Source organism: Triticum dicoccoides, chromosome 5A (assembly GCF_002162155.2).
Source record: "Triticum dicoccoides isolate Atlit2015 ecotype Zavitan chromosome 5A, WEW_v2.0, whole genome shotgun sequence".
In the NCBI taxonomy this organism is placed as follows: domain Eukaryota; kingdom Viridiplantae; phylum Streptophyta; class Magnoliopsida; order Poales; family Poaceae; genus Triticum; species Triticum dicoccoides.
Window position 1 is genome coordinate 460,704,820 of NC_041388.1, and position 72,089 is coordinate 460,776,908.

A 72,089-nucleotide genomic window follows, 5' to 3' on the forward strand; every position below is an offset into this window, starting at 1 on the left:
CTGATCTCCGGGTCATTGGGCACATAAACGCAGTCTTCAAACCATAGGGTATCGTGTTCATCCTCACGAAATCCCTTAGCTTTTCCTTTGCTAAGTTTCTCCTTTATAGCGGCAATCTCCTTGTCAGTCCTTTGACCTTCTTTGATTCTATCCATCAAGGTTGACTGAATCTCCAATGCTGCTACATAGCCTCTCGGAACTATTTCCAAACATAGTTCATGAAGATTTACTACTAACTCACTTGGTATTTCTCTCGTCATTAATGTATTGACATGGCTCTTACGGCTTAATGCGTCAGCTACTACATTAGCTTTTCCGGGGTGATAATGCAATCTCATATCATAATCCTTGATGAGCTCCAACCATCTCCTTTGTCTGAGATTCAACTCCTTCTGTGTGAAAATGTACTTCAAACTCTTATGATCCGTGTACACCTCACAATGATTTCCAATGAGGAAATGCCTCCATGTTTTCAAAGCATGCACTAAGGCTGCTAATTCCAAATCATGCGTGGCATAATTCAACTCATGAGGTTTCAGTTGTCTTGAGGCATATGAAACAACTCTCCCTTCCTGCATAAGCACTGCTCCAAGTCCTCGACGTGAAGCGTCGCAATACACCTCATAATCTTTGGTCTGGTCTGGCAAAATTAACACTGGTGAGGTAACCAAACGTTTCTTCAACTCCTGGAAACTTGCCTCACATTCCTCCGTCCATATGAACTTGGTATCTTTCTTCAACAACTCAGTCATAGGCTTCACAATCTTTGAGAAATTCTCAATAAACCTCCGGTAGTATCTTGCGAGTCCAAGAAAACTCTGGATCTCTCCAACTGTTGTTGGGGCTTCCCATTTGGTCACGGTATCAACTTTAGTGGGATCAACTGCCATACCTTCTCCAGATATACCGTGAGGAATCCTACTTCCTTCAACCAAAACTCACATTTGCTGAACTTGGCATATAATTGATGTTCTCTGAGATTTCCAAGTACCAAACGCAAATGCTCCTTATGCTCCTCTTCATTCTTCGAATAAACCAGGATATCATCAATGAACACCACGACGAACTTATCCAAAAATTCCATAAACACTTTGTTCATCATGTTCATAAAATAGGCAGGTGCGTTAGTCAGACCAAATGACATAACGGTATACTCGTACAGCCCATACCTGGTGGTAAAAGTTGTCTTAGGAATATCCTGTTCTCTAATCTTCAACTGGTGGTATCCTAATCGCAGATCGATCTTGGAAAATACCTTAGCTCCTTGCAATCGATCAAACAGATCATTAATCATTGGTAGTGGGTACTTGTTCTTGATTGGTACTTCATTCAATCCTCGATAATCAACAACCATCCTTAATGATCCATCTTTCTTCTCCACTAGAAGTACTGGCGATCCCCAAGGCGATGAACTTGGGCGAATATATCCTTTATCCAGTAACTCCTTAATCTGCTTCTTAATTTCCACCAAATCCTTTGCTAGAATCCTATATGGTCTCTTTGCTATTAGCCCTGTGCCTGGCAATAGCTCAATCAAAAACTCAATATCTCTATCCGGTGGCATGCCTGCCAACTCCTCTGGAAATACTTCAGGGAAATCCCTTACCACTGGTACTTCCTCCTGCACAACTCCTGTTAAGCAATTTACTTGAGTCCTCTTTGGCACATGCCGGGATACATACTTGATCCTTCTCCCTTCTGGGGTGGTAAGCAAAATTGACTTACTAGCACATTCAGTATTCCCTTCATACTTTGATAACCAATCCATGCCTAATATCACATCCAATCCTTGGGATCCCAATACTATTAGGTCTGAGGGAAAAACATAGTTACCAATCCTTAATGGTAACCGATCACACCATAGACTAGCCACATACTCTACTCCAGGCGAGGTTACTAACATGGGTGACCTAAGGGCTTGGGTTGATAGGTTATACTTATCCACAAATCTCCTTGAGATGTATGAATGCGATGCACCAGTATCAAAAAGAACTAATGCAGTAAATGACTTAACCAAAAACTTACCTATTACTGCATCAGGCTGAGCTTCAACCTCCTCAACGCTAACGTGGTTCACCTGTCCCCTGTTGAAAGGGTTCGGCTTCTTCCCAGAACTTCCATTGCCATTTTGGCCTTCAGGACATTCATTGGCATAGTGTCCGGTCTTCTGACACTTAAAGCAAGTGACTTGGCTCAGGTCCTTCTTGGCTGGGGTTGAGGGGTTGGTGCGATTCTGGCCGTTGCTTCCTCCATTGCCATTACCATTCTTGGTGCCATTGTGATTGTGCGAGCTACCTCCTCCATGGGTATGCTGAAAATGTCCTCCCGGTTGATGAGGACATGACTACCTTGGATATGACTAAAAATATTGCATATATGCATATTTGTCAGGTGATTTCTAGTGCAAACTATTCAATAATCTATTTGTGTTATCCAGAACAAAAATACTTCACACACTTTTGTGTTTTGTCTAATTGCAGGTGTATGGGACATTTGTACAATCCACATATGAAGATAAGGAAGAAAGAGATGTTTATTTGCTGTCCAAAAAGTTCTCTCACGTCACTTTTGGCCCAAGAGAAGATAGAGTCCAAGTCTCTCACGTTCTGAATTCAGATTCGGACTGCACAGACATACCTGACTCAAAACGCACACAAGTTTTTCATACGGACTCCGAATTGGGTGATTCTTTTTTTGTTGGAAACTAGATTTCGTGCACTTTCCAACCCAATTGGAATCACCTTCAAATTCGTCCGGAGCGTTGAGTTGTGGACGAAACAATCTGATGCTGCAGCAGAATCCGAGTCAAACTACAAGTCCAAAGGTGTTACATCACCTCCACTTGGGCCCATTGGCCTTGTACGACCTAGATTTAGTTTTAGGCTGCCTTGGACGTCCTACCACCTCCTTGGCCGCCACCCCTTGCTCCTATATAAGTAGATCCATCTAGTAGCTTTTCCTTGGGATTTGTTTAGTTAAAAGTTAGCCATTGCAACTTCGTGTACTTCGTTTGTGTCCAACGACCAGACCAAGACCGCTTACGGATCCCCACCATTATCAATACTTCATATATATTCGCAATATTCAGATTGCTTTATCATATTCTTGCTCGTTCTTCGATTGCTTGCAGGAATAGACCTTCGTGGTCAGGCTGACCGTGCTTCCAGCATCGTCAGTAACCTCTCGGAGTTGGTTTAGCGATTGCTAAGGCGCAACGTCGTGCACGTTTGTAGTCGGATCGTCAAAGTCGTCTCCACCAAATCGATAGTTATCATCTCATCGAAAGATCGGGACACCCTCGCCTCTATCAAGTGGTATCAGTTTTCAGGTTGCTCGGTGAGAATTTCCAGTTTTCCTAGATTAGATTTAGTTTCTTACCTATTGTCCAAGAAAAAGCCACAAAAAAGAGTTAGATCTATTCATCCTTGGTCCAAGCCAGTCTGAGCCTTTGCAATTTTCTTTTCATTGCTTGCATAGTTGAATTATCGGTTGCATCGTCGTGTCGAGTTGCTGGTCTTAGTGTCTAGTTTCTTTAGAGTTTCGAGTTCTGTTCACCTTAGTCACGCCGCCGCTGCATCATTATCCCTTCCGCCGTTCACCATCTCATCTATTAATTTCCACCACGTGCTATGCACTGTTCATTGTCATAATCATAGTTGAGGTCATTCACATCTTCACCTGATCCAATCTGCATCTTATCTAGTTTGTCTTGGAAAGAGGGAGAGAAAAAAGAGAGAGAAAAAAAGAGAGAAAAAAAGAAAGAAAAAAAAAGAAAAAGAGAGAGAAGAAAAAGAAAAAAAAACGTGAGAAAAAAAAAGAGAGAAGAAAAAAAAAATCGGATCTATCTAGAATCAATCTCGTACCTGAATTCGGATTGGAATCTGTTTTGCGCACTGTTCAGTAAAACAGGTGTATCTTCCTCATACGAAGTCCGTTTTGCCTCCGTGAGTACTCAAATTGAAGCTAGCGACGAGCCGCATCTAAATAGTTGCAGAAGCTTGTTCAATATTTGACACCTAAAAATCGGCTTCTAAATAGGTCTTTTTGCCCTCCGAAGTTCGTGAACACAGCTTATTCCAATTTTTCAGGCCAGTTTTAGAATTCTTTGACTCCTCATATTAACTCGGAATTGAGTGATTCTTTTTGCATTGGAAAGCTTGAGTTAGTAGCATTCTTTGAAAGAATTTATCAGAAAATTGTCTCAAACTTTTCAAGAGGAAAGTTGGAGAGAGAGTTGTTGTATATCCTGCTTGGCAGTTGTTTTTCATCATTATCTTCACTGCCATTGTGATCTTCACTTATATCTTGCTGTCAAGAGCTACTTAGTATCCTTCATTGATGCTAGTTGTGCTACGCCATGACCTCATTAGTGTTCTAGGCTCGCGTCTCTAGTCCGGTCTAGCCTAGGACCAGCACAGTACCGTCGTTGAGCGTTTATTCAACATTGCATCTCTGAATTGATTATTGCTAATCTTTTGCTACCATATATAGCCAACCCAGCTCCACATATTTCTACACCGTGTATACGTACGCTCCCCTGGCAATCGCTTTACTCAATATTCGGAGTTACTTGACACCGCTGGTTGCCGATCACCGCCTGCTGCATGGTAAGAACTTGTAAGACATTGATATTTGCTTTACTGTGAGCGTTTTACCACCACATCCTAGTAGTTATAGGAACATTATTTTTGGGTTTTGTTCCTTGTTCTACTAATCATGACAGGATCCAGAGTCAATTCATGGGCTTTGTCGATCGCGGGAGACGTGCCACCACCTTTGCAAATACCACAACCGTCACGAGAGGTGCACAAACATCCAAATGCACATGATCAGGTTAATGTATCTATACCACCATTTAATGGCCGTTTTAAACCTGCTTTATATATTGAATGGGAGTTCGACATAAAAAATATATTTGCTTCCCATAATTTCAATGAACATAAAAAGGTTAAGGTTGCGGTTGGTTCTTTCACTGGTTATGCTTTGGTTTGGTGGAGTGAATATTGTCGGTTACACCCTGATTATATACCTACTACTTGGGATGATTTGAAACTTGCCATGCGACATACTTTCGTCCCTGCTTATTATACTCGTGACATGATTAAGAAGTTGCAACACTTAAAACAAGGTAGTGAAACTGTAACAAAATATTATGATGATTTACAAACTACCTTGTTGCAATACTCTTTAGAAGAAAGTGAAGATGATTTTATGGATAGACTTTGGGGAGGATTAAACCGTGATATTCAAGAGATACTAATTCATGAAGAGTGTTATCCTATGGACCATTTGTTTCATCTTGCTTGCAAAGCTGAACAGGAAATAAAACGACGTGTTGGCCACGAGGAGAACAAGCGCACGGTGCACATTCCAAGAGTTGATATGATTGTTCCTTCAACTACTAGGCATACTATGACAACCACATCCGTTGTTGTCAGGACTACATCACCTCCACCATGTGACACATCGCCCCCGAGAGTGGCTACATCATCTGAGTTGATCATAAGAGGTAATGACAAAGGTACTGATCTTCCATCTCTACATGAGAATGATGAATGCCTTGTCAATTTGAATGCACCATCTGATGAGCTACCCACTACTTTGATCACACCACCTATTTTAGAGGACTACGTTGATAATTTGACTTTGCCATGTGATCAAACAACTGAAATACCAACAATTTTGAGTGCACCCATGGAATTAACTATTGATGCAAAAGAACCAATGTTTAATCATTTTGATATGACCTCTAATCTTGGTGATGATTCTGTGTTGAATGACTTATTGCATGTTTGCTTATTTAAGCATGTTGTAGCATGTAAATTTGATGCAAGTAAGGTTTATTCACCAACGTTGGGATGGTTTAATGATGAACATTGTCAATCTTTTGAAATGAATAAGAGCTTCACTTATATGTGCAAACTGAGTTGCAATATTTTCATGCCTTCTACTTCTTGTGCTAATTTTTTGGCTTTAGATTTTATGAACTATGCAAGTTACTCATCTATTCATGTGTCATATATGCAAAAATCAAGGGAAGTAAAAATGGATGACATATACATATACAACATGTACACCTTGTCTTTTTTGTTAGCCACATTTCAGATTAAGCAACGCCGAGGACGGCTTTATTTTCAAGAAGGGGAGGATGATGAGGACATGACTACCTTGGATATGACCAAAAATATTGCATATATGCATATTTGTCAGGTGATTTCTAGTGCAAACTATTCAATAATCTATTTATGTTATCCAGAACAAAAATACTTCACAGACTTTTGTGTTTTGTCTAATTGCAGGTGTATGGGACATTTGTACAATCCACATATGAAGATAAGGAAGAAAGAGATGTTTATTTGCTGTCCAAAAAGTTCTCTCACGTCACTTTTGGCCCAAGAGAAGATAGAGTCCAAGTCTCTCACGTTCTGGATTCAGATTCGGACTGCACAGACATACCTGACTCAAAACGCACACAAGTTTTTCATACGGACTCCGAATTGGGTCATTCTTTTTTTGTTGGAAACTAGATTTCGTGCACTTTCCAACCCAATTGGAATCACCTTCAAATTCGTCCGGAGCGTTGAGTTGTGGACGAAACAATCTGATGCTGCAGCAGAATCCGAGTCAAACTACAAGTCCAAAGGTGTTACATCACCTCCACTTGGGCCCATTGGCCTTGTACGACCTAGATTTAGTTTTAGGCTGCCTTGGGACGTCCTCCCACCTCCTTGGCCGCCACCCCTTGCTCCTATATAAGTAGATCCATCTAGTAGCTTTTCCTTGGGATTTGTTTAGTTAAAAGTTAGCCATTGCAACTTCGTGTACTTCGTTTGTGTCCAACGACCAGACCAAGACCGCTTCCGGATCCCCACCATTATCAATACTTCATATATATTCGCAATATTCAGATTGCTTTATCATATTCTTGCTCGTTCTTCGATTGCTTGCAGGAATAGACCTTCGTGGTCAGGTTGATTGTGCTCCAGCATGGTCAATAACCTCTCGGAGTTGGTTTAGCGATTGCTAAGGCGCAACGTCGTGCACGTTTGTAGTCGGATCGTCATAGTCGTCTCCACCAAATCGATAGTTATCATCTCATCGAAAGATCGGGACACCCCGCCTCTATCAATGTGCATAATGCTGATTTTAAAGATGTAATGCAGAATTGCAAAGAAGGAAGAATGTGGAACAAGTTTGTCATTAACGATGGATTTGTGTTTCGTGCTAACAAGCTATGCATTCCAGCTAGCTCCGTTCGTCTTTTGTTGTTGCAGGAGGCGCATGGAGGAGGATTAATGGGACACTTTGGCGTGAAGAAGACGGAGGACGTACTTGCTACACATTTCTTTTGGCCAAAGATGAGACGGGATGTTGAGCGTTTTATTGCTCGCTGCACTACATGTCAAAAAGCTAAGTCACGACTCAATCCTCATGGTTTATATATGCCTTTGCCTGTACCTAGTGTTCCTTGGGAGGATATATCTATGGACTTTGTTTTAGGTTTACCTCGAACAAAGAAGGGGAGGGATAGCATATTTGTTGTCGTGGATAGATTCTCGAAAATGGCACACTTTATACTATGTCATAAAAGCGATGATGCTGTTAATGTTGCTGATTTGTTCTTTCGTGAAATTATTCGCTTGCATGGTGTGCCAAATACTATTGTTTCAGATCGTGATACTAAATTTCTTAGCCACTTTTGGAGATGTTTATGGGCTAAGTTGGGGACTAAACTGCTTTTTAGTACTACTTGTCACCCCCAAACTGATGGACAAACTGAAGTAGTCAATAGAACGTTGTCTACTATGCTTAGGGCTGTTTTGAAGAATAATAAGAAAATGTGGGAGGAATGTGAAGATGATTTTATGGATAGATTTTGGGGAGGATTAAACCGTGATATTCAAGAGATACTAATTCATGAAGAGTGTTATCCTATGGACCATTTGTTTTATCTTGCTTGCAAAGCTGAACAGGAAATAAAATGACGTGTTGGCCACGAGGAGAACAAGCGCACGGTGCACATTCCAAGAGTTGATATGATTGTTCCTTCAACTACTAGGCATACTATGAGAACCACATCCGTTGTTGTCAGGAGTACATCACCTCCACCATGTGACACATCGCCCCCGAGAGTGGCTACATCATCTGAGTTGATCATAAGAGGTAATGAAAAAGGTACTGATCTTCCATCTCTACATGAGAATGATGAATGCCTTGTCAATTTGAATGCACCATCTGATGAGCTACCCACTACTTTGATCACACCACCTATTTTAGAGGACTACGTTGATAATTTGACTTTGCCATGTGATCAAACAACTAAAATACCAACAATTTTGAGTGCACCCATTGAATTAACTATTGATGCAAAAGAACCAATGTTTAATCATTTTGATATGACCTCTAATCTTGGTGATGATTCTGTGTTGAATGACTTATTGCATGTTTGCTTATTTAAGCATGTTGTAGCATGTAAATTTGATGCAAGTAAGGTTTATTCACCAACGTTGGGATGGTTTAATGATGAACATTGTCAATCTTTTGAAATGAATAAGAGCTTCACTTATATGTGCAAACTGAGTTGCAATATTTTCATGCCTTCTACTTCTTGTGCTAATTTTTTGGCTTTAGATTTTATGAACTATGCAAGTTACTCATCTATTCATGTGTCATATATGCAAAAATCAAGGGAAGTAAAAATGGATGACATATACATATACAATATGTACACCTTGTCTCTTTTGTTAGCCACATTTCACATTAAGCAACGCCGAGGACGGCTTTATTTTCAAGAAGGGGAGGATGATGAGGACATGACTACCTTGGATATGACCAAAAATATTGCATATATGCATATTTGTCAGGTGATTTCTAGTGCAAACTATTCAATAATCTATTTGTGTTATCCAGAACAAAAATACTTCACACACTTTTGTGTTTTGTCTAATTGCAGGTGTATGGGACATTTGTACAATTCACATATGAAGATAAGGAAGAAAGAGATGTTTATTTGCTGTCCAAAAAGTTCTCTCACGTCACTTTTGGCCCAAGAGAAGATAGAGTCCAAGTCTCTCACGTTCTGAATTCAGATTCGGACTGCACAGACATACCTGACTCAAAACGCACACAAGTTTTTCATACGGACTCCGAATTGGGTGATTCTTTTTTTGTTGGAAACTAGATTTCGTGCACTTTCCAACCCAATTGGAATCACCTTCAAATTCGTCCGGAGCGTTGAGTTGTGGACGAAACAATCTGATGCTGCAGCAGAATCCGAGTCAAACTACAAGTCCAAAGGTGTTACATCACCTCCACTTGGGCCCATTGGCCTTGTACGACCTAGATTTAGTTTTAGGCTTCCTTGAACGTCCTACCACCTCCTTGGCCGCCACACCTTGCTCCTATATAAGTAGATCCATCTAGTAGCTTTTCCTTGGGATTTGTTTAGTTAAAAGTTAGCCATTGCAACTTCGTGTACTTCGTTTGTGTCCAACGACCAGACCAAGACCGCTTACGGATCCCCACCATTATCAATACTTCATATATATTCGCAATATTCAGATTGCTTTATCATATTCTTGCTCGTTCTTCGATTGCTTGCAGGAATAGACCTTCGTGGTCAGGCTGACCGTGCTTCCAGCATCGTCAGTAACCTCTCGGAGTTGGTTTAGCGATTGCTAAGGCGCAACGTCGTGCACGTTTGTAGTCGGATCGTCAAAGTCGTCTCCACCAAATCGATAGTTATCATCTCATCGAAAGATCGGGACACCCTCGCCTCTATCACCGGTCGAGGGATAAAACGTGGCTTCTGCTGAGCTCCTGAATTGTACTTCCCTTGTCCATACTTCCTCTTGCGATTCTCAAATTTGCTGCTGCTTCCCTTCAATCATAAGAGCACGATCTACCAACTCCTGGTAGTTGTTGAAGGTTGCTACCATCAACTGCATGCTCAACTCATCATTCAGTCCTTCCAGAAACTTATCCTGCTTAGCTGCATCCGTAGCGACGTCATCTGGTGCATAACGTGCTAACTTACTAAAGTCCTCCACATACTGGCCAACTGTCCGTCCTCCTTGGCGCAAGTTGCGAAACTCACGCTTCTTCATGGCCATAGCTCCTGCTGAAATATGGGTAGTACAAAAAGCCTGCTGAAACTGGTCCCATGTGACAGTGTCGACTGGGAAAGTGGCTGTGAAATTCTCCCACCATGATGATGCGGGTCCTTCTAGCTGATGTGCGGCAAACTTCACCTTCTCCGCATTTGTGCATCCTGCTGTGGTCAACACCCTAGCTGTCTTGCGGAGCCAATCATCTGCTACTATCGGCTCGGTGCTACTGGAAAACACTGGCGGATTCAGCCTAAGAAAACGGGCTAAGTGGTTAACAGGTGGGGGTGGTGGTGGTGGGTTGTTGTTGTTCCCCTGATTCTGATTCTGGACTAGCAACTGCATCAATGTGTTCTGCTGCTGGACCAACTGGGTGAGCTCCGGTGGAAAGGCAAATCCAGGGTCACGTCTCGGAGGCATCTGAGGGTTTAGAAAAGATGAGATGTAAGAATAGAGGGGGTCTAAAGAGAAAACACTACCCATATGCACATGAGGCAAAAGCAAACAATTCACTTCATTCAATCAAACAAGGGCATACAATCGATCTATCTATCGCACAAGTGCTCGGACTACTATATTTACATGGTGGACTACTACTACTGATGAGGTGGTCTACTAGAAATATTCTTCGGTGGTAGACTCCATGATATCTGCTCCAGCTTCAGCAACATAGTCATCATCGCTACTATCTGGATCCGAGTCGGTGTTGTCGATGATGATGTAGTCTTCCGGGCTAATCTCCTTGGGTTCTTCGTCTTCATCTACTGGTGTAGGGCCTCCCATAAATATTCCAATCTTCTTGACCAGGTCGTCATTCTTCTCCACCAATACTTCAATTTCCTCTTCATAATCTTCACGTGTAGCCTTGAGTTCTTCCTCCAATTCCTTGATTCTTGTCCTTGCTTTCTTCAGATCTATCATGTCAGCGCACATTTGGTTCTCCTGTCGTCGAATGTGCTGGTTTAACTCCTGGATAAAAGCTATGATTGATCTATCGTTCCTGGTGCTGATCATCTCCCGTGCTCATCTGGGCGCCCACAAATCTGGTAGATAGTATCCTTGAGATCCTTGTGGTAGACTTCTCCAATGCGTCCCATGGCGATGTGAGCTGCCATGCTCTTTCCTAGACTCCAAGTTGGTGCATCAAAAGAAAACTCTATGGGCTCAGTGACTGGCATGAACGTCCTTCCTGGAACTTGAACTTGAATCATCCAGCGCTCTTCTTCAGGTAAAGTGGCGTTGTAGGTTCCGGTGAAGCTTGGTACTCCTATATTCAGGTATCTAGTGACTTCCTTCAAGTGACGTCCAAAGGGTGTATCTTCATCCGGTTGCGTGAACTTGTCCCTTGCATCCGCCATCCTAAAGAGTAGAAAAGATGAGAAGTTAGAAGAGAAGAGAGTGAAAAGTGATCTAGGTCTTTTAGCTTAGTGGTCGTGTCCTACAGTCAGCGTGTGCTCTGACACCATCTCTGTAGCGACCAGACCTTAAACAGTCTGATCTCTATGCTCCGGTGTCATCCCTGGATCAGTAATGCTGACACCACACAGTACTCGGAGGATTTATAACAGAGTAGCAATCACACACTTATTACATCGAGTGTCTCATAAGAGAACTTATTACAATAAATATGGCTTAAGGCCATCTAATAACGATAACAGCGGAAGGCTTGGAAGATAAGTGAGTCCATCAACTCTAACGGCATCGCTGAGTATAGAACCACGACCTAAAACTCCTTAATCATCGTCTGAAAAGTCTGCAACATTAACGTTGCAGCCCGAAAACGGGTCAGCACATGGAATATGCTGGCAAGGTAACACATAGAGAGTAATGGAATGAAACAGCTATACTATATGCATATTTGGCTGGTGGAAAGCTCTATGGTTACAGGTTTGCGTAAAGCCAATTTTTCCCTACTTGAAAGGAATAATATTTAATTACTATCATGGTAGTTGTTAAACATTGAGAATGGTTGACAGCATTCTCAATCCCAATTAAACATCATCATTAAACATAACCCAGCAAAATTAATTTAGAGTAACATGTTGAGATTCACATGATAATCCAGGTACTAGATACTCAAGATGTCCATAACCGGAGACACGGCTAATCATGATTAGTTTATTACACTCTGCAGAGGTTTGCGCACTTTTCCCCACAAGACTCGATCGCCTCCGTTTGGTTTCTCGCACTACATGGTGTTTGAGAAGACGGATGACCGAGACATAGTCTTTCAGAAGCGCTGGCACCTTACGATCGGGTAGACCGTACCACCTACATCCCCTACATCTGCTAGTCTACCACTGTAAGAGTTCGCACGACTTAGTCAACTATGCTAGAGCCCATAATAGCTTGTGGATGCACACAGAAGTTTCTAGTATGAATAGTCTCATGATCCCTTTGAGCCTGGGTGGCGGTCCAAAAGAAAACAGGCAAGTCCTGGAATACCCAGGTGCCTCAATCCACCCAGCTGTGTGTTTAAGTTGCCACCTTAGATAAACCATTAATTAACAAAACTCACATATGTCATGGATATCACTCACCCAAACCACGTCTACGAGCATAGCATAGCAAATTAAGCAATGCGTAGAAGTAACTCCCAAAGGTTTGATAATAAACATGTAATAGGTACTACCTCAACTACTTCCCATCCCACAATTTAATTAGATCCTAATCTTGCAATGTGTAAGGATTGATCTAATGCAATAAAACTGGGTAGTAGGAAAAATATGATCAAAGTGTTACTTGCCTTGCTGATGATCCGCGAAACCTAGAGATTCGAAGTAACAGGCGGCGCACTCCGGGTATTCTATCGCAGACAAACAAACAAGCATACAATAAGTACTCATCTAATGCACAGGTAAAACTCAAATAAGAGATCTAACCAGAAGTTCAACTTAAGAACTCCGGTTGGCAAAAAGAATCAAATCGAATGAAGCAACGAAAGTCAAACGGCGAAAGAAAATAACTTCGTTCTACTAATCTGGATCTAGGGCAAATTTTACAGTGGCAAAATCTTGTTTAAGTTGGTTAAACGGATAGAGGGTTTCGAGACGAAACTCCAGGCGCTTGAATCGCCTGATTCCGATAAACGAGCAAAAGTTATACTAAAATGAAAATTGGATCAGGAATCGCGATCAGAAAAATCGTGGATTTAATCCGGGAAAAAGAAAAACGACGAACACTCGCTAAAACGAACGAACGGACGAACGCTCACTATTTTAAATAAACTGGAAAAACCGATCTATTTAAAAGAAAACCGAAACTAAGAAAACGATGGAAAAACCGACGGAAAATCGACGGTTTTCTAAAAAAAAGGGGCACGGATTTCGAGGCGGTGGCGAACCTCGGCGAGCGTGCGGGCGGGGCGGCGCGTGGGCGGCGACGGCGAGCGGCGCGGCGGGGCGGCGGCAGCGCGTAGGCGGCGGTGGGGTCAGCGGCTGCGGCGGCTCGGGGCTAGGGTTTCCCCCGGGGCTGGGCCGGCTTATAAAGCCACCTCGGGCCGGAGTCCTAGCCGGACACAGCCCGTAGGTCGGTTCGTTTTTTTATTACGCGCAGAAGAAAAATAAAAAGAAATACTAAACGAACTCCAAAAATTCCGAAATAAATTTTCACGGGCTTCTAAAATCAAGCCGCACAAGGTGAACATTTATTTGGGACCTAAATGCAATTTTGCAAAACGCACATTTTTCCTAAATTCAAATAAAAACCCCGAAAAACTCCGAAATAAAATCTTATTTGATTTTATTATTTGATCCTCAATATTTCTTTATTTTGGGAAAGTCATTTTATTCCCTCTCTCATGTTTTTGTAATAGAAATAATTGATGATAAAATAAATAAAATCAAATGATCCTATTCTCAAAATTTGAGAAAACTCAAATATGAAAATAACGAAATCCCCAACTCTCTCCGTGGGTCCTTGAGTTGCATAGAATTTCTAGGATCAACGAAAAGCAAAATAAAATATGATATGCAATGATGATCTAATGTATAACATTCCAAATTGGAAATTTGGGATGTTACAGCCAAAGGCCCAGACGGCCGGTTCATGTTATGGTGGGCCGGTTTAAGAGGAAAGGCGTGAGGAATATTTGTCTTACAAGGAATTAAGACTTAGACTTGTATCCGATTTGTATTAGAAGGTAGACTGGTCCTAATCATAATAGGACTCCACATGTAACCCGCCCCTCTAACTTATATAAGGAGGGGCAGGGCTCCCCAAAGGGGGGCAAGAAACAATCGCTAAGGCTAGATACAAAGAGCCGGTAATCCGGCAACTCCCTGATGATCATAATAAGACCTAGCCACAAACAACATGTAGGGTTATTGCCGGATGATGTTTCCCGGGGCCCGAAGCTGTCTAAATCCTTGTCTTATGTTGTGTCTCTCGATTCCGCCAAACCCCTCTCAAGCTACCACATAGGTGCGTTGGCCTCACGATTAAGTCCTCACACTAGGACATCTGCCATGACAATTCCACGACAGTATGAACCATGGAGAAGTTGGAATACAGTAGATATGACACCAATATAAATTTGGAATGAATTCACAACAGTACCTAAGTGGTGATTTGCTTTATCTATAATACCTAAATAGTTCATCCCCACTATGTTATTTCTCTTGACATGCAGCCCATCCACATCACCATACATGGCCCACAAATGCCACCTCACAATTTTTTTCCGGACAAATCACTGGATACATTATTTTTTTAATTTGCTCTTCAACTTCTAACGTTTTGTTACCAGCGCAGGGAACGCACGGAACACCATCTCTTCATTTCCGTAAAGCACGGACCCTCCCTCTTCTGCCTATAGATAATTAAGAAACGAAGCGATCAATCGTTCAAGCCCTCTGTCTCAACGAATCAGAACACCCTCCCCCCACAAATGAATCAATCATTTCCCCTGTCTACAATAGGGTGCAGCGGATGGAAACTAATCTTTGCATCAGGGAGCACCTCCGGCATGATCGACGGTCCGGCTGCATCCGGTTGCCACGACTAGGTCTTCCTGCGACTACAGTGGTGACGCCTGCTGCAGTCTTGCTCTCCCTCCCTCCATCTTGCCGTTGCCCATGACCTCCAATGAAAGACGACAGGTCACCACGCCACCAAGATCCGGATCGCAACCACTATAAGATGGTTCTGTGAGATATATGTACATAATGGGTAATTTCATCACGACATGAAACCTGGTAATTTGGTGGAATATATATGCCCCAATACCTATATATGAATTTTTTAAAGAGAATTCTTTTCTTTCAGAAAATATGTTGGTGACGACTGACGAATGGTATTGTTAAAATTGTCGACTTGGGGACGGCAACAGAAGTATGTTCCGGTCCTCCTTACACAGATTATATTTCCATCAGGTGACTTTCTGTATGAAAAGGCCATTTTACTCTTTTGTGTATATGTACCAAAAATGCTAAAACTGACCTGTTGTTTCAAGGTATCCGGCTCAAGATGTGCTGCTGCAAGCTTCAGCTTACACACTTATATATTCTGCATGACAATCGTATTTGAAGATCCATGTACAAATGCATTTTACTATTCAGTTCTAATATGGTAGTGACAAATTTTTTTGATATATAACCATCGCAACGAGTGACCATCGTGATTATATATTAAAAGGGTTACAATTCTTTATCAGTCATCTCTATATACCAGGTACATCTTTGCCTCCAAAGGGTTACACTTTTTTTGACCTGCACATCTTAAGTTTATGCTGGAAATTTACCTTTATCAATCACCACTATATCAGGTATATCTTTGTCTCCAAAGGGTTACACTTTTTTGACCTGCACATCTTAAGTTTATGCTGGGAATTTACCTTTATCAATCATCACTATATCAGGTATATCTTTGCCTCCAAAGGGTTGCAACTTTTCTAACATACATATCGTAAGTAATACTAGAAGTTTATCTTAGATTTTCCATTAACTACAATATGTTGATTACCCGTTTTTAAATGATTTTTGTTGCAGGACAACTGTGAATATCTCTCCAGTGTCACATATTTATTTATTTATTTATTGTTTTGTCCTAAGACTGAGCTTTGGGAAGAGAGTAAATACAAGTTATTAGATTTATGGTCTATTGTAAAATTGTGACTGGGGACCTTCAATATGGTATCACAATCTTTCATCACTTTTCGGTTAATCTTCCACCTATTTATTTATTTACTGTTTTAGTCCAAAGCTGAGTTTTAGGAAGAGAGTAAATACGGGTTACTAGATTTGTAGCGTATTGTAAATATTTTATCGGGGACCTTCGGTGTGGTATGACAATCTTTCATCACTTCTTGGTTAATCTTTCATAGGTCCTTTCAGCTTGAAAGATTGAAATATATTGCTTCCATTACTTTCCTTTCAATGGTAATCTTCATGAATAATCTCTTCCATGTTGATGTAAAGTCCAAGACCACCGTTAAACCTATTCTCAAAATATGGAGTGTTTAGTCGACTAATTCAATGATATTGGTATTATATTATGATGCAAGTTTTACTCAACTCATGCACTACTGATTATCATGTTAGTCGTGCACTTAATATTGTGGCAAGAAAAGTAAAAATATTTCTAGACGATCTTCCTTCATTACATTTGATCTATTTACCATGCCACATATTTTTTAAAATGTTTTATTATGTTATGATGTGATGTCCTTTTGCTTACCTCTCGGGTCTTTTCATGTCTACCCAAATGCAACTCCAATAAGTCTCCGCAGCAACGCGAGGGGTGTCATCTAGTTATACTAACTGAGTTTACGAGTTTCCTGTTGAGTTTTGTGTTGTGAAGTTTTCAAGTTTTGGGTAAGGTTTTGATGGACTACAGAATAAGGAGTGGTAAGAGACTAATCTTGGGGATGCCCAAGGCATCCCAAGGTACCATTCAAGGACAACCAAGAGCCTGAGCTTGGGGATGCCTTGGATGGCATTCCCTCTTTCGTCTTCGTTGATCGGTAACCTTACTTGGAGCTTGATAATTCCCAAGTGCAGGGAATCATCGTAGCAATTCCTAATGGTGGAAGTGATAAGCATGGAGTGTCGAACCCACAAGGAGCTCAAGGTAAGATCAATATTCTCTCAAGTCCTATCTGCCACTGATATGACTCTACGTACACCGAACATTTGCTTCCAACTAGAAACGAGAAATAAAACTACGTTGTGGGTATGAAGAGGATAACTTTGCATTGTATCGGAGAGATAAAATATAAAAGTAGGTGTTGTTATCATAAAGTTAGAATATATTACTAAATATTATAAATAGGGAGTGTGGAATAATGGTGGATTGGTGTGCAGAATTGTCTTAGGCAATTGTTAACAAGACCGGTAGTCGTCATTGCAATTTCATATGTGGGAGAGGCATAAGCTAACATACTTTCTCTTCTTGGATCATATGCACTTATGATTGGAACTCTAGCAAGCATCCGCAACTACTAAAGATCATTAAGGTAAAACCCAACCATAGCATTAAAGCATCAAGTCCCCTTTATCCCATACGCAACAACCCCCTTACTCGGGTTTATGCTTCTGTCACTCAAGCAACCCACTATAAGCGAATCATGAACGTATCGCAACACCCTACAGTGGGAATCCCTCACGCTTGCGCGACACGGAGGGCACAATAGGACAGCACCAAAATAGAACATACAACTCGTACCAATCTAGATCATCAATCAACCCATAGACAAAGGAAATCTACTCAAAACATCATAGGATGGCAACACATCATTGGATCATAATATGTGACATAAAGCACCATGTTCAAGTAGGGATTACAACGGGGTGCGGGAGAGTGGACCGCGTAAAAGAGATGAGGATGCTGATGTTGATGAAGACGGTCACCGCGGTGATGATTCCCCTCCCGATGGCACTCCGGTGCAACCGAGGGAGAGGAGAAGAGGTTCTCCCCCTTGTGCTTCCTCCTCCATGGCCTCCCCCTGGATGGGGAGAGGTTCTCCCTCTGGTCCTTGGCCTTCATGGCGATGATGGCCCCTCCGGGATCCTCCTCCATAGCCTCCGGTGATGATGGGCCCCTCCGGCAGGATACCAGAGAGGGTCTAGATTGATTTCTCATGGCTACAGAGGCTTGCAGCGGCGGAACTTCCGATCTAGGTTATTTTTTGGGGGTTTCTGTATTATAGGAATTTTTGGCGTCGGTTTCATGTCAGGGGGGTCTTCGAGTCATCTACGAGATAGGGGCCCACGCCCAGGGGGGTGGGGCACGCCCCCACCCTTGTGGACGGCTCGGCACTCTTCTGGCCCAACTCTTTTACTCCGGAGGCTTCTTTTGGTCCATAAAAAATCATCAAAAATTGGCACGTCAATTGGACTCCGTTTGGTATTCCTTTTCGGCAATACTCAATAACAAGGGAAAAACAGAAACTGGCACTGGGCTCTAGGTTAATAGGTTAGTCCCAAAAATCATATAAAATAGCTTATAAAACATCTAAGATGGATAATATAATAGCATGAATACTTCATAAATTATAGATACGTTGGAGACGTATCAGAGCTATATTTTTATTCACCACATGATATGTGTTTTTCTTGGAGCGTCATTTTATTTTATTAGGATTTGCTTGTTGTTTGAATAATATCCCTAGATCTAAAATTCTTAAATGTTAGAGAGTCTTCACATAGTTACATAATTATTCGACTACTCATTGATCTTCACTTATATCTTTTGGAGTAGTTTGTAATTTGCTCTAGTGCTTCACTTATATCTTTTTAGAGCACGGCAACGGTTTTATTTTATTGAAATTGATGAACTCTCATGAATCACTTATATTATTTTGAGAGTCTCTAAACAGCATGGTAATTTTCTTAGGTTATGAATTTAGTCCTAATATGATGGGCATCCAAGAGGGATATAATAAAAACTTTCATATAAAGTGCATTGAATACTATGAGAAGTTTGATTCCTTATGATTGTTTTGAGATATAAAGATGGTGATATTAGAGTCATGCTAGCGAGTAGTTGTGGATTGGTAGAAATACTTGTGTTAAAGTTTGTGATTCCTGTAGCATGCACGTATGGTGAACCATTATGTGATGAAGTCGGAGCATGGTTTATTTATTGATTGTCTTCATTATGAGTTGCGGTCGGGGACGAGCGCTGGTCTTCTCCTACCAATCTATCCCCCTAGGAGCCTGCGTGTAGTACTTTGTTTCGATAGCTAATATATTTTTGCAATAAGTATGTGAGTTCTTCATGACTAATATTCAGCCCATGGATTCTACGCACTCTCACCCTTCCACCATTGCTAGCCTCTCTAGTACCGCGCAACTTTCGCTGGTGCATTACACCCACCATTACCCTTCCTCAAAACAGCCACCATACCTACCTATTATGGCATTTTCATAGCCATTCTGACATATATTGTCATGCAACTTCCACCGTTTCGTTTATTATGACATGCTTCATCATTGTCATATTGCTTTGCATGATCATGTAGTTGGCATAGTATTTGTGGCAAAGCCACCTTTCATAATTTTTATACATGTCACTCTTGATGATTGCACATCCCGGTACACCACCGGAGACATTCATATGGTCATATATTTGTTCTAAGTATCAAGTTGTAATTCTTGAGTTGTAAGTAAATAAAAGTGTGATGATCATCATTATTAGAGCATTGTCCCATGTGAGGAAAGGATGATGGAGACTATGATTCCCCCATAAGACGGGATGAGACTCCAGACGAAAAAAATAAAAAAGAGGAAAGAGGAAAGAAAAATAAATGAATAAAAAGAGGCCAAAGAGCCCAAAATAAAAAAATATGAGAGAATAGAGAGAAGGGACAATGCTACTATCCTTTTTCCACACTTGTGCTTCAAAGTAGAATCAAGATCTTCATGATAGAGAGTCTCCTATCTTATCACTTTCATATACTATTGGGATTTTTCATTATAGAACTTGGCTTGTGTATTCCAATGATGGGCTTCTTCAAATTGCCCTAGGTCTTCGTGAGCAATCGAGTTGGATGCACACCCACTTAGTTTCTTTTTGAGCTTTCATACACTTATAGCTCTATTGCATCTGTTGCATGGCAATCCCTACTCACTCACATTGATATTTATTGATGGGCATCTCCATAGCCCGTTGATACGCCTAGTTGATGTGAGACTATCTTCTTCTTTTTGTATTCTCCACAACCACCATATTCTATCCACCTATAGTGATTTATCCATGGCTCACACTCATGTATTGCGTGAAAGTTGAAAAAGTTTGAGAAAATCAAAAGTATGAAACAATTGCTTGGCTTGTCATTGGTGTTGTACATGATTTAATAATTTGTGTGATAAAGATGGAGCATAGCCACACTATATGATTTTGTAGGGTTAACTTTCTTTGGCCACGTTACTTTGAGAAGACATGATTGCTTTATTAGTATGCTTGAAGTATTATTGTTTTTATGTCAATATTAAACTTTTGTTTTGAATCTTATGGATCTGAATATTCTTGCCACAATAAAGAAGATTACATGGATAAATATGTTAGGTAGCATTCCACATCAAAAATTATGTTTTTATCATTTACCTACTCGAGGATGAGCAGGAATTAAGCTTGGGATGCTTGATACGTCTCCAATGTATCTATAATTTTTTATTCTTCCATGCTACTATATTATCCATCTTAGTTATTTTATATCCATTAATATGCTATTTTATATTATTTTTGGGACTAACCTAATAACCTAGAGCCCAGTGCCAGTTTCTGTTTTTTTCCTTGTTTTCAGTTTTACAGAAAAGGAATATCAAACGGAGTCCAAATGAGCTGAAAATTTATGGTGATTTTTTATGGACCAGAAGAAGCCCACAGAGCATCATGGCTGGGCCAGAAGAGTCCCAAGGTGACGGCAAGGGTGGAGGGCGCCCCCCATAGGGCGCGCCCCGCTATCTTGTCGCTACCTCATGGACCCCCTGACGTGAAACCCACGCCAAAAATTCCTATGAATCTCGAAACCTCCAAAAATAAACCTAGATCGGGAGTTCCGCCGCTGCAAGCCTTTGTAGCAACGAAAAACCAATCGGGAGCCCGTTCCAGCACCCTGTCGGAGGGGGAAACCATCATCAGTGGCCATCTTCATCATCCCAGCGGTCTCCATGACGAGTAGGGAGTAGTTCACATATGAGGCTGAGGGTATGTACCAGTAGCTATGTGTTTGATCTCTCTCTCTCTCGTGTTCTTGATTTGGCACGATCTTGATGTATCGCGAGCTTTGTTACTGTAGTTGGATCATATGGTGTTTCTCCCCCTCTACCTTCTTGTGATGAATTGAGTTTTACCTTTGAGGTTTCACTATTATCGGGTTGAATACTATTATGGATTTGAGAACACTTGATGACAATGGGGTGTTCTATTGATTCACTTGATATATGTTTTGGCACTCAACTCGCGGATTCCTGAGGTGACATTGGGGTAATCTATGCATAGGGGTTGATGCACGTTTTCGTCCTTGTTTCTCCAGTAGAAATCTTGGGGAACTCTTTGAGGTTCTTTATGTTGGATTGAATATTATGAATCTGAAGTTGTTTGATGCATATCGTATAATTGACCCACAGATGGTGACAGTGGAGTATCTAGGTGACATTAGGGTTGATTGATGTGTGTCATATGGTGTTATTTTACTACGAACTCTAGGGGCTGTTTGTGACATGATGTAGGGTAGAACCCTAGATGGCCGATCTTTCATGAAAGGAGCGGATACCGCGAGGAACACGAAGAACATGAGGGGAAACACGAGGGGAAATCACAAGGGGAACACAAGAGAAACACTCAAACCAACAAGTATGATCACACATGTGCTAGATCCATGAACACAAAAGGAGATACAAGATCCACGATCAACAAGGGACGATACACGGTAACCGGTTCCTCTCCAAAGGATGTCTTGATGGGGCCACCCCAAAAGGGAGTCTTGAATCCAAAGGGATCTTCTCCGAAGAGGGGCCGCGGTTTCTCTCATGGAGTAGATCCGTAATGGATGAGCAAAGCTCTATCTCTAATGAGCTACTACTTTGCTAACCCTAACTAGGAGGAGGAGGTCTATATATAGTGTTAGCCCACGATGGGGTAAGTGAGAGGGGGGATACATGGGCCCTTGGCCCGTTCACTGTGCGCAGACAGGCGCTGGATGTCCGGGCTAGGGGCGTATGTCCGGGGCTTCGCGATGGGCCGGATGTCCGGGCTGGGAGGCCAGATGTCCGGGCTGGCCTGGGTCTTCCAGTTGCATTCGGTGATGGAGAGGCCGGATTTCAGGGGCAGGGGCCGGATGTTCGAGACTTCAGGAGGAGCCGGATGTCCGGGGTGATGTCCGGATGTCCGGGCTGCGCTGGTCCTTTCCGGTGTTCTCTGGATAGCCGATGTAGCCGATGACGGATTTCCGGGGCAAGGGCCGGACGTCCGGGCTGGGGCTGGATGTCCGGCCGCTGTAGCAGCTAGCTCTTCTTCATTCTCCTTCCTTCGCTTCCATTCACGCTTGGGCTTGGTCCTTGGGCTCTCCATGGTATCATCGGGTGTACCTGAGTATGCACAAGGTCCGCGCTTGAAGTAGCATCCATGTCTTACATGCGTAAAGGGAAGATTTGTAAAGGAGCGAGTTCACCTTAGGTCCAATGGTGTATGCTCGAGTGTACACGGGGATGATCGTAGGATGCTCCGCATCATGTCCCCTCCCTTGGGGAATATCTGACCTCGGATCGTGATCCTCATCACCATGGAAACGGTTGTTCTGGACGGACTTGTAGTTGGACGGAGTTGAAGACATTGCGCAATCCAAGTACTCCAAGGTGTCGCCGGAGTGGTATGCATGTAAGAAAAGGAAACACAAACAACACTCGAAAATACAATGGTTAGCGCATACAAAGTGTCCATTAAGGAAGTATGAGTCTGTGCGGCAAGAATGTTCATGACAAAACACATGAAGCTTAGCGAGATGATATGGAATGAGATGTAAAGCATTCATGGGAACAAAAGCATTCATTGTGCACACAAATGTATTGTGAATGTAATCAATGCAACCATGGTGTAAAATGATGTCATAGAGAGACAGTTTATCAATAGCATGAATATGGCAATGGATGCTCAATATGAGTATGTGATCATGCAATTGATGATGGGCAATATGATCATGATGTATAAATATGTCGTCAAGAAAGATCACAACAAATTTGCTAAGAAAGTGCACAAGCTCATATATCATGGATGACATGGGAATACAAGATGCAACAAGGCAATCATGATGTGAGTCAATCCATGCATAAGATGCAAATTTTTCATGTGTATGATATGTCCATCGAGCATGACATGTGTAAACATAATCAACAAATATGGAGGTGTTGGTGTACCAATGCTCGATGTCGTGGCATGAGTGGAGGTTCGAAGGTGCATACAATAAGTCCGAGCGCTCCTCAATGTGAAGGTCCATAGAGCCAATCTTCAATGTCGCTCCTCCATTCGCGAGATGTATCATGTAGACAACAAGAAGGACACAACAATGAAAGAGTGACCCATCCAATATGCATATTTGAGGATGGCTCAAAGGGAAGGAGTTCACCTTTATGAGAATGTCGAAAATGTTGGTGTCGCACATCGTGTATCTCTTCGCATGACCAAGTTGTTGCATAACGGCACCGCCTTGTGAATCCTCCAAAATGAAAGAACATGACAAACACTTGGAAAAACAAATGAGGTTAGTGGAAGTGCAAAACCTATCATTCGTGTGGTAAGATATCCAACAAGTGTATGCATCATGCTCATCATAAGAAAGCACAAGGGAGCATTTCATAGTATGGAGGCATATGATGCGAGAACAACCAAATACAATAGGCTCAATCAAATAAGCATGCATCACAAGTAATATGCCCAAATCTCCACGATCAATAAGCATAGCAAGTTGGCACTCAATACAAGGGTATATGAGAGATGGCACTAATGGAGACATGAGACAATGATCAAGATAAATCATGTGAGAGTCAAGAGCATATATGTCATCAACCCAAGAAAGCGAGTAATAGTGGAACATGGGTGATGCGACAAAGCAAGCAATCATAGTGATCAAGTCAAGCAAGCTAGTAGTGCGAAGATGAAACGTACTAGAGGTAATCATGGCAATCATGTCATGTGTGCAAATAGTGGGCATGAATAATTCACATGACATAGCATAAGCATGAAAGCAAGATATGAGGAAAGTATCATCATTGCATCGTCAAGAGGTCATATGGAAATAGCAATGGAACATCACGGCTCTCCCAACACAACAAGCATCAATAGCATGAGGCACATGATAAACATGGCAATAGCAACAAGGATCTCCAACAAGCATGCAAATACACATAGAAGTAGCATAACGGTGAATCATGGGTAGATGCAAGCAAGGGTCACAATTGCATGGAAAAACCATGGAAAGAGGCAAAGCATGCAAAGTGAACACAACAAAATGGGCATAATGTAACAAGTGATATATAGCCCAAAGCCGTATGAGAGCCAAGTAAAAGGAATGTGCGAAGTTGTTGCGCAAAGAGAATGGTGGTAAGGATAGTACACGAGATCCCAAGTCATATTTGCTCTCAAGAGCTCGTTTCGTCAACTCATGGGATTGTGAGGTTGACGAGTGTCCATAAGTACCTACACAAAACAAAGGCAAAGGGAAAATTGTGTGTGCGTGGTATATGTACACATCATCCATTATGATGTGCATGTGCTTGTGTCGGTTAGCACAAAATATCCAATGCTCAAATAAATGAGATGCATGATATAGAAACATGTCATCCATCATGATAGGTTTGTTGTTATGTATAGCGTAATGGAGACTAAAGTTGTGTAATGCATCATGGGAAATATCGAGAGCATTGTTATGCGTGGAATGCATATGGTGCAAGCAATTATGAGAATCATGCAAAGTATGGAATGCATCAAAATCTCCTAATATGTATCAGGAAACTATGGGGGTCTCCTCATGAGCATTAATGGAAACATCACATGGAGAATATTGACAACATCCAAAACAATGCATATTGGGAACAATGTGATCATGGCATGGCATAGTAGATGAATTGCGCAAATCATGTAAAGGAAGCGTGGCAATATCATCGCATGAAAACAAAAGCCAATGACCATCATCTTGTCATCTATGCCATAAGTGCAAATGTGATTTATTTTAGTGGGGCATGCATAGCTACTATGTTGAGATTGAAATGATGCAATATGGGATATCTCACTCATAGCATATGACAAGTTTAAAGGATTATCAAACATGACGTGACCAATAGAATTTTCACATGATATCATATGGAGCATAGCATCACAACTAGGTAACTCAACATGCTCATCATCATATTCATCATAAATAGGTAAGTCATGACATGAAGAAGTCGCACTAGCATGAAGCATGGGAATAGGTGGATCAACATCATGAAAGCAATCATTGGTGAGATAGTCCACTAGTGGGAAAAGAGAAGCACCATCACCTATTTTACCTTTGGAGCATCGCTCATGTGTTGTAGGTGAGGTGTCGAAGACCAAGTCGTGGTCATTTTCATCTTGATGGAACCATGTTGGGGGTGCATCTTCTTCCACCATGGCCATCGTTGTCTCCATTGGAGGTAAGGACTCGTCGAGGATAGGCGTGTCATCATGTAGGAGACCTGGCACCAAAGAAGAAAACACACTCAAAGTAGAGGTTAAATCGTTAGAAATCATAGTGGCCTCACGTGCCCTCTCAACTACCTCACTCACTAAGTGTTGTGGCTCACTCACTCATGGTATGATGCTCTCACTCATACGGTTGGTGGAGTCACTCAAATGGCTCTCAACCTCACATAGGATATGTGGCATGCTCTCATGTATGGGGCTAGTGGTGGTCACACTCATCCTCTCATAGGAAATGCACTCAATGTCATATATGGTGGAGTCACTCATGTCACTCATGGGGTGGGGGCTCTCCTCACATGGCAATTGGAGCATCTCTTCATATGTGGGTGTCGGAGAGATGTAGGTGCAAATGTCTGCATGCTCAATCATGTCATAGTCGTAGGTGTGGATGAAGGCCGAAGATGGCACATCATCACTCTCCTCTAAGACCAAAGATAAGGTCTCATTTGCGGTCTCGTAGCTTGACTCGGAGTATGAGTCCAATATGGGCGTCATCTTCATGTTGTTGAAGAGGTTCATGCTCGTCACCGTGGTCGAAGGGGATAACCCTAGCTCGACCTTCTTGTCACCATCTTGTTGTTGGAGGCCCATATGATGTGGCACCTCGTAGCTCGTCTCCATGACCGATGGGAATTTCCCATGCTCGACCATCTTCTTTGAGGGGCTTCCAAAGATGGAAGTGTCGCCCTCGCTCGTTGGTGGTCGCCTCATTGGTGAAGATGTCGATGTAGGCGAACTCATGGGAAGTACGCAAAGATGTCGTACGTCCGAAGGAGAAGATGCCTTGAGAACACTTGGCGAAGATGCCGAAGTGGTTGGTGCAGCCGTAGCTCCATCTTGGTGGTGCTTGTCTCGCGGTCTTCTCTTATGCTCATGAAGGTTGGCCTTGGCGTGAAGTAGGGCTTGTTGGGACTTGTGCATTTGCATTTGGCGAGCATCTTCATGATGATGGTGTCATTGTCATGCTTGAGCTCGATGGCGTTTGTCATCGTCGTGCACATGATGCTTGGAGGTGACTTGCCCTTCATGACGATGTGGATCACGAACGTGATGGTGGTCGCCATGGAGATTTGGACGCGGACGAATTGTGCTTGCATCATTTTTGCGCTCCGAAGACTTCTGACTTGAACGTTGCCGCCTTGAGGATGATGAAGGGGAAGAACGGTTGATCAACAAGGTCTGAATGTCCTCCATCCTTGCATCTTGCTCCTCCTTTTGTGCGGAAAGCTTGTTGTCGGTGCAGTCCCTTTCCCTTGCTTCGGAGTGACGAATGTCGATGGAGAGGTTCTCGATGCGCTCTCGCAATCTTGATTGTGCGCCTTGCATTTGTCGTTGTAGATCAAAGATTGACGCTTTGGTGATGTAGTTGTTCATGACGTCGTTGTTGTCGAAGACCGGAGATGAAATGCCTTGCCTATCCATCACAATACTTGAGCAAATATGAGTGGAGAAAGGAGAAGAACTATACCAAATGTACCTTGACCGATGTTGAAGATGGATCAATGATCACTCAATGATGTAACAAGGAAATAGCACAATTGGTACCAATTCTTGTCGTTTTCCCACACCTACATAAATAAGGCTTATAGTGGAGCTCGGTGAGGATAGTGGCACAAAAATTTGATGCAAAATGTTAGCAAGAGTCAATAATGTTGAAAGAGATTCACAAATTCGCAAGTGAAACAAGTAGACCAATAGCAATGAATGGCACATGGAAATGCACACACGGATAGATATTGATGCGGAGCATCCCACGTTCATCCCCATGTACACTCTGCCTACCCTCCAAGCCCCAAGAGGACATACGATGAGACCTCAACCATACGCCATGGGACACAAGGTGAACTCACTCCTCTTCGCACCGTCACTTTCCCCATATGAGACATGGTTTCTACCTCATGCATGGACCTTGCATATACTCAGGTACAACCGAGACGACCATGGAGGATCCAAGGACCAAGGCCAAGCATGGAAGAGGAGACGAAAGAAAGGAGAAGGAGAAGACGGTGGCTGCTGAAGACTAGCCGGACATCCGGACGCAGAGCCGGATCATCCGGGCTGATAGAGGCAAAGGTGTCCCGTCTTTCGATGAGATGATGGATATCGCTTTGGTGGCAGTCGACTTTGACGATCCGACTACGAACGTGCGAGGACGTCGCGCCTTAGCAATCGCTAAACCAACTCCGAGAGGTTATTGACCACGCTGGAGCACGATCAACCTGACCACGAGGGTCTGTTTCCTGCAAGCAAACGAAGAACAAGCAAGAAACTGAGATTGCAATCTGGATATTGCGAATATAAGATCAAAGCTTTATTGATCAAGGTGGGGTTCTGTGACGCCTTTGTCTGGTCGTTGAACACAAACGAAGTACGCGAAGTTGCAGCTATGGCGAACTTTTAATCTAAACAAAACCCACAGTCTAAACGATGCCCTAAGGGCTGTATATATGGAGGAAGAGGGGGGAATTTCGTGGCCCTTGGTGGAGGGGTCCGAAATCAACCATATCTCTTGTTTCCCCACACATACGGACTCTAAAAATAGCCTATACTTATGTATTTCGAAATTACATGGGCCTGGCCAATAATAAGGTGACGCAGCACCTAAAAATAGCCCCGGGACGAAATTTATGAAGTGGCATCTTGTATATTTCGTCCAAGGCTTCATGCTCCCATTATGGTGGCTTCAAAGTCCTGAAATCATCACTTGTAACTCCGTTCTTGTTCCCCTTGCGCATGCCATCATCTCCATGCTTGTTCTTGCTCCAATGTTCATCCTTCTCCAAGCTAGGCCCTTCATTTGTAAGCAAAACAAATGTATCCAATTTAGGCAGCATCATATTCTCATGAACATTAGAATCATTACCAAGAAACGAAAGTACCTGGTAATTTAGTTGGCGTGCACGAGCTCTAGTAATTGGTCCAGTATGTATAGCAGCAGGGGCTGTGGGTGTAACAATTGTATTGATGTCCTCATCATCCTCCCCTTCTTGAAATGAAGTCGTCCTCGACGGAAGTTCATCTTCCTCACCCAAATAAGACTTCAAATCTGCAATGTTAAAAGTGGGACTAACCCCAAAATCTGCAGGCAGCTCAAGTTTATATGCATTATCATTTATTTCTCTAACACCTTAAAGGGACCATCAGCACGTGGCATTAACTTTGATTTGCGCAAATCAGGAAATCTATCCTTACGCAAATGTAACCAAACAAGATCTCCAGGTGCAAACACAACATGTTTTCTACCCTTATCTCCAGCAAGTTTATATTTAGCATTCATACGCTCAATGTTTTCCTTAGTTAACTCATGCATTTTTAAAATCAATTCAGCACGTTGTTTAGCATCAAAATTAACCTTCTCCGAAGATGGAAGAGGCAACAAATCAATAGGTGCACGAGGTAGGAAACCATACACAACTTCAAAAGGGCACATCTTAGTAGTAGAATGCAATGAACGATTATAAGCATATTCAATATGAGGCAAGCATTCCTCCCACATTTTCTTATTATTCTTCAAAACAGCCCTAAGCATAGTAGACAACGTTCTATTGACTACTTCAGTTTGTCCATCAGTTTGGGGGTGACAAGTAGTACTAAAAAGCAGTTTAGTCCCCAACTTAGCCCATAAACATCTCCAAAAGTGATAGAGGCTGAGGTGTCCCGTCTTTCGATGAGATGGTGGATTTCGCTTTGTGGAAGTCGACTTTGACGATCCGACTACGAACGTGCGAGGACGTCGCGCCTTAGCAATCGCTAAACCAACTCCGAGAGGTTATTGACCACGCCGGAGCACGATCAACCTGACCACGAGGGTCTGTTTCCTGCGAGCATACGAAGAACAAGCAAGAAACTAAGATTGCAATCTGGATATTGCGAATATAAGATGAAAGCTTTATTGATCAAGGTGGGGTTCTGTGACGCCTTTGTCTGGTCGTTGAACACAAACGAAGTACGCGAAGTTGCAGCTATGGCGAACTTTTAATCTAAACAAAACCCAAAGTCTAAACGATGCCCTAAGGGCTGTATATATGGAGGAAGAGGGGGGGAATTTCGTGGCCCTTGGTGGAGGGGTCCGAAATCAACCCTATCTCTTGTTTCCCCACACATACGGACTCTAAAAATAGCCTATACTTATGTATTTCGAAATTACATGGGCCTGGCCCAATAATAAGGTGACGCAGCACCTAAAATAGCCTCGGGACGAAATTTATGAAGTGGCATCTTGTATGTTTCGTCCAAGGCTTCATGCACCCATTATGGTGGCTTCAAAGTCCTGAAATCATCACTTGTAACTCCATTCTTGTTCCCCTTGCGCATGCCATCATCTCCATGCTTGTTCTTGCTCCAATGTTCATCCTTCTCCAAGCTAGGCCCTTCATTTGTAGGCAAAACAAATGTATCCAATTTAGGCAGCATCATATTCTCATGAACATTAGAATCATTACCAAGAAACGAAAGTACCTGGTAATTTAGTTGGCGTGCACGAGCTCTAGTAATTGGTCCAGTATGTATAGCAGCAGGGGCTGTGGGTGTAACAATTGTATTGATGTCCTCATCATCCTCCCCTTCTTGAAATGAAGTCGTCCTCGACGGAAGTTCATCTTCCTCACCCAAATAAGGCTTCAAATCTGCAATGTTAAAAGTGGGACTAACCCCAAAATCTGCAGGCAGCTCAAGTTTATATGCATTATCATTTATTTTCTCTAACACCTTAAAGGGACCATCAGCACGTGGCATTAGCTTTGATTTGCGCAAATCAGGAAATCTATCCTTACGCAAATGTAACCAAACAAGATCTCCAGGTGCAAACACAACATGTTTTCTACCCTTATCTCCAGCAAGTTTATCTTTAGCATTCATACGCTCAATGTTTTCCTTAGTTAACTCATGCATTTTTAAAATCAATTCAGCACGTTGTTTAGCATCAAAATTAACCTTCTCCGAAGATGGAAGAGGCAACAAATCAATAGGTGCACGAGGTAGGAAACCATACACAACTTCAAAAGGGCACATCTTAGTAGTAGAATGCAATGAACGATTATAAGCAAATTCAATATGAGGCAAGCATTCCTCCCACATTTTCTTATTATTCTTCAAAACAGCCCTAAGCATAGTAGACAACATTCTATTGACTACTTCAGTTTGTCCATCAGTTTGGGGGTGACAAGTAGTACTAAAAAGCAGTTTAGTCCCCAACTTAGCCCATAAACATCTCCAAAAGTGGCTAAGAAATTTAGTATCACGATCTGAAACAATAGTATTTGGCACACCATGCAAGCGAATAATTTCACGAAAGAACAAATCAGCAACATTAACATCATCATCGCTTTTATGACATGGTATAAAGTGTGCCATTTTCGAGAATCTATCCACGACAACAAATATGCTATCCCTCCCCTTCTTTGTTCAAGGTAAACCTAAAACAAAGTCCATAGATATATCCTCCCAAGGAACACTAGGTACAGGCAAAGGCATATATAAACCATGAGGATTGAGTCGTGACTTAGCTTTTTGACATGTAGTGCAGCGAGCAATAAAACGCTCAACATCCCGTCTCATCTTTGGCCAAAAGAAATGTGTAGCAAGTACGTCCTCCGTCTTCTTCACGCCAAAGTGTCCCATTAATCCTCCTCCATGCGCCTCCTGCAACAACAAAAGACGAACGGAGCTAGCTGGAATGCATAGCTTGTTAGCACGAAACACAAATCCATCGTTAACAACAAACTTGTTCCACATTCTTCCTTCTTTACAATTCTGCATTACATCTTTAAAATCAGCATCATGCACATATTGATCTTTGATGGTCTCCAAACCAAATATTTTGAAGTCAAGTTCTGAAAGCATAGTATAGCGACGAGACAATGCATCAGCAATAACATTTTCTTTTCCCTTCTTGTGTTTAATGACATAAGGGAAAGTCTCAATGAATTCAACCCATTTAGCATGTCTACGATTCAGTTTAGCTTGACTTTTAATATGTTTCAAACATTCATGATCAGAATGTATAACAAATTCTTTGGGCCATAGATAATGTTGCCATGTTTCTAAAGTCCGAACAAGAGCATATAATTCTTTATCATAAGTAGAATAATTCAGACTAGGCCCACTCAATTTTTCAGAAAAGTATGCAACAGGTTTGCCATCTTGTAATAACGCACCTCCTAATCCAATTCCACTAGCATCACATTCAAGCTCAAAAGTCTTATTAAAATCAGGAAGTTGGAGTAAAGGAGCATGTGTCAACTTATCTTTCAATACCGTGAAGGCTTCTTCCTGTGCGGTACCCCAAAGAAAAGGCACATCTTTCTTTATAAGCTCATTGAGAGGTGCAGCAATGGTGCTGAAATCTCTCACAAAACGCCTATAGAATCCAGCGAGGCCAAGAAAACTCCTCACTTGTGTGACCGTTTTGGGCTGCGGCCAACTCTCAATAGCTTCAATCCTGGCTTTATCAACTTCAATTCCCTGTGGAGTAACAACATAGCCAAGAAAAGATACTCGGTCGGTGCAAAAGGTGCACTTCCCAAGGTTACCAAACAAACGTGCATCACGTAGAGCAATAAAAACAGCACGTAAATGTTCCAAATGTTCTTCCAAAGATCTGCTATAAATCAATATGTCATCAAAGTAAACTACCACAAATCGTCCAATGAAAGCACGTAAAACTTCGTTCATTAATCTCATGAAAGTACTAGGTGCATTAGTTAACCCAAAAGGCATGACTAACCACTCATATAATCCAAACTTAGTTTTAAATGCTGTTTTCCATTCATCTCCCAATTTCATACGAATTTGATGGTAGCCACTACGCAAATCAACTTGGGAGAATATTGTAGAGCCACTCAATTCATCAAGCATATCATCTAGCCTAGGAATAGGATGACGATAACGAATAGTAATATTATTAATGCCTCTACAATCAACACACATACGTGATGTACCATCCTTTTTCGGCACTAGAATAATAGGAACAGCACAAGGACTAAGGGATTCGCGTATATAACCTTTGTCGAGAAGCTCTTGTACTTGACGCATAATCTCCTTCGTCTCCTCTGGATTGGTACGGTATGGTGCACGGTTTGGCAGTGAAGCACCGGGAATTAAGTCAATCTGATGCTCAATCCCTCGAATAGGCGGTAATCCCGGTGGCACGTCTTGTGGAAAAACGTCAGCGAACACCTGCAAAATGTTAGTGACAGCAGGAGGCAAAGAGGAAGACACGTCCTCGAATGAAAATAATGCCTCTTTGCACACAAAAGCATAGCAAACAGATTTGCTGAAATCTAGCTCATCAATATCAGATTTGGTGGCAAATAAACATGCACTTTTCAATTTAATTTCAGAAGCAACACTAGATGGTTTATTATTAGGCTTCATTTGTTGCTCAAATTCTTTTGCCACAATATGATTTTCACTCTTATTCTTCTCCTGTTGTGCTTTATTAGCTCTATTAATATCATCTTTCAAAATGGAATCAGGAGTCATAGGAAGCAAAGTAATACTTTTATCCTTATGAACAAGAGTATAGTGATTGTTTCTACCATGGTGTACAGAATTTTTATCAAATTGCCATGGTCTACCAAGTAATAAGGAACATGCTTGCATAGGTACCACATCACAATCAACATAATCAGCATATGTAGAGATACTAAAATGCACACGAACAGTACGTGTTACCTTAACCTTGCCGCTGTTGTTGAACCATTGGATGTAGTAAGGATGTGGATGTGGTCTTGTGGTGAGAGAAAGCTTCTCCACCATCTCCATGCTAGCCAAGTTGTTGCAGCTCCCTCCGTCTATTATGACGCGCACAGAACGTTCCTTCACAACTCCCTTGGTATGGAACAAATTGTGCCTCTGATTTTGCTCTGCTTGTGTGACCTGCACACTCAAAACACGTTGAGCAACTAAACATTCATACCTGTCAGCGTCTTCAGGAGCCATGTATTGCGTCTCATGATCAGAATCATCTCCACCATGTTCTTCACGTGTAATAAGAGCCAATGTCTCTTCATCATAGTCACTAGCGGACTCATATCCACCATCCGCGGTAGCAATCATCACACGCGGAGATTTGCATTCCCTCGCATAATGACCTCCTCCCTTACAACGACGACAAATAATATCACTTGTGTGCCCTGTTGATGCCATGGAAGAAGAAGAACGCTGTGCAGGACCCGCAGGTGCGCTCTTGGAAGATAATGGTGGTTGTGCCTGTTTTCTTGTATCACGGCTGGAGGTGGCACCGGATGGAGGTGCTGGTGCAGTTGAAGTAGAAGATGCACGTGGTGTCCATGATGAAGGTCGGCCTGCAGAAAAGTTAGTTCGCCCCAATGCTTGTCGATCCTGCACTTCACGTTCAGCTTTACAAGCAAGATGGAATAAACGAGTGATATTAGTATACTCCTTATAGACTAGAATGGTCTGAATCTCTCTATTTAATCCACCCAGAAAACGTGCAAGCATAGCTTCATTCTCCTCAACAATACCACATCTAATCATGCCAGTTTGTAATTCCTGATAATATTCTTCTACAGAATTTTTTCCTTGTCTTAAGCGCTGTAATTTTTGAAGCAATTCACGTTGATAATATGGTGGAACCCAACGCGTACGCATAGCAGTTTTCAAAGCAGCCCAAGTAGTTGGAATAGGATACAATCTACAATGTTCAGACCACCATACACATGCAAAACTAGTGAAAGCACAAACAGCAGCAGCAACTCGTCTCTCCTCAGGATATTGTAAACATGTAAATCGTTGTTCAGTTTCTAACTCCCAAGTAAGATATATATCAGGAACATATCTACCCTCAAATGTTGGAATATTCAATTTCAGTTTAGGAATATGGACATCATCTCGTACCTGAGGTGGTGGTGCAGGCCTACCATTACGAATATATACCTGAGGTCGACCTGCTGGTGGTGGTACAGGTGGCTGCACGTAGTGTTGATTTTGATCAACCTCATCCTCATAGTCTCCCACATAATCATCCTCCTCCGCATCAGCAGCAGGAGCCACAGAAGTATCAACAGCAGCACCAACAGTTTGGCCAAACGCAAGAGGAACACGGCTTGCTCGGCGGAGGTCTGCTTTGCGACGTGGAGGTAGTCGTTGTTGTTGTTGTTGTTGGAGAGGTGCGTTAGCTGCAGCGGGTGGTGGTGGTGGAAGACGCGCGAGCAATTCATTAAACTTGTTATCGAGCTTTGTTTTGAACGTCTTCTCAAAGCCAGTGATCTTCTCCATGGCCTCTTCAAAATTGTTCAGCACATCTTGCACCTGTTCAGTCATCATTTGCTGAAACTTATCATGAAGCTCCTTGTTCGATAAATTCTCCCAGTCAATCTCGTCGGCTTGTGATCCTGGCATGGTTAGCAGCAATAGAAACACACAAGAATATGATCCTACAGACTACGAACAAGTGGTGGTGGTGGGTGTCACAAATCCGTCAAGCAAATCTCAAATTCTTACCAGTTCTTACCCAGCAGCAGGCGGTGATCGGCAACCGTTGTAGTCAAAAACTCTCAAAGCTTGGATATAGCGATTACCAGGGAGAGTCAAACGCACGACGTAGATGTATGTGGAGCTGGGAAGGCTTATAATATGGTAGCAAAAAGGGTCAGCAATAATCAATTCAGAGATGCAAAGTTGAATAAACGCTCAACGACGGTACTGTGCTGGTCCTAGGCTAGACTGTGCTAGAGACGCGAGCCTAGAACACTAACAAAATCACGGCGCGGCACGTAAACAAGGGAAAAGCACACTCTGAATTTTTTTTTTGCTCTGTTTTTTTTTGCGCTCCTTTTTTTTGCGCTGTTTTTTTTTGCGAAAAATCACTATAATGGCGAGTGTCTCAAAACTCTTCCTAGCTCAAACTGATAGGATGGGCACGAAATTTTTTCGACCAATTTTTTTTTTTTCGACTGCCCGGACCCAAAAACTGGAAACGGGTCAAAAAAAACTTCCTATAATGGCACCTGTCTCAAAACACTCAGAAACACCTAAAAATAGGATAGCCAGAAATTTTTTCGAAAAATGCGTTTTCGAAAAATTTTGGGCCTAAACGGAGCGTGGCTACCCGACTCTTTTTTTTTTCCGAAACCTACTCCGGCAAGGAAACACGAATCGGAAACTAGATGGATCCCGAAAACAAACCTAATAAGCAAAGAACTCGGATTGGTGGTGGATATATGGTGGTGGTATATGGCAGCGGTGGTGGTAGCGGTGGTAGTATATGGATATGGATCGGTGGTGGTATATGGACACGGATTGGTGGTGGTATATGGATACGGATTCGGTGCGGTGGTGGTAGATGGCAGGGGCGATGATGATGGTGCGGCGGCGGCGTGACAACTTATGACCAGAACTCGAAACTCTAAAAGACTAGACTCTAAGACCAGCAACTAGACACGACGATGCAACCGCAAATTCAACAAAGCAAAACCCTAAAAAGATTATGCAAGGCTCAGATTGGTTCGGATACGATGAACTAACCCTAATTTTTTTTTGTGGCTTTTTCGTGGACTATAGGTATGAAGAGCAGACTCGATCTAAACTACTAAAAAAATTGTAAAATCTCACCGAGCAACCTGGAAATCTGATACCACTTGATAGAGGCAAAGGTGTCCCGTCTTTCGATGAGATGGTGGATTTCGCTTTGGTGGAAGTCGACTTTGACGATCCGACTACGAACGTGCGAGGACGTCGCGCCTTAGCAATCGCTAAACCAACTCTGAGAGGTTATTGACCACGCCGGAGCACGATCAACCTGACCACGAGGGTCTGTTTCCTGCGAGCAAACGAAGAACAAGCAAGAAACTAAGATTGCAATCTGGATATTGCGGATATAAGATGAAAGCTTTATTGATCAAGGTGGGGTTCTGTGACGCCTTTGTCTGGTCGTTGAACACAAACGAAGTACGCGAAGTTGCAGCTATGGCGAACTTTTAATCTAAACAAAACCCCAAAGTCTAAACGATGCCCTAAGGGCTGTATATATGGAGGAAGAGGGGGGGAATTTCGTGGCCCTTGGTGGAGGGGTCCGAAATCAACCCTATCTCTTGTTTCCCCACACATACGTACTCTAAAAATAGCCTATACTTATGTATTTCGAAATTACATGGGCCTGGCCCAATAATAAGGTGACGCAGCACCTAAAATAGCCTCGGGACGAAATTTATGAAGTGGCATCTTGTATATTTCGTCCAAGGCTTCATGCACACATTATGGTGGCTTCAAAGTCCTGAAATCATCACTTGTAACTCCGTTCTTGTTCCCCTTGCGCATGCCATCATCTCCATGCTTGTTCTTGCTCCAATGTTCATCCTTCTCCAAGCTAGGCCCTTCATTTGTAAGCAAAACAAATGTATCCAATTTAGGCAGCATCATATTCTCATGAACATTAGAATCATTACCAAGAAACGAAAGTACCTGGTAATTTAGTTGGCGTGCACGAGCTCTAGTAATTGGTCCAGTATGTATAGCAGCAGGGGCTGTGGGTGTAACAATTGTATTGATGTCCTCATCAAGATGTGAGTGACCTCAACTATGATTATGACAATAAACAGTGCGTAGCACATGGTGGAAATTGGTGGATGGGATGGTGGACAGCGAATGGGATAATGATGCAGCGGCTGCGTGACTAATGTGAACAGAACTCGAAACTCTAAAGGAACTAGACACTAAGACCAGCAACTCGACACGGCGATGCAACCGATAATTCAATAATGCAAACAATGAAAAGAAAATTGCAAAGGCTCAGTCTGGCTAGGACAAAGGATGAATAGATCTAACTTTTGTTTTGTGGCTTTTTCTTGGACAATAGGTAAGAAAATAAATCTAATCTAGGAAAAACTGGAAATTCTCACCGAGCAACCTGAAAACTGATACCACTTGATAGAGGCGAGGGTGTCCCGATCTTTCGATGAGATGATAACTATCGATTTGGTGGAGACGACTTTGACGATCCGACTACAAACGTGCACGACGTTGCGCCTTAGCAATCGCTAAACCAATCTTCTGAGGTTACTGACGATGCCGGAAGCACGGTCAGCCTGACCACGAAGGTCTATTCCTGCAAGCAATCGAAGAACGAGCAAGAATATGATAAAGCAATCTGAATATTGCAAATATATATGAGGTATTGATAATGGTGGGGATCCGGAAGCGGTCTTGGTCTGGTCGTTGGACACAAACGAAGTACACGAAGTTGCAATGGCTAACTTTTAACTAAACAAATCCCAAGGAAAAGCTACTAGATGGATCTACTTATATAAGAGCAAGGGGTGGCGGCCAAGGAGGTGGGAGGACGTCCCAAGGCAGCCTAAAACTAAATCTAGGTCGTACAAGGCCAATGGGCCCAAGTGGAGGTGATGTAACACCTTTGGACTTGTAGTTTGACTCGGATTCTGCTGCAGCATCAGATTGTTTCGTCCACAACTCAACGCTCCAGACGAATTTGAAGGTGATTCCAATTGGGTTGGAAAGTGCACGAAATCTAGTTTCCAACAAAAAAAGAATCACCCAATTCGGAGTTAGTATGAAAAACTTGTGTGCGTTTTGAGTCAGGTATGTCTGTGCAGTCCGAATCTGAATCCAGAACGTGAGAGACTTGGACTCTATCTTCTCTTGGGCCAAAAGTGACGTGAGAGAACTTTTTGGACAGCAAATAAACATCTCTTTCTTCCTTATCTTCATATGTGGATTGTACAAATGTCCCATACACCTGCAATTAGACAAAACACAAAAGTGTGTGAAGTATTTTTGTTCTGGATAACATAAATAGATTATTGAATAGTTTGCACTAGAAATCACCTGACAAATATGCAATATTTTTGGTCATATCCAAGGTAGTCATGTCCTCATCACGAATAGTACGTGTTACCTTAACCTTGCCGCTGTTGTTGAACCATTGGATGTAGTAAGGATGTGGATGTGGTCTTGTGGTGAGAGAAAGCTTCTCCACCATCTCCATGCTAGCCAAGTTGTTGCAGCTCCCTCCATCTATGATGATGCGCACAGAACGTTCTTTCACAACTCCATTGGTATGGAACAAATTGTGCCTCTGATTTTGCTCAGCTTGTGTGACCTGCACACTCAAAACACGTTGAGCAACTAAACATTCATACCTGTCAGCGTCTTCAGGAGCCATGTATTGCGTCTCATGATCAGAATCATCTCCACCATGTTCTTCACGTGTAATAAGAGCCAAAGTCTCCTCATCATAGTCACTAGCGGACTCATATCCACCATCCGCGGTAGCAATCATCACACGCGGAGATTTGCATTCTCTCGCATAATGACCTCCTCCCTTACAACGACGACAAATAATATCACTTGTGTGCCCTATTGATGTCATGGAAGAAGAAGAACGCTGTGCAGGCCCGCAGGTGCGCTCTTGGCAGATAATGGTGGTTGTGCCTGTTTTCTTGTATCACGGCTGGAGGTGGCACCGGATGGAGGTGCTGGTGCAGTTGAAGTAGAAGATGCACGTGGTGTCCATGATGAAGGTCGGCCTGCAGAAAAGTTAGTTCGCCCCAATGCTTGTCGATCCTGCACTTCACGTTCAGCTTTACAAGCAAGATGGAATAAACGAGTGATATTAGTATACTCCTTATAGACTAGAATGGTCTGAATCTCTCTATTTAATCCACCCAGAAAACGTGCAAGCATAGCTTCATTCTCCTCAACAATACCACATCTAATCATGCCAGTTTGTAATTCCTGATAATATTCTTCTACAGAATTTTTCCCTTGCCTTAAACGCTGTAATTTTTGAAGCAATTCACGTTGATAATATGGTGGAACCCAACGAGTACGCATAGCAGTTTTCAAAGCAGCCCAAGTAGTTGGAATAGGATATAATCTACAATGTTCAGACCACCATACACATGCAAAACTAGTGAAAGCACAAACAGCAGCAGCAACTCGTCTCTCCTCAGGATATTGTAAACATGTAAATCATTGTTCAGTTTCTAACTCCCAAGTAAGATATATATCAGGAACATATCTACCCTCAAATGGTGGAATATTCAATTTCAGATTAGGAATATGGACATCATCTCGTACCTGAGGTGGTGGTGCAGGCCTACCATTACGAATATATACCTGAGGTCGACCTGCTGGTGGTGGTGCAGGTGGCTGCACGTAGTGCTGATTTTGATCAACCTCATCCTCATAATCTCCCACATAATCATCCTCCTCCGCATCAGCAGCAGGAGCCACAGAAGTATCAACAGCAGCACCAACAGTTTGGCCAAACGCAAGAGGAACACGACTCGCTCGGCGAAGGTCTGTTTCGCGATGTGGAGGTAGTCGTTGTTGTTGTTGTTGGAGAGGTGCGTTAGGTGCAGCGGGTGGTGGTGGTGGAAGACGCGCGAGCAATTCATTAAACTTGTTATCGAGCTTTGTTTCGAACGTCTTCTCAAGGCCAGTGATCTTCTCCATGGCCTCTTCAAAATTGTTCAGCACATCTTGCACCTGTTCAGTCATCATTTGCTGAAACTTATCATGAAGCTCCTTGTTCGATAAATTCTCCCAGTCAATCTCGTCGGCTTGTGATCCTGGCATGGTTAGCAGCAATAGAAACACACAAGAATATGATCCTACAGACTACTAACAAGTGGTGGTGGTGGGTGTCACAAATCCGTCAAGCAAAACTCAAATTCTTACCAGTTCTTACCCAGCAACAGGCGGTGATCGGCAACCATTGTAGTCAAAACTCTCAAAGCTTGGATAGAGCGATTACCAGGGAGAGTCAAACGCACGACGTAGATGTATGTGGAGCTGGGAAGGCTTATAATATGGTAGCAAAAAGGGTCAGCAATAATCAATTCAGAGATGCAAAGTTGAATAAACGCTCAACGACGGTACTGTGCTGGTCCTAGGCTAGACTGTGCTAGAGACGCGAGCCTAGAACACCAACAAAATCACGGCGCGGCACCGAAACAAGGGAAAAGCACACTCTGAAAAAAAAATCGCTCTTTTTTTTGCGCTCTTTTTTTTTGCGCTGCTTTTTTTTTGCGAAAAATCACTATAATGGCGAGTGTCTCAAAACTCTTCCTAGCCCAAACTGACAGGATGGACACGAAATTGTTTCGACCAAATTCTTTTTTTTGACTACCCGGACCCAAAAACTGGAAACGGGTCAAAAAAAACTTCCTATAATGGCACCTGTCTCAAAACACTCAGAAACACCTAAAAATAGGATAGCCAGAATTTTTTTCGAAAAATGCGTTTTCGAAAATTTTTGGGCCTAAACGGAGCGTGGTTTCCCGACTCTTTTTTTTTGTCCGAAACCTACTCCGGCAAGGAAACACGAATCGGAAACTAGATGGATCTCGAAAACAAACCTAATATGACAAGAACTCGGATTGGTGGTGGATATATGGTGGTAGATGGCAGCGGTGGTGGTATATGATAGCTGTGGTGGTATATGGATACGGATTCGAAGCGGTGGCGGATAAGCGGTGGTGGTAGATGGCAGGGGCGATGATGATGGTGCGGCGGCGGCGTGACAACTTATGACCAGAACTCGAAACTCTAAAAGACTAGACTCTAAGACCAGCAACTAGACACGACGATGCAACCGCAAATTCAACAAAGCAAAACCCTAAAAAGATTATGCAAGGCTCAGATTGGTTCGGATATGATGAACTAACCCTAATTTTTTTGTGGCTTTTTCGTGGACTATAGGTATGAAGAACAGACTCGATCTAAACTACAAAAAACTGTAAAATCTCACCAAGCAACCTGGAAATCTGATACCACTTGATAGAGGCAAAGGTGTCCCGTCTTTCGATGAGATGATGGATATCGCTTTGGTGGCAGTCGACTTTGACGATCTGACTACGAACGTGCGAGGACGTCGCGCCTTAGCAATCGCTAAACCAACTCCGAGAGGTTATTGACCACGCCGGAGCACGATCAACCTGACCACGAGGGTCTGTTTCCTGCAAGCAAACGAAGAACAAGCAAGAAACTGAGATTGCAATCTGGATATTGCGAATATAAGATGAAAGCTTTATTGATCAAGGTGGGGTTCTGTGACGCCTTTGTCTGGTCGTTGAACACAAACGAAGTACGCGAAGTTGCAGCTATGGCGAACTTTTAATCTAAACAAAACCCACAGTCTAAACGATGCCCTAAGGGCTGTATATATGGAGGAAGAGGGGGGAATTTCGTGGCCCTTGGTGGAGGGGTCCGAAATCAACCCTATCTCTTGTTTCCCCACACATACGGACTCTAAAAATAGCCTATACTTATGTATTTCGAAATTACATGGGCCTGGCCAATAATAAGGTAACGCAGCACCTAAAATAGCCCCGGGACGAAATTTATGAAGTGGCATCTTGTATATTTCGTCCAAGGCTTCATGCTCCCATTATGGTGGCTTCAAAGTCCTGAAATCATCACTTGTAACTCCGTTCTTGTTCCCCTTGCGCATGCCATCATCTCCATGCTTGTTCTTGCTCCAATGTTCATCCTTCTCCAAGCTAGGCCCTTCATTTGTAAGCAAAACAAATGTATCCAATTTTGATGAGGACATGACTACCTTGGATATGACCAAAAATATTGCATATATGCATATTTGTCAGGTGATTTCTAGTGCAAACTATTCAATAATCTATTTATGTTATCCAGAACAAAAATACTTCATACACTTTTGTGTTTTGTCTAATTGCAGGTGTATGGGACATTTGTACAATCCACATATGAAGATAAGGAAGAAAGAGATGTTTATTTGCTGTCCAAAAAGTTCTCTCACGTCATTTTTGGCCCAAGAGAAGATAGAGTCCAAGTCTCTCACGTTTTGGATTCAGATTCGGACTGCACAGACATACCTGACTCAAAACGCACACAAGTTTTTCATACGGACTCCGAATTGGGTGATTCTTGTTTTGTTGGAAACTAGATTTCGTGTACTTTCCAACCCAATTGGAATCACCTTCAAATTCGTCCGGAGCGTTGAGTTGTGGACGAAACAATCTGATGCTGCAGCAGAATCCGAGTCAAACTACAAGTCCAAAGGTGTTACATCACCTCCACTTGGGCCCATTGGCCTTGTACGACCTAGATTTAGTTTTAGGCTGCCTTGGGACGTCCTCCCACCTCCTTGGCCGCCATCCCTTGCTCCTATATAAGTAGATCCATCTAGTAGCTTTTCCTTGGGATTTGTTTAGTTAAAAGTTAGCCATTGCAACTTCGTGTGCTTCATTTGTGTCCAACGACCAGACCAAGACCACTTTTCGGATCCCCACCATTATCAATACTTCATACATATTCGCGATATTCAGATTGCTTTTATCGTATTCTTGCTTGTTCTTCGATTGCTTGCAGGAATAGACCTTCGTGGTCAGGTTGATCGTGCTCCGGCGTGGTCAATAACCTCTCGGAAGATGGTTTAGCGATTGCTAAGGCACAACGTCGTTGCACGTTTGTAGTCGGATCGTCAAAGTCGTCTCCACCAAATCGATAGTTATCATCTCATCGAAAGATCGGGACACCCCGCCTCTATCAAATTTAGGCAGCATTATATTCTCATGAACATTAGAATCATTACCAAGAAACGAAAGTACCTGGTAATTTAGTTGGCGTGCACGAGCTCTAGTAATTGGTCCAGTATGTATAGCAGCAGGGGCTGTGGGTGTAACAATTGTATTGATGTCCTCATCACGGGCCCAGCGGGATCATCCGGACCGACCCCCGGATCATCCGGGCAATACATGCACCGGGATGGCCGAACCTTGCAAAATCTGCCCGGCGAAGCCGGATCATCCGGACGAGGTCCCGGATCATCCGGACGACGCCCGGATCATCCGGACCCCCATCCGGATCATCCGGCCTTGCCTGCGTGCATGCCTCCAGGCCGAGGCCCATGTACCTGTTTCGCCCCCTCACTTACCCCTTCGCACACTAGACTATAAATAGACCTCCTCCACCTCCTTTCTAGGGTTAGCAAATGTTTAGCTCATATTTGTGAGAGAGCTTTGCTCATCCACTTGGTTACCTTCTCCTTGGAGATTCGAGCCTCCACCAGAGAAGATCCCCCAAGCGGATTCAAGACCCCTCTTGAGGGAAGAACATCAAGACCTCCTCACGGAGAAGACCGGTTACCGTGTATCGTCCTTAGTTGTCCGTGGATTCGTGTATCTCTACCTATGTATTCGAGGATCTAGCCCATGTGTGACTTATTCGTGTCGGTTTAGTGATTTCGCTTGTGTTTTCTCTCCGTTCTTCCCTGTGTTCTTCGTGATTTCCCCCGGGATCCGCTCCTTTCGTGAAAGATCAGGTGATTAGGGTCTCTACCCTACATCATCTTGGATCAAAGCAAGGTTGATCACGAATTTGGATCCCCCACCCCTCTTTTTCTAGCCTTCTTTTGCTTGATTTTCTCCTAAATTCGAAAACCCCCACCAAAAATAGCCCCAAATTTTTTTGTGATTTGTTGGTTTTGATGATGTTTTGTTGATTTTGATCCATGGATTTGCTTGGTTTTGAGTGGATATAGCATCTCCCCAAGTTTCCCCACCCGCCATCCATGAAATCTCATCAATTTTGACCCCGAAATCATCCAATTTCCGCCCAAAAATTCGTCCCCGAGAGAAAATCCCGAGCAGTTTGACCTGCTCGGATCATCCGGAAGTGCTCCCGGATCATCCGGATCCACCCGGATCAGCTGGACCATCTCCCGGATGTCCGGACGCCCCAGACGACAGAAATCCGGTTGACGAACCCGGATCATCCGGACCTACTCCCGGATGTCCGGCTAACTCTGAAACTGACTGTGCCGAAATCTTGTTTTGGCCATAACTAATTCATCTGAACTCCGTTTTTGACGTTCTTTAGCTCGTTTTGAAGCTCTTGACATCCCCCTTTCCACAAAAATACCACCAACATCATTTGACTCCATCAATTTTTTGGAATTTTGGCATGTTTGCCTAGGCCCTCCACCATATCATCCGCATTACCACCACCAACTTCCGCAACCTAACTCATTTTTTATCCCCATTGTATATGTGGTTGTTTGAGTTGTGACTTGAGTCTCCTAAGGTGTTTCGGCTACTTAGGGACAGTTGCTTCTTCATCGACCACCACCACCACTTCCGCATAACCTTGCCCACCATACACTTCCGCCACTTCAACTTAACCCAATTTTGATTGTGTTGTGAGTTGTGTCTACTAAGGTGTTTCGGCTACTTAGGGACCATGCTTTCAACTCCGACACCGTGTATAGTCCACCACCATAACCTCCACTTCCGCATTGCCTAGTGCAACACCACCGCATTCCGCTACCACCATTTGACTTTTGTCCTTGAGATTTAGAGTTGTGGTTTTTCCGTTTCCTAAGGTGTTTCAGCTACTTAGGGACAAGTCTCCATCATCTTGGTATCTCCATCAAGATCACCGCCACTCATCATCACCGCGGACGGTAACCTCCATATCATCTTGGTATCGTGGTACCCCTCCATTGCATATTCCCTTGCAATTGCATTGTTAACCCCTAGCCCATTTTGCGTTACTTGCCTATCGAGACTAGCCATTTGAGTATTGTCGGCAACATTACTTGTGCACATTAGTGATCTACACCATACATAGCATACATACCATATCATATTGGTATCATATCATCTCGTGTGTCTCAAGTTTGTTCCCGCATATACACAATTACTATCTTGGTTTGTGCATTTCGCAAAGTGGATATACAAAAAAAGAAGAATAAGCTTTTAAGCAAAAAGAGAAAGAGCAAAGAAGCTTGTAATCAATAGCCATAGCATCCATCACATTTCATAAGATTGTCATATCCGATCATCTTGGATCAAACACCGGGAACCATATATACATAGCATACTTGGGATAGAAAGTTTATCCATTTTGCATCTTATAGGTTGTGCACAAGTGTCGTATCCGCCTATTGAGCAATCGTGCTAGCGTCTCTCTTGAGTTGTGCAACACGAGTGTTTTCCGTGGATTCCACATATTGTGCTCATCCTTGGTTGCACGACCCCATTTATCTATCTGTGTGTGCGTTTCCGTGTGCCATTCATTGCTATTGGTCTACTTGTTTCACTTGCAAATTTGTGGATCTCTTTCAACATTATTGACTCTTGCTAACATTTTACGTCAAATTTTTGTGCCACTATCCTCATCGAGCTCCACCATAAGCCTTACTTGCGAAGGTGTGAGAAACCGACAAGAATTGGTACCAATTGTGCTATTTCCTTGTCCACATTGGAGTGATCATTGATCCACTTTAACTTCGGTCAAGTTACATTTGGTATTCGTTCTTCTCTTTCTCCACTCATATTGGCTAGAATCTTGTGATGGATAGGCAAGGCATTTCATCTCTGGTCTTCCACAACAACGACGGCGTGAACAACTACATCACCAAAGCGTCAATGTTTGATCTACAACGACAAATGCAAGGCGCACAATCAAGATTGCGAGAGCGCATCGAGAACCTCTCCATCGACATTCGTCACTCTGAAGCGAGGAAAAGTGATGAGGACATCAATAACATTGTTACACCCACAGCCCCTACTACTACATATACGGGACCAATTACTAGAGCTCGCGCACGCCAATTAAATTATCAGGTACTTTCGTTTCTTGGTAATGATTCTAATGTTCATGAGAATATGATGCTGCCTAAATTGGATACATTTGTTTTGCTTACAAATGAAGGGCCTAGCTTGGAGAAGGATGAACATTGGAGCAAGAACAAGCATGGAGATGATGCCATGCGCAAGGGGAACAAGAACGGAGTTACAAGTGATGATTTCAGGACTTTGAAGCCACCATAATGGGTGCATGAAGCCATGGACAAAATATACAAGATGCCACTCCATAAATTTCGTCCCGAGGCTATTATAGGTGCTGCGTCACCTTTTTATTGGGCCAGGCCCATGTAATTTCGAAATACATAAGTATATGCTATTTTTAGAGTCCGTATGTGTGGGGAAACAAGAGATAGGGTTGATTTCGGACCCCTCCACCAAGGGCCACGAAATTCCCCCTCTCTTCCTCCATATATACAGCCCTTAGGGCACCGTTTAGACTTTGAGTTTTGTTTAGATTAAAAGTTCGCCATAGCTGCAACTTCGCGTACTTCGTTTGTGTTCAACGACCAGACAAAGGCGTCACAGAACCCCACCTTGATCAATAAAGCTTTCATCTTATATTCGCAATATCCAGATTGCAATCTTAGTTTCTTGCTTGTTCTTCGTTTGCTCGCAGGAAACAGACCCTCGTGGTCAGGTTGATCGTGCTCCGGCGTGGTCAATAACCTCTCGGAGTTGGTTTAGCGATTGCTAAGGCGCGACGTCCTCGCACGTTCGTAGTCGGATCGTCAAAGTCGACTTCCACCAAAGCGATATCCATCATCTCATCGAAAGACGGGACACCTTTGCCTCTATCAAGTGGTATCAGATTTCCAGGTTGCTCGGTGAGATTTTACAGTTTGTCGTAGTTTAGATCGAGTCTGTTCTTCATACCTATAGTCCACGAAAAAGCCAAAAAAAACATTAGGGTTAGTTCATCCCATCCGAACCAATCTGAGCCTTGCATAATCTTTTCTGTATTTGCTTTGTTGAATTTGCGGTTGCATCGTCGTGTCCAGTTGCTGGTCTTAGCGTCTAGTCTTTTAGAGTTTCGAGTTCTGTTCACAGGTTGTCACGTCACCGCTGCCATATATCACCACCGCATCATCATCGTCGCTGTTGCCATATACCACCACCACATATTCACCGCCAATCCGAATCCATATACGCCACCACATATCCGCCGCCATCACGCCAATCCGAGTTCACCTGCAACATATATCCGCCACCTGTCCATGTTCCACCAGATTCATCTCCGCCACCAGTCCGAGTTCCACCAGATTCATCTCCGCCACCAGTCCTAGTCCGAGTCCAGTAATTGTTGCATTGTTCTCGATTTCCAGATCACGCGACACTCCGAGTCGTGACAGAGAAGGACTCCCCAACTTCCGAGCCATCCGCAGAAGAAAAATAGTTCCAATTTCAAAAAAAAAACTAAGTCTGGAAAATTCTGGCTAGGCAGTTTTTAGACCATTTGTAGACTTTTTCGAAAAAAATTTGTTGCGGAGCAAAAAAAAAAGAGGAAAAAAAAGTGCAAAAAAAAGAGAAAAAAAATTCAGAGTGTGCTCCTCCCTTGTTTACGTACCGCGCCGTGATTTTGTTGGTGTTCTAGGCTCGCGTCTCTAGCACAGTCTAGCCTAGGACCAGCACAGTACCGTCGTTGAGCGTTTATTCAACTTTGCATCTCTGAATTGATTATTGCTGACCCTTTTTGCTACCATATTATAAGCCTTCCCAGCTCCACATACATCTACGTCGTGCGTTTGACTCTCCCTGGTAATCGCTCTATCCAAGCTTTGAGAGTTTTGACTACAACGGTTGCCGATCACCGCCTGTTGCTGGGTAAGAACTGGTAAGAATTTGAGTTTTGCTTGACGGATTTGTGACACCCACCACCACCACTTGTTCGTAGTCTGTAGGATCATATTCTTGTGTGTTTCTATTGCTGCTAACCATGCCAGGATCACAAGCCGACGAGATTGACTGGGAGAATTTATCGAACAAGGAGCTTCATGATAAGTTTCAGCAAATGATGACTGAACAGGTGCAAGATGTGCTGAACAATTTTGAACAGGCCATGGAGAAGATCACTGGCCTTGAGAAGACGTTCGAAACAAAGCTCGATAACAAGTTTAATGAATTGCTCGCGCTTCTTCCACCACCACCACCCACTGCACCTAACGCACCTCTCCAACAACAACAACAACGACTACCTCCACGTCGCGAAACAGACCTTCGCCGAGCGAGCCGTGTTCCTCTTGCGTTTGGCCAAACTGTTGGTGCTGCTGTTGATACTTCTGTGGCTCCTGCTGCTGATGCGGAGGAGGATGATTATGTGGGAGATTATGAGGATGAGGTTGATCAAAATCAGCACTACGTGCAGCCACCTGTACCACCACCAGCAGGTCGACCTCAGGTATATATTCGTAATGGTAGGCCTGCACCACCACCTCAGGTACGAGATGATGTCCATATTCCTAAACTGAAATTGAATATTCCACCATTTGAGGGTAGATATGTTCCTGATATATATCTTACTTGGGAGTTAGAAACTGAATAACGATTTACATGTTTACAATATCCTGAGGAGAGACGAGTTGCTGCTGCTGTTTGTGCTTTCACTAGTTTTGCATGTGTATGGTGGTCTGAACATTGTAGATTATATCCTATTCCAACTACTTGGGCTGCTTTGAAAACTGCTATGCGTACGCGTTGGGTTCCACCATATTATCAACGTGAATTGCTTCAAAAATTGCAGCGTTTATGATAGAGGCAAAGGTGTCCCGTCTTTCGATGAGATGATGGATATCGCTTTGGTGGAAGTCGACTTTGACGATCCGACTACGAACGTGCGAGGACGTCGCGCCTTAGCAATCGCTAAACCAACTCCGAGAGGTTATTGACCACGCCGGAGCACGATCAACCTGACCACGAGGGTCTGTTTCCTGCGAGCAAACGAAGAACAAGCAAGAAACTAAGATTGCAATCTGGATATTGCGAATATAATATGAAAGCTTTATTGATCAAGGTGGGGTTCTGTGACGCCTTTGTCTGGTCGTTGAACACAAACGAAGTACGCGAAGTTGCAGCTATGGCGAACTTTTAATCTAAACAAAACCCAAAGTCTAAACGATGCCCTAAGGGCTGTATATATGGAGGAAGAGGGGGGAATTTCGTGGCCCTTGGTGGAGGGGTCCGAAATCAACCCTATCTCTTGTTTCCCCACACATACGGACTCTAAAAATAGCCCATACTTATGTATTTCGAAATTACATGGGCCTGGCCCAATAATAAGGTGACGCAGCACCTAAAATAGCCTCGGGACGAAATTTATGAAGTGGCATCTTGTATATTTCGTCCAAGGCTTCATGCACCCATTATGGTGGCTTCAAAGTCCTGAAATCATCACTTGTAACTCCGTTCTTGTTCCCCTTGCGCATGCCATCATCTCCATGCTTGTTCTTGCTCCAATGTTCATCCTTCTCCAAGCTAGGCCCTTCATTTGTAAGCAAAACAAATGTATCCAATTTAGGCAGCATCATATTCTCATGAACATTAGAATCATTACCAAGAAACGAAAGTACCTGGTAATTTAGTTGGCGTGCACGAGCTCTAGTAATTGGTCCAGTATGTATAGCAGCAGGGGCTGTGGGTGTAACAATTGTATTGATGTCCTCATCACGCCACCTGTCCGTGTTCCACCAGATTCATCTCCGCCACCAGTCCGAGTTCCACCAGATTCATCTCCGCCACCAGTCCTAGTCCGAGTCCAGTAATTGTTGCATTGTTCTCGATTTCCAGATCATGCGACACTCCGAGTCGTGACAGAGAAGGACTCCCCAACTTCCGAGCCATCCGCAGAAGAAAAATAGTTCCAATTTAAAAAAAACTAAGTCTGGAAAATTCTGGCTAGGCAGTTTTTAGACCATTTGTAGACTTTTTCGAAAAAAATTTGTTGCGGAGCAAAAAAAAAAAGAGGAAAAAAAAGTGCAAAAAAAAAGAGAAAAAAAATTCAGAGTGTGCTCCTCCCTTGTTTACGTGCCGCGCCGTGATTTTGTTGGTGTTCTAGGCTCGCGTCTCTAGCACAGTCTAGCCTAGGACCAGCACAGTACCGTCGTTGAGCGTTTATTCAACTTTGCATCTCTGAATTGATTATTGCTGACCCTTTTTGCTACCATATTATAAGCCTTCCCAGCTCCACATACATCTACGTCGTGCGTTTGACTCTCCCTGGTAATCGCTCTATCCAAGCTTTGAGAGTTTTGACTACAACAGTTGCCGATCACCGCCTGTTGCTGGGTAAGAACTGGTAAGAATTTGAGTTTTGCTTGACGGATTTGTGACACCCACCACCACCACTTGTTCGTAGTCTGTAGGATCATATTCTTGTGTGTTTCTATTGCTGCTAACCATGCCAGGATCAGAAGCCGACGAGATTGACTGGGAGAATTTATCGAACAAGGAGCTTCATGATAAGTTTCAGCAAATGATGACTGAACAGGTGCAAGATGTGCTGAACAATTTTGAAGAGGCCATGGAGAAGATCACTGGCCTTGAGAAGACGTTCGAAACAAAGCTCGATAACAAGTTTAATGAATTGCTCGCGGGTCTTCCACCACCACCACCCGCTGCACCTAACGCACCTCTCCAACAACAACAACAACGACTACCTCCACGTCGCGAAACAAACCTCCGCCGAGCAAGCCGTGTTCCTCTTGCGTTTGGCCAAACTGTTGGTGCTGCTGTTGATACTTCTGTGGCTCCTGCTGCTGATGCGGAGGAGGATGATTATGTGGGAGATTATGAGGATGAGGTTGATCAAAATCAGCACTACGTGCAGCCACCTGTACCACCACCAGCAGGTCGACCTCAGGTATATATTCGTAATGGTAGGCCTGCACCACCACCTCAGGTACGAGATGATGTCCATATTCCTAAACTGAAATTGAATATTTCACCATTTGAGGGTAGATATGTTCCTGATATATATCTTACTTGGGAGTTCGAAACTGAACAACGATTTACGTGTTTACAATATCCTGAGGAGAGACGAGTTGCTGCTGCTCTTTGTGCTTTCACTAGTTTTGCATGTGTATGGTGGTCTGAACATTGTAGATTATATCCTATTCCAACTACTTGGGCTGCTTTGAAAACTGCTATGCGTACGCGTTGGGTTCCACCATATTATCAACGTGAATTGCTTCAAAAATTGCAGCGTTTAAGACAAGGGAAAAATTCTGTAGAAGAATATTATCAGGAATTACAAACTGGCATGATTAGATGTGGTATTGTTGAGGAGAATGAAGCTATGCTTGCACGTTTTCTGGGTGGATTAAATAGAGAGATTCAGACCATTCTAGACTATAAGGAGTATACTAATATCACTCGTTTATTCCATCTTGCTTGTAAAGCTGAACGTGAAGTGCAGGATCGACAAGCATTGGGGTGAACTAACTTTTCTGCAGGCCGACCTTCATCATGGACACCACGTGCATCTTCTACTTCAACTGCACCAGCACCTCCATCCGGTGCCACCTCCAGCCGTGATACAAGAAAACAGGCACAACCACCATTATCTGCCAAGAGCGCACCTGCGGGGCCTGCATAGCGTTCTTCTTCTTCCATGGCATCAACAGGGCACACAAGTGATATTATTTGTCGTCGTTGTAAGGGAGGAGGTCATTATGCGAGAGAATGCAAATGTCCGCGTGTGATGATTGCTACCGCGGATGGTGGATATGAGTCTGCTAGTGACTATGATGAGGAGACTTTGGCTCTTATTACACGTGAAGAACATGGTGGAGATGATTCTGATCATGAGACGCAATACATGGCTCCTGAAGACGCTGACAGGTATGAATGTTTAGTTGCTCAACGTGTTTTGAGTGTGCAGATCACACAAGCTGAGCAAAATCAGAGGCACAATTTGTTCCATACCAAGGGAGTTGTGAAGGAACGTTCTGTGCGCGTCATCATAGACGGAGGGAGCTGCAACAACTTGGCTAGCATGGAGATGGTGGAGAAGCTTTCTCTGACCATAAGACCACATCCACATCCTTACTACATCCAATGGTTCAACAACAGCGGCAAGGGTAAGGTAACACGTACTGTTCGTGTGCATTTTAGTATCTCTACATATGCTGATTATGTTGATTGTGATGTGGTACCTATGCAAGCATGTTCCTTATTACTTGGTAGACCATGGCAATTTGATAAAAATTATGTACACCATGGTAGAAACAATCACTATACTCTTGTTCATAAGGATAAAAATATTACTTTGCTTCCTATGACTCCTGATTCCATTTTGAAAGATGATATTAATAGAGCTAATAAAGCAAAACAGGAGACAAATAAGAGTGAAAATCAGAAAGTGGCAAAAGAATTTGAGCAACAAATGAAGCCTAATAATAAACCATCTAGTGTTGCTTCTGAAATTAAATTGAAAAGTGCATGTTTATTTGCCACCAAATCTGATATTGATGAGCTAGATTTCAGCAAATCTGTTTGCCATGCTTTTGTGTGCAAAGAGGCATTATTTTCATTCGAGGACGTGCCTTCCTCTTTGCCTCCTGCTGTCACTAACATTTTGCAGGAGTTCGCTGACGTCTTTCCACAAGACGTGCCACCGGGATTACCGCCTATTCGAGGGATTGAGCATCAAATTGACTTAATTCCCGGTGCTTCACTGCCAAACCGTGCACCAAACCATACCAATCCAGAGGAGACGAAGGAGATTATGCGTCAAGTACAAGAGCTTCTCGACAAAGGTTATATACGCGAATCCCTTAGTCCTTGTGTTGTTCCTATTATTCTAGTGCCGAAAAAGGATGGTACATCACGTATGTGTGTTGATTGTAGAGGCATTAATAATATTACTATTCGTTATCGTCATCCTATTCCTAGGCTAGATGATATGCTTGATGAATTGAGTGGCTCTACAATATTCTCCAAAGTTGATTTGCGTAGTGGATACCATCAAATTCGTATGAAATTGGGAGATGAATGGAAAACAGCATTCAAAACTAAGTTTGGATTATATGAGTGGTTAGTCATGCCTTTTGGGTTAACTAATGCACCTAGTACTTTCATGAGATTAATGAACGAAGTTTTACGTGCTTTCATTGGACGATTTGTGGTAGTTTACTTTGATGACATATTGATTTATAGCAGATCTTTGGAAGAACATTTGGAACATTTACGCGCTGTTTTTATTGCTCTACGTGATGCACGTTTGTTTGGTAACCTTGGGAAGTGCACCTTTTGCACCGACCGAGTATCTTTTCTTGGCTATGTTGTTACTCCACAGGGAATTGAAGTTGATAAAGCCAAGATTGAAGCTATTGAGAGTTGGCCGCAGCCCAAAACGGTCACACAAGTGAGGAGTTTTCTTGGCCTCGCTGGATTCTATAGGCGTTTTGTGAGAGATTTCAGCACCATTGCTGCACCTCTCAATGAGCTTACAAAGAAAGATGTGCCTTTTCTTTGGGGTACTACACAGGAAGAAGCCTTCACGGTATTGAAAGATAAGTTGACACATGCTCCTTTACTCCAACTTCCTGATTTTAATAAGACTTTTGAGCTTGAATGTGATGCTAGTGGAATTGGATTAGGAGGTGTGTTATTACAAGATGGCAAACCTGTTGCATACTTTTCTGAAAAATTGAGTGGGCCTAGTCTGAATTATTCTACTTATGATAAAGAATTATATGCTCTTGTTCGGACTTTAGAAACATGGCAACATTATTTATGGCCCAAAGAATTTGTTATACATTCTGATCATGAATCTTTGTGATAGAGGCGAGGGTCCCGATCTTTCGATGAGATGATGGATATCGCTTTGGTGGAAGTCGACTTTGACGATCCGACTACGAACGTGCGAGGACGTCGCGCCTTAGCAATCGCTAAACCAACTCCGAGAGGTTATTGACCACGCCGGAGCACGATCAACCTGACCACGAGGGTCTGTTTCCTGCGAGCAAACGAAGAACAAGCAAGAAACTAAGATTGCAATCTGGATATTGCGAATATAAGATGAAAGCTTTATTGATCAAGGTGGGGTTCTGTGACGCCTTTGTCTGGTCGTTGAACACAAACGAAGTACGCGAAGTTGCAGCTATGGCGAACTTTTAATCTAAACAAAACCCAAAGTCTAAACGATGCCCTAAGGGCTGTATATATGGAGGAAGAGGGGGGTATTTCGTGGCCCTTGGTGGAGGGGTCCGAAATCAACCCTATCTCTTGTTTCCCCACACATAGGGACTCTAAAAATAGCCTATACTTATGTATTTCGAAATTACATGGGCCTGGCCCAATAATAAGGTGACGCAGCACCTAAAATAGCCTCGGGACGAAATTTATGAAGTGGCATCTTGTATATTTCGTCCAAGGCTTCATGCACCCATTATGGTGGCTTCAAAGTCCTGAAATCATCACTTGTAACTCCGTTCTTGTTCCCCTTGCGCATGCCATCATCTCCATGCTTGTTCTTGCTCCAATGTTCATCCTTCTCCAAGCTAGGCCCTTCATTTGTAAGCAAAACAAATGTATCCAATTTAGGCAGCATCATATTCTCATGAACATTAGAATCATTACCAAGAAACGAAAGTACCTGGTAATTTAGTTGGCGTGCACGAGCTCTAGTAATTGGTCCAGTATGTATAGCAGCAGGGGCTGTGGGTGTAACAATTGTATTGATGTCCTCATCAGGCTTGGATAAAGGATGAACAGATCTAACTTTTTTTTTGTGTGGCTTTTTCTTGGACAATAGGTAAGAAAATAAATCTAATCTAGGAAAACTGGAAATTCTCACCGAGCAACCTGAAAACTGATACCACTTGATAGAGACGAGGGTCCCGATCTTTCGATGAGATGATAACTATCGATTTGGTGGAGACGACTTTCACGATCCGACTACAAACGTGCACGACGTTGTGCCTTAGCAATCGCTAAACCAATCTCCTGAGGTTACTGACGATGCTGGAAGCACGGTCAGCCTGACCACGAAGGTCTATTCCTGCAAGCAATCGAAGAACGAGCAAGAATATGATAAAGCAATCTGAATATTGCAAATATATATGAAGTATTGATAATGGTGGGGATCCGGAAGCGGTCTTGGTCTGGTCGTTGGACACAAACGAAGTACACGAAGTTGCAATGGCTAACTTTTAACTAAACAAATCCCAAGGAAAAGCTACTAGATGGATCTACTTATATAGGAGCAAGGGGTGGAGGCCAAGGAGGTGGGAGGACGTCCCAAGGCAGCCTAAAACTAAATCTAGGTCGTACAAGGCCAATGGGCCCAAGTGGAGGTGATGTAACACCTTTGGACTTGTAGTTTGACTCGGATTCTGCTGCAGCATCAGATTGTTTCGTCCACAACTCAACGCTCCAGACGAATTTGAAGGTGATTCCAATTGGGTTGGAAAGTGCACGAAATCTAGTTTCCAACAAAAAAAGAATCACCCAATTCGGAGTTAGTATGAAAAACTTGTGTGCGTTTTGAGTCAGGTATGTCTGTGCAGTCCGAATCTGAATCCAGAACGTGAGAGACTTGGACTCTATCTTCTCTTGGGCCAAAAGTGACGTGAGAGAACTTTTTGGACAGCAAATAAACATCTCTTTCTTCCTTATCTTCATATGTGGATTGTACAAATGTCCCATACACCTGCAATTAGACAAAACACAAAAGTGTGTGAAGTATTTTTGTTCTGGATAACATAAATAGATTATTGAATAGTTTGCACTAGAAATCACCTGACAAATATGCATATATGCAATATTTTTGGTCATATCCAAGGTAGTCATGTCCTCATCAAATCCAGAGGAGACGAAGGAGATTATGCGTCAAGTACAAGAGCTTCTCGACAAAGGTTATATACGTGAATCCCTTAGTCCTTGTGCTGTTCCTATTATTCTAGTGCCGAAAAAGGATGGTACATCACGTATGTGTGTTGATTGTAGAGGCATTAATAATATTACTATTCGTTATCGTCATCCTATTCCTAGGCTAGATGATATGCTTGATGAATTGAGTGGCTCTACAATATTCTCCAAAGTTGATTTGCGTAGTGGCTACCATCAAATTCGTATGAAATTGGGAGATGAATGGAAAACAGCATTTAAAACTAAGTTTGGATTATATGAGTGGTTAGTCATGCCTTTTGGGTTAACTAATGCACCTAGTACTTTCATGAGATTAATGAACGAAGTTTTACGTGTTTTCATTGGATGATTTGTGGTAGTTTACTTTGATGACATATTGATTTATAGCAGATCTTTGGAGGAACATTTGGAACATTTACGTGCTGTTTTTATTGCTCTACGTGATGCACGTTTGTTTGGTAACCTTGGGAAGTGCACCTTTTGCACCGACCGAGTATCTTTTCTTGGCTATGTTGTTACTCCACAGGGAATTGAAGTTGATAAAGCCAAGATTGAAGCTATTGAGAGTTGGCCGCAGCCCAAAACGGTCACACAAGTGAGGAGTTTTCTTGGCCTCGCTGGATTCTATAGGCGTTTTGTGAGAGATTTCAGCACCATTGTTGCACCTCTCAATGAGCTTACAAAGAAAGATGTGCCTTTTCTTTGGGGTACCGCACAGGAAGAAGCCTTCTCGGTATTGAAAGATAAGTTGACACATGCTCCTTTACTCCAACTTCCTGATTTTAATAAGACTTTTGAGCTTGAATGTGATGCTAGTGGAATTGGATTAGGCGGTGTGTTATTACAAGATGGCAAACCTGTTGCATACTTTTCTGAAAAATTGAGTGGGCCTAGTCTAAATTATTCTACTTATGATAAAGAATTATATGCTCTTGTTCGGACTTTAGAAACATGGCAACATTATTTATGGCCCAAAGAATTTGTTATACATTCTGATCATGAATCTTTGAAACATATTAAAAGTCAAGCTAAACTGAATCGTAGACATGCCAAATGGGTTGAATTCATTGAGACTTTTCCTTATGTCATTAAACACAAGAAGGGAAAAGAAAATGTTATTGTTGATGCATTGTCTCGCCGCTATATATGCTTTCACAACTTGACTTCAAAATATTTGGTTTGGAGACCATCAAAGATCAATATGTGCATGATGCTGATTTTAAAGATGTAATGCACAATTGTAAAGAAGGAAGAATGTGGAACAAGTTCGTCGTTAACGATGGATTTGTGTTTCGTGCTAACAAGCTATGCATTCCAGCTAGCTCCGTTCGTCTTTTGTTGTTGCAGGAGGCGCATGGAGGAGGATTAATGGGACACTTTGGCGTGAAGAAGACGGAGGACGTACTTGCTACACATTTCTTTTGGCCAAAGATGAGACGGGATGTTGAGCGTTTTATTGCTCGATGCACTACATGTCAAATCTGATATTGATGAGCTAGATTTCAGCAAATCTGTTTGCCATGCTTTTATGTGCAAAGAGGCATTATTTTCATTCGAGGACGTGCCTTCCTCTTTGCCTCCTGCTGTCACTAACATTTTGCAGGAGTTCGCTGACGTTTTTCCACAAGACGTGCCACCGGGATTATCGCCTATTCGAGGGATTGAGCATCAGATTGACTTAATTCCCGGTGCTTCACTGCCAAACCGTGCACCATACCGTACCAATACAGAGGAGACGAAGGAGATTATGCGTCAAGTACAAGAGCTTCTCGACAAAGGTTATATACGCGAATCCCTTAGTCCTTGTGCTGTTCCTATTATTCTAGTGCCGAAAAAGGATGGTACATCACGTATGTGTGTTGATTGTAGAGGCATTAATAATATTACTATTCGTTATCGTCATCCTATTCCTAGGCTAGATGATATGCTTGATGAATTGAGTGGCTCAACAATATTCTCCAAAGTTGATTTGCGTAGTGGCTACCATCAAATTCGTATGAAATTGGGAGATGAATGGAAAACAGCATTTAAAACTAAGTTTGGATTATATGAGTGGTTAGTCATGCCTTTTGGGTTAACTAATGCACCTAGTACTTTCATGAGATTAATGAACGAAGTTTTACGTGCTTTCATTGGACGATTTTTTGTGGTAGTTTACTTTGATGACATATTGATTTATAGCAGATCTTTGGAAGAACATTTGGAACATTTACGTGCTGTTTTTATTGCTCTACGTGATGCACGTTTGTTTGGTGATAGAGGCGAGGTGTCCCGATCTTTCGATGAGATGATAACTATCGATTTGGTAGAGACGACTTTGACGATCCGACTACAAACGTGCACGACGTTGCGCCTTAGCAATCGCTAAACCAATCTCCTGAGGTTACTGACGATGCCGGAAGCACGGTCAGCCTGACCACAAAGGTCTATTCCTGCAAGCAATCGAAGAACGAGCAAGAATATGATAAAGCAATCTGAATATTGCAAATATATATGAGGTATTGATAATGGTGGGGATCCGTAAGCGGTCTTGGTCTGGTCGTTGGACACAAACGAAGTACACGAAGTTGCAATGGCTAACTTTTAACTAAACAAATCCCAAGGAAAAGCTACTAGATGGATCTACTTATATAGGAGCAAGGGGTGGCGGCCAAGGAGGTGGGAGGACGTCCCAAGGCAGCCTAAAACTAAATCTAGGTCGTACAAGGCCAATGGGCCCAAGTGGAGGTGATGTAACACCTTTGGACTTGTAGTTTGACTCGGATTCTGCTGCAGCATCAGATTGTTTCGTTCACAACTCAACGCTCCGGACGAATTTGAAGGTGATTCCAATTGGGTTGGAAAGTGCAGGAAATCTAGTTTCCAACAAAAAAAGAATCACCCAATTCGGAGTCTGTATGAAAAACTTGTGTGCGTTTTGAGTCAGGTGTGTCTGTGCAGTCCGAATCTGAATCCAGAACGTGAGAGACTTGGACTCTATCTTCTCATGGGCCAAAAGTGACGTGAGAGAACTTTTTGGACAGCAAATAAACATCTCTTTCTTCCTTATCTTCATATGTGGATTGTACAAATGTCCCATACACCTGCAATTAGACAAAACACAAAAGTGTGTGAAGTATTTTTGTTCTGGATAACATAAATAGATTATTGAATAGTTTGCACTAGAAATCACCTGACAAATATGCATATATGCAATATTTTTGGTCATATCCAAGGTAGTCATGTCCTCATCATCCTCCCCTTCTTGAAAATAAAGCCGTCCTCGGCGTTGCTTAATCTGAAATGTGGCTAACAAAAGAGACAAGGTGTACATGTTGTATATGTATATGTCATCCATTTTTACTTCCCTTGATTTTTGCATATATGACACATGAATAGATGAGTAACTTGCATAGTTCATAAAATCTAAAGCCAAAAAATTAGCACAAGAAGTAGAAGGCATGAAAATATTGCAACTCAGTTTGCGCATATAAGTGAAGCTCTTATTCATTTCAAAAGATTGACAATGTTCATCATTAAACCATCCCAACATTGGTGAACAAACCTTACTTGCATCAAATTTACATGCTACAACATGCTTAAATAAGCAAACATGCAATAAGTCATTTAACACAGAATCATCACCAAGATTAGAGGTCATATCAAAATGATTAAACATTGGTTCGTTTGCATCAATAGTTAATTCAATGGGTGCACTCAAAATTGTTGGTATTTCAGTTGTTTGATCACATGGCAAAGTCAAATTATCAACGTAGTCCTCTAAAATAGGTGGTGTGATCAAAGTAGTGGGTAGCTCATCAGATGGTGCATTCAAATTGACAAGGCATTCATCATTCTTATGTAGAGATGGAAGATCAGTACCTTTGTCATTACCTCTTATGATCAACTCAGATGATGTAGCCACTCTCGGGGGCGATGTGTCACATGGTGGAGGTGATGTAGTCCTGACAACAACGGATGTGGTTGTCATTGTATGCCTAGTAGTTGAAGGAACAATCATATCAACTCTTGGAATGTGCACCGTGCGCTTGTTCTCCTCGTGGCCAACACGTCGTTTTATTTCCTGTTCAGCTTTGCAAGCAAGATGAAACAAATGGTCCATAGGATAACACTCTTCATGAATCAGTATCTCTTGAATATCACGGTTTAATCCTCCCCAAAATCTATCCATAAAATCATCTTCACTTTCTTCTAAAGAGGAATGCAACAAGGTAGTTTGTAAATCATCATAATGTTTTGTTACAGTTTCACTACCTTGTTTTAAGTGTTGCAACTTCTTAATCATGTCACGAGTATAATAAGCAGGGACGAAAGTATGTCGCATGGCAAGTTTCAAATCATCCCAAGTAGTAGGTATATAATCAGGGTGTAACCGACAATATTCACTCCACCAAACCAAAGCATAACCAGTGAAAGAACCAACCGCAACCTTAACCTTTTTATGTTCATTGAAATTATGGGAAGCAAATATATTTTTTATGTCGAACTCCCATTCAATATATAAAGCAGGTTTAAAACGGCCATTAAATGGTGGTATAGATACATTAACCTGATCATGTGCATTTGGATGTTTGTGCACCTCTCGTGACGGTTGTGATATTTGCAAAGGTGGTGGCACGTCTCCCGCGATCGACAAAGCCCATGAATTGACTCTGGATCCTGTCATGATTAGTAGAACAAGAAACAAAACCCAAAATAATGTTCCTATAACTAATAGGATGTGGTGGTAAAACGCTCACAGTAAAGCAAATATCAATGTCTTACAAGTTCTTACCATGCAGCAGGCGGTGATCGGCAACCAGCGGTGTCAAGTAACTCCGAATATTGAGTAAAGCGATTGCCAGGGGAGCATACATATACACGGTGTAGAAATATGTGGAGCTGGGTTGGCTATATATGGTAGCAAAAGATTAGCAATAATCAATTCAAAGATGCAATGTTGAATAAACGCTCAACGATGGTACTGTGCTGGTCCTAGGCTAGACCGGACTAGAGACGCGAGCCTAGAACACTAATGAGGTCACGGCGTAGCACAACTAGCATCAATGAAGGATACTAAGTAGCTCTTGACAGCAAGATATAAGTGAAGATCACAACAGTAGTGAAGATAATGAGGTGAAACAACAGCCAATCAGGATATATCAACAACTTTGTCTCCAACTTTCCTCTGAAAAAGTTTGTGCCGATTCTTTTGTTTTTTTTTCTTCTCTCTTTTTTTTCCTCACACTTTTTTTTCTTTCTCTCCTTTTTTTTCTCTGACTTTTTTTCCTTTTTTTCTCTCGTTTTTTTCTCTCTTTTTTTCTCCCTCTTTCCAAAACAAACTAGATAAGATGCAGATTGGATCAAGTGAAGATGTGAACGATCTCAACTATTATTATGACAATGAATGGTGGGTAGCACGTGGTGGAAATTAATAGATGGGATGGTGGACAGCGGAAGGGATAATGATGCAGCGGCGGCGTGACTAATGTGAACAGAACTCGAAACTCTAAAGGAACTAGACGCTAAGACCAGCAACTGACACGACGATGCAACCGATAATTCAACTATGCAAGCAATGAATAGAAAATTGCAAAGGCTCAGACTGGCTTGGATAAAGGATGAACAGATCTAACTTTTTTTTTGTGTGGCTTTTTCTTGGACAATAGGTAAGAAAATAAATCTAATCTAGGAAAACTGGAAATTCTCACCGAGCAACCTGAAAACTGATACCACTTGATAGAGGCGAGGTGTCCCGATCTTTCGATGAGATGATAACTATCGATTTGGTAGAGACGACTTTGACGATCCGACTACAAACGTGCACGACGTTGCGCCTTAGCAATCGCTAAACCAATCTCCTGAGGTTACTGACGATGCCGGAAGCACGGTCAGCCTGACCACGAAGGTCTATTCCTGCAAGCAATCGAAGAACGAGCAAGAATATGATAAAGCAATCTGAATATTGCAAATATATATGAGGTATTGATAATGGTGGGGATCCGTAAGCGGTCTTGGTCTGGTCGTTGGACACAAACGAAGTACACGAAGTTGCAATGGCTAACTTTTAACTAAACAAATCCCAAGGAAAAGCTACTAGATGGATCTACTTATATAGGAGCAAGGGGTGGCGGCCAAGGAGGTGGGAGGACGTCCCAAGGCAGCCTAAAACTAAATCTAGGTCGTACAAGGCCAATGGGCCCAAGTGGAGGTGATGTAACACCTTTGGACTTGTAGTTTGACCCGGATTCTGCTGCAGCGTCAGATTGTTTCGTCCACAACTCAACGCTCCGAACGAATTTGAAGGTGATTCCAATTGGGTTGGAAAGTGCACGAAATCTAGTTTCCAACAAAAAAAGAATCACCCAATTCGGAGTCCGTATGAAAAACTTGTGTGCGTTTTGAGTCAGGTGTGTCTGTGCAGTCCGAATCTGAATCCAGAACGTGAGAGACTTGGACTCTATCTTCTCTTGGGCCAAAAGTGACGTGAGAGAACTTTTTGGACAGCAAATAAACATCTCTTTCTTCCTTATCTTCATATGTGGATTGTACAAATGTCCCATACACCTGCAATTAGACAAAACACAAAAGTGTGTGAAGTATTTTTGTTCTGGATAACATAAATAGATTATTGAATAGTTTGCACTAGAAATCACCTGAGAAATATGCATATATGCACTATTTTTTGTCATATCCAAGGTAGTCATGTCCTCATCATTTGGTAACCTTGGGAAGTGCACCTTTTGCACCGACCGAGTATCTTTTCTTGGCTATGTTGTTACTCCATAGGGAATTGAAGTTGATAAAGCCAGGATTGAAGCTATTGAGAGTTGGCCGCAGCCCAAAATGGTCACACAAGTGAGGAGTTTTCTTGGCCTCGCTGGATTCTATAGGCGTTTTGTGAGAGATTTCAGCACCATTGCTGCACCTCTCAATGAGCTTATAAAGAAAGATGTGCCTTTTCTTTGGGGTACCGCACAGGAAGAAGCCTTCACGGTATTGAAAGATAAGTTGACACATGCTCCTTTACTCCAACTTCCTGATTTTAATAAGACTTTTGAGATTGAATGTGATGCTAGTGGAATTGGATTAGGAGGTGTGTTATTACAAGATGGCAAACCTGTTGCATACTTTTCTGAAAAATTGAGTGGGCCTAGTCTGAATTATTCTACTTATGATAAAGAATTATATGCTCTTGTTCGGACTTTAGAAACATGGCAACATTATCTATGGCCCAAAGAATTTGTTATACATTCTGATCATGAATCGTTGAAACATATTAATAGTCAAGCTAAACTGAATCGTAGACATGCTAAATGGGTTGAATTCATTGAGACTTTCCCTTATGTCATTAAACACAAGAAGGGAAAAGAAAATGTTATTGCTGATGCATTGTCTCGTCGCTATACTATGCTTTCAGAACTTGACTTCAAAATATTTGGTTTGGAGACCATCAAAGATCAATATGTGCATGATGCTGATTTTAAAGATGTAATGCACAATTGTAAAGAAGGAAGAATGTCGAACAAGTTCGTCGTTAACGATGGATTTGTGTTTCGTGCTGACAAGCTATGCATTCCAGCTAGCTCCGTTCGTCTTTTGTTGTTGCAGGAGGCGCATGGAGGAGGATTAATGGGACACTTTGGCGTGAAGAAGACGGAGGACGTACTTGCTACACATTTCTTTTGGCCAAAGATGAGACGGGATGTTGAGCGTTTTATTGCTCGATGCACTACATGTCAAATCTGATATTGATGAGCTAGATTTCAGCAAATCTGTTTGCCATGCTTTTGTGTGCAAAGAGGCATTATTTTCATTCGAGGACGTGCCTTCCTCTTTGCCTCCTGCTGTCACTAACATTTTGCAGGAGTTCGCTGACGTTTTTCCACAAGACGTGCCACCGGGATTATCGCCTATTCGAGGGATTGAGCATCAGATTGACTTAATTCCCGGTGCTTCACTGCCAAACCGTGCACCATACCGTACCAATACAGAGGAGACGAAGGAGATTATGCGTCAAGTACAAGAGCTTCTCGACAAAGGTTATATACGCGAATCCCTTAGTCCTTGTGCTGTTCCTATTATTCTAGTGCCGAAAAAGGATGGTACATCACGTATGTGTGTTGATTGTAGAGGCATTAATAATATTACTATTCGTTATCGTCATCCTATTCCTAGGCTAGATGATATGCTTGATGAATTGAGTGGCTCAACAATATTCTCCAAAGTTGATTTGCGTAGTGGCTACCATCAAATTCGTATGAAATTGGGAGATGAATGGAAAACAGCATTTAAAACTAAGTTTGGATTATATGAGTGGTTAGTCATGCCTTTTGGGTTAACTAATGCACCTAGTACTTTCATGAGATTAATGAACGAAGTTTTACGTGCTTTCATTGGACGATTTTTTGTGGTAGTTTACTTTGATGACATATTGATTTATAGCAGATCTTTGGAAGAACATTTGGAACATTTACGTGCTGTTTTTATTGCTCTACGTGATGCACGTTTGTTTGGTAACCTTGGGAAGTGCACCTTTTGCACCGACCGAGTATCTTTTCTTGGCTATGTTGTTACTCCACAGGGAATTGAAGTTGATAAAGCCAGGATTGAAGCTATTGAGAGTTGGCCGCAGCCCAAAACGGTCACACAAGTGAGGAGTTTTCTTGGCCTCGCTGGATTCTATAGGCGTTTTGTGAGAGATTTCAGCACCATTGCTGCACCTCTCAATGAGCTTATAAAGAAAGATGTGCCTTTTCTTTGGGGTACCGCACAGGAAGAAGCCTTCACGGTATTGAAAGATAAGTTGACACATGCTCCTTTACTCCAACTTCCTGATTTTAATAAGACTTTTGAGATTGAATGTGATGCTAGTGGAATTGGATTAGGAGGTGTGTTATTACAAGATGGCAAACCTGTTGCATACTTTTCTGAAAAATTGAGTGGGCCTAGTCTGAATTATTCTACTTATGATAAAGAATTATATGCTCTTGTTCGGACTTTAGAAACATGGCAACATTATCTATGGCCCAAACAATTTGTTATACATTCTGATCATGAATCTTTGAAACATATTAATAGTCAAGCTAAACTGAATCGTAGACATGCTAAATGGGTTGAATTCATTGAGACTTTCCCTTATGTCATTAAACACAAGAAGGGAAAAGAAAATGTTATTGCTGATGCATTGTCTCGTCGCTATACTATGCTTTCAGAACTTGACTTCAAAATATTTGGTTTGGAGACCATCAAAGATCAATATGTGCATGATGCTGATTTTAAAGATGTAATGCAGAATTGTAAAGAAGGAAGAATGTGGAACAAGTTTGTTGTTAACAATGGATTTGTGTTTCGTGCTAACAAGCTATGCATTCCAGCTAGCTCCGTTCGTCTTTTGTTGTTGCAGGAGGCGCATGGAGGAGGATTAATGGGACACTTTGGCGTGAAGAAGACGGAGGACGTACTTGCTACACATTTCTTTTGGCCAAAGATGAGACGGGATGTTGAGCGTTTTATTGCTCGCTGCACTACATGTCAAAAAGCTAAGTCACGACTCAATCCTCATGGTTTATATATGCCTTTGCCTGTACCTAGTGTTCCTTGGGAGGATATATCTATGGACTTTGTTTTAGGTTTACCTCGAACAAAGAAGGGGAGGGATAGCATATTTGTTGTCGTGGATAGATTCTCGACAATGGCACACTTTATACCATGTCATAAAAGCGATGATGCTGTTAATGTTGCTGATTTGTTCTTTCGTGAAATTATTCGCTTGCATGGTGTGCCAAATACTATTGTTTCAGATCGTGATACTAAATTTCTTAGCCACTTTTGGAGATGTTTATGGGCTAAGTTGGGGACTAAACTGCTTTTTAGTACTACTTGTCACCCCCAAACTGATGGACAAACTGAAGTAGTCAATAGAACGTTGTCTACTATGCTTAGGGCTGTTTTGAAGAATAATAAGAAAATGTGGGAGGAATGCTTGCCTCATATTGAATTTGCTTATAATCGTTCATTGCATCCTACCTCGTGCACCTATTGATTTGTTGCCTCTTTCATCTTCGGAGAAGGTTAATTTTGATGCTAAACAACGTGCTGAATTGATTTTAAAAATGCATGAGTTAACTAAGGAAAACATTGAGCGCATGAATGCTAAATATAAACTTGCTGGAGATAAGGGTAGAAAACATGTTGTGTTTGCACCTGGAGATCTTGTTTGGTTACATTTGCGTAAGGATAGATTTCCTGATTTGCGCAAATCAAAGTTAATGCCACGTGCTGATGGTCCCTTTAAGGTGTTAGAGAAAATAAATGATAATGCATATAAACTTGAGCTGCCTGCAGATTTTGGGGTTAGTCCCACTTTTAACATTGCAGATTTGAAGCCTTATTTGGGTGAGGAAGATGAACTTCCGTCGAGGACGACTTCATTTCAAGAAGGGGAGGATAATGAGGACATCAATACAATTGTTACACCCACAGCCCCTGCTGCTATACATACTGGACCAATTACTAGAGCTCGTGCACGCCAACTAAATTACCAGGTACTTTCGTTTCTTGGTAATGATTCTAATGTTCATGAGAATATGATGCTGCCTAAATTGGATACATTTGTTTTGCTTACAAATGAAGGGCCTAGCTTGGAGAAGGATGAACATTGGAGCAAGAACAAGCATGGAGATGATGGCATGCGCAAGGGAAACAAGAACAGAGTTACAAGTGATGATTTCAGGACTTTGAAGCCACCATAATGGGTGCATGAAGCCTTGGACGAAATATACAAGATGCCACTTCATAAATTTCATCCCGAGGCTATTTTAGGTGCTGCGACACCTTATTATTGGGCCAGGCCCATGTAATTTCGAAATACATAAGTATAGGCTATTTTTAGAGTCCGTATGTGTGGGGAAACAAGAGATAGGGTTGATTTCGGACCCCTCCACCAAGGGCCACGAAATTCCCCCCTCTTCCTCCATATATACAGCCCTTAGGGCATCGTTTAGACTTCGGGTTTTGTTTAGATTAAAAGTTCGCCATAGCTGCAACTTCGCGTACTTCGTTTGTGTTCAACGACCAGACAAAGGCGTCACAGAACCCCACCTTGATCAATAAAGCTTTCATCTTATATTCGCAATATCCAGATTGCAATCTCAGTTTCTTGCTTGTTCTTCGTTTGCTCGCAGGAAACAGACCCTCGTGGTCAGGTTGATCGTGCTCCGGCGTGGTCAATAACCTCTCAGAGTTGGTTTAGCGATTGCTAAGGCGCGACGTCCTCGCACGTTCGTAGTCGGATCGTCAAAGTCGACTTCCACCAAAGCGATATCCATCATCTCATCGAAAGACGGGACACCTCCGCCTCTATCACGACTCAATCCTCATGGTTTATATATGCCTTTGCCTGTACCTAGTGTTCCTTGGGAGGATATATCTATGGACTTTGTTTTAGGTTTACCTCGAACAAAGAAGGGGAGGGATAGCATATTTGTTGTCGTGGATAGATTCTCGAAAATGGCACACTTTATACCATGTCATAAAAGCGATGATGCTGTTAATGTTGCTGATTTGTTCTTTCGTGAAATTATTCGCTTGCATGGTGTGCCAAATACTATTGTTTCAGATCGTGATACTAAATTTCTTAGCCACTTTTGGAGATGTTTATGGGCTAAGTTGGGGACTAAACTGCTTTTTAGTACTACTTGTCACCCCCAAACCGATGGACAAACTGAAGTAGTCAATAGAACGTTGTCTACTATGCTTAGGGCTGTTTTGAAGAATAATAAGAAAATGTGGGAGGAATGCTTGCCTCATATTGAATTTTCTTATAATCGTTCATTGCATTCTACTACTAAGATGTGCCCTTTTGAAGTTGTGTATGGTTTCCTACCTCGTGCACCTATTGATTTGTTGCCTCTTCCATCTTCGGAGAAGGTTAATTTTGATGCTGAACAACGTGCTGAATTGATTTTAAAAATGCATGAGTTAACTAAGGAAAACATTGAGCGTATGAATGCTAAATATAAACTTGCAGGTGATAAGGGTAGAAAACATGTTGTGTTTGCACCTGGAGATCTTGTTTGGTTACATTTGCGTAAGGATAGATTTCTTGATTTGCGCAAATCAAAGCTAATGCCACGTGCTGATGGTCCCTTTAAGGTGTTAGAGAAAATAAATGATAATGCATATAAACTTGAGCTGCCTGCAGATTTTGGGGTTAGTCCCACTTTTAACATTGCAGATTTGAAGCCTTATTTGGGTGAGGAAGATGAGTTTCCGTCGAGGACGACTTCATTTCAAGAAGGGGAGGATGATGAGGACATCAATACCATTGTTACACCCACAGCCCCTACTGCTACATATACGGGACCAATTACTAGAGCTCGCGCACGCCAATTAAATTATCAGGTACTTTCGTTTCTTGGTAATGATTCTAATGTTCATGAGAATATGATGCTGCCTAAATTGGATATATTTGTTTTGCTTACAAATGAAGGGCCTAGCTTGGAGAAGGATGAACATTGGAGCAAGAACAAGCATGGAGATGATGCCATGCGCAAGGGGAACAAGAACGGAGTTACAAGTGATGATTTTAGGACTTTGAAGCCACCATAATGGGTGCATGAAGCCATGGACGAAATATACAAGATGCCACTTCATAAATTTCGTCCCGAGGCTATTATAGGTGCTGCATCACCTTTTTATTGGGCCAGGCCCATGTAATTTCGAAATACATAAGTATAAGCTATTTTTAGAGTCCGTATGTGTGGGGAAACAAGAGATAGGGTTGATTTCGGACCCTCCACCAAGGGCCACGAAATTCCCCCTCTCTTCCTCCATATATACAGCCCTTAGGGCACCGTTTAGACTTTGGGTTTTGTTTAGATTAAAAGTTTGCCATAGCTGCAACTTCGCGTACTTCGTTTGTGTTCAATGACCAGACAAAGGCGTCACAGAACCCCACCTTGATCAATAAAGCTTTCATCTTATATTCGCAATATCCAGATTGCAATCTTAGTTTCTTGCTTGTTCTTCGTTTGCTCGCAGGAAACAGACCCTCGTGGTCAGGTTGATCGTGCTCCGGCGTGGTCAATAACCTCTCGGAGTTGGTTTAGCGATTGCTAAGGCGCGACGTCCTCGCACGTTCGTAGTCGGATCGTCAAAGTCGACTTCCACCAAAGCGATATCCATCATCTCATCGAAAGACGGGACACCTTTGCCTCTATCAAAAAGGGACTACATCGACAACAAGCTTTCCGCACAAAAGGAGGAGCAAGATGCAAGGATGGAGGAGATTCGGGCCTTGATCAAGTCTACTTCCCCTTCGTCATCTTCAAGGCGGCGGCAAGCACATCGATCTTCTTCGGAGCGCCCAAGCGACACAAGCGCAAGTCGTCCACGTCCACATCTCCATGGCGACCACCATCACGTTCGTGATCCATCTCGTCATGAAGGGCATGTCACCTCCAAACAACATGTGCACGATGACGACGAACGACATCTACGACGAGCTCAAGTGCAACAACGCCAAGATCATCATGACGGTGCTCACCAAGCGCAAATGCACAAGTCCCAACAAGCCCTACTTCCCGCCAAGTCCAAACTTCATGAGCACAAGAGAAGACCGCGAGACGAGCACCACCAAGATGGAGCTACGGCTACACAAACCACTTCGGCATCTTCGCCAAGTGCTATCAAGGCATCTTCGCCTTTGGACGTATGACATCTTCGCCTACTTCCCGTGAGTTCGCCTACATAGACATCTTCAACTACAAGGCGACCAACTACGAGTGAGGGAGACACTTCCATCTTCGGAAGCCCCTCAAGGAAGATGGTCGAGCATGGGAATTTCCCTTCGGTCATGAAGTCGAGCTACGAGGTGCCACATCATTTGGGCCTCCTACAACAAGACGGCAACAAGAAGGTCGAGCAAGGGCCATCCCCTTCGACCACAGCAACGAGCATGAACCTCTTCCTTCAACAACATGAAGACGGCGCCCATATTGGACTCATACTCCGAGTCAAGCTACGAGACCGCTCATGAGACCTTATATTTGGTCTTCGAGGAGAGTGATGATGTGCCATCTTCTGCCTTCATCCACGGCTACGACCACGACATGATTGAGCATGGAGACATTTGCACCAACATCTATCCGACAACGACATGTGACGAGATGCCCCAATTCCCATGTGAGGAGAGCCACCACCACATGAGTGACATGAGTGACTCCACCACACATGACATTGAGTGCATTTCCTATGAGAGGATGAGTGTGACCACCACTAGCCCCACACTTGAGAGCATGCCACACATCCTATGTGAGGTTGAGCGCATTTGAGTGACTCCACCAACCATATGAGTGAGAGCATCTGAGAGGGAGTGAGTGAGCCACAACACTTGGTGAATGAGGTAGTTGACATGGCATGTGAGGCCACTTTGATTTCTAACGACTTAACCTCTACTCCTAGTGTGTTTTCTTATTTGGTGCTAGGTCTCCTACATGACAACACGCCTATCCTCGACGAGTCCATACCTCCAATGGAGATAACGATGGCCATGGTGGAAGAATATGCACCACCCACATGGTTCCATCACGATGAAGATGACCACGACTTGGTCTTCGACACCTCACCTACAACACATGAGCGATGCTCCATAGGTAACATAGGTGATGGTGCTTCTCTTGTCCCACTAGTGGACTATCTTACCAATGATTGCTTGCATGATGTTGATCCACCAATTGCCATGCTTCATGCTAGTGCGACTTCTTCATGTCATGACTTACCAATTTATGATGATGATCATGTTGATTTGCCTAGTTGTGATGCTATGCTCCATAGGATATCATGTGAAAATTCTATTGGTCACATCATGTTTGCCAATCCTTTGAACTTGTCATATGCTATGAGTGAGATCTCCCATATTGCATCATTTCAATCTCAACATAGTGACTATGCATGCCCCATTCACATAAATCCCATTTGCACTTACGGCATAGATGACGAGATGATGGTCATTGGCTTTTGTTTTTCATGTGATGAAATTGCTATGCTTCCTTTGCACAATTTGCACAATTCATCTCATATGCCATGCCATGAAAATTATGGTGTATCACATGATTACATCCCTTGTGTGCACCATATGCATACCATTCCTCACAATGCTCTAGATATTTCCCATGATGCATTACATCCTTTGAGTCTCCATTATGCTATACATAACACCGAACCTATCATGATGGATGACATGTTTCTATATCACGAATCTCATTTATTTAAGCATTGGATATTTTGTGCTAACCAACACAAGCACGTGCGCATCATGATGGATGATGTGTACATCTACCACACACACACAATTTTCCCTTTGTCTTTGTTTTGCGTAGGTACTCACGTATACTCATCAACCTCTCAATCCCAAGAGTTGACGAAACGAGCTCTTGAGAGCATAGATGACTTGGGATCCCGTGAACTACCCTTCCCACCGCTATCTTCGCGCAACGACTACGCGCATCTCTCTCACTTGGATCTCACACGGCTATGGGCAATATACCGCTTGTCGCTTCATACTCATTTTACCGTGTTCACTTTGCATGCTATGCTTGTTTCTATTCCTTTGCCATGCAATTGTGACCCTTGCTTGCATTTACCCATGATTCACCATTTTACTACCCATATGTGTATGTGCATGCTTGGTGGAGATCCTTGTTGCTATTGCCATGTTTATCATGTGCCTCATGCTATTGATGCTATTGTGCTCATATCTTGCCTTCATGCTTGTGATGTGTCTTGTGCATTATTCATGACTATCATTTGCACACATGACATACTTAACATGATTCCTTCTAGTACGTTGCATCTTCGCACTACT